At 33.2% G+C, this 71,844-nt stretch overlaps 7 protein-coding genes across 9 annotated transcripts; 4 read left to right on the forward strand and 3 right to left on the reverse strand.

The window, feature by feature from the left end:
- Positions 1 to 4,700: 4,700 nt before the first annotated feature.
- On the reverse strand, positions 4,701 to 9,321 carry LOC108323468 (uncharacterized). Its single transcript, XM_017555940.1, has 3 exons — positions 9,287 to 9,321; positions 6,082 to 6,453; positions 4,701 to 5,124 (listed from the first exon to the last, which is right to left on the reverse strand). The coding sequence occupies exons 1-3, from the start codon at positions 9,319 to 9,321 to the stop codon at positions 4,701 to 4,703; spliced, it is 831 nt and encodes a 276-aa protein (XP_017411429.1).
- On the forward strand, positions 9,044 to 14,956 carry LOC108323477 (zinc finger CCCH domain-containing protein 14). Its single transcript, XM_017555949.2, has 4 exons — positions 9,044 to 9,173; positions 9,264 to 9,392; positions 9,791 to 9,851; positions 14,040 to 14,956. Exons 2-4 carry the CDS (start codon positions 9,320 to 9,322, stop codon positions 14,788 to 14,790), a joined length of 885 nt encoding a protein of 294 aa, XP_017411438.1. The 5' UTR covers positions 9,044 to 9,173; positions 9,264 to 9,319; the 3' UTR covers positions 14,791 to 14,956.
- Positions 14,957 to 21,572: 6,616 nt separating this feature from the next.
- Positions 21,573 to 22,449, reverse strand: LOC108323471 (18 kDa seed maturation protein). Its single transcript, XM_017555943.2, has 2 exons — positions 22,172 to 22,449; positions 21,573 to 22,044 (listed from the first exon to the last, which is right to left on the reverse strand). The coding sequence occupies exons 1-2, from the start codon at positions 22,277 to 22,279 to the stop codon at positions 21,820 to 21,822; spliced, it is 333 nt and encodes a 110-aa protein (XP_017411432.1). The 5' UTR covers positions 22,280 to 22,449; the 3' UTR covers positions 21,573 to 21,819.
- Positions 22,450 to 27,202: 4,753 nt separating this feature from the next.
- LOC108323470 (18 kDa seed maturation protein) lies at positions 27,203 to 28,191 on the reverse strand. Its single transcript, XM_017555942.2, has 2 exons — positions 27,944 to 28,191; positions 27,203 to 27,819 (listed from the first exon to the last, which is right to left on the reverse strand). Exons 1-2 carry the CDS (start codon positions 28,049 to 28,051, stop codon positions 27,439 to 27,441), a joined length of 489 nt encoding a protein of 162 aa, XP_017411431.1. The 5' UTR covers positions 28,052 to 28,191; the 3' UTR covers positions 27,203 to 27,438.
- A 9,009-nt stretch (positions 28,192 to 37,200) lies between these two features.
- Positions 37,201 to 43,030, forward strand: LOC108323476 (omega-6 fatty acid desaturase, endoplasmic reticulum isozyme 2). Of its 2 annotated transcripts, none has more exons than XM_017555947.2 (2): positions 37,201 to 37,405; positions 41,627 to 43,030. In XM_017555947.2, exon 2 carries the CDS (start codon positions 41,638 to 41,640, stop codon positions 42,787 to 42,789), a length of 1,152 nt encoding a protein of 383 aa, XP_017411436.1. In that variant the 5' UTR covers positions 37,201 to 37,405; positions 41,627 to 41,637; the 3' UTR covers positions 42,790 to 43,030. The 2 variants fall into 2 exon arrangements, with proteins under 2 accessions (XP_017411436.1, XP_052728164.1); XM_052872204.1 differs by lacking the exon at positions 37,201 to 37,405 and adding an exon at positions 37,525 to 37,873.
- Positions 43,031 to 46,082: 3,052 nt separating this feature from the next.
- Positions 46,083 to 52,246, forward strand: LOC108323467 (DNA polymerase delta small subunit). The gene is made up of 15 exons (XM_017555938.2): positions 46,083 to 46,189; positions 46,271 to 46,400; positions 46,532 to 46,638; positions 47,320 to 47,443; positions 47,678 to 47,785; positions 48,327 to 48,442; positions 48,528 to 48,611; positions 49,357 to 49,425; positions 49,505 to 49,576; positions 49,660 to 49,751; positions 49,831 to 49,958; positions 50,159 to 50,260; positions 50,380 to 50,447; positions 51,440 to 51,512; positions 52,021 to 52,246. Exons 1-14 carry the CDS (start codon positions 46,151 to 46,153, stop codon positions 51,491 to 51,493), a joined length of 1,293 nt encoding a protein of 430 aa, XP_017411427.1. The 5' UTR covers positions 46,083 to 46,150; the 3' UTR covers positions 51,494 to 51,512; positions 52,021 to 52,246.
- Positions 52,247 to 53,040: 794 nt separating this feature from the next.
- LOC108323474 (uncharacterized) lies at positions 53,041 to 54,137 on the forward strand. 2 transcript variants are annotated; one of them, XM_052872205.1, is made up of 2 exons: positions 53,041 to 53,406; positions 53,866 to 54,137. In XM_052872205.1, the coding sequence occupies exons 1-2, from the start codon at positions 53,111 to 53,113 to the stop codon at positions 53,936 to 53,938; spliced, it is 369 nt and encodes a 122-aa protein (XP_052728165.1). In that variant the 5' UTR covers positions 53,041 to 53,110; the 3' UTR covers positions 53,939 to 54,137. The 2 variants fall into 2 exon arrangements, with proteins under 2 accessions (XP_052728165.1, XP_017411434.1); XM_017555945.2 differs by having other exon boundaries at positions 53,049 to 53,401.
- The last annotated feature ends 17,707 nt before the right edge of the window (positions 54,138 to 71,844 follow it).

Raw genomic sequence — 71,844 nt, forward strand, 5'->3', positions numbered from 1 at the left:
ATTTAATTAAAGGAAAACTCTTTTATGGATTATAATAAACATGGAAATATCACATTCTAAAGTTCGCATTCTCAAAATAAATTTTTAAACATTGAAATAAACACACTCAAGAAATAGTCATGAAATGACCAGATATAATTAACAATACCAAAGAAATATGAAAGTCCAAGTGCCGATCATACAATGATGCATCATTGGTTGACATGCATTTTCAAGATGTCTAGATGAGATGAGTTGCTTCTTACATCTCTATCTTCTTGCCTAAAAAGCAAATAAATGAGGTCAAATACATAATTACAGAGGAATCGTAGATAAAAGTTCTCTAAACCTAAGAAACCAGAAATTATCAATATCACCAAATTAATCACAAAGTTTAAAAGTGAAGGAAGTGAATTAATATCTAGATAAATTAGTTTTCATGTACTAGACACATAATATATTTTACTACCATAGTTTTCTTCTTGTTTGGAAGGGAGAGATCAGAGGTGATAAAGCCTTTCAGCTTTGATGATTGGAAACAGGTTTAATAGCCAATTTTGTCCCCAATTTCGTTGACAAATCTCAATTTAATCCCTCATTTTAAAAGTGTTTGAAATGGATCCTCATTTTTAAAGTTTTGAGTCAAATTAGTCCCTTCCGTTAAATATAACCAAACAGAGTTAATGGGGTGATGATGTGGCAGCTGTTAGTAGTTACGTGTTATATGTGAGTCCTGACGTGTTCCTTAATTACATAATTTTTGCTTGCCTTTGTGTGAATCTCGATTCAGAGAAGACAATCCTTCTCTCCCTCTTCCCCAAAACCCCAACTTTCCCTTCTTCTATAAGAAAAACTCTCTTCTCTAAATCCATCACCTTCCAGAGACTTCCATCATCATCACCGCTGCCGCCGCAGCCATCATCATCGACATCGTCATCCAATTCCCTTCAACCCATCGAAGACCTTCCTCCGAAGCTCCAAGAAATCGTCCACCTTTTCCAATCCGTCTGTGAACCCAAGGCCAAATACGAACAACTCCTCTTCTATGGCAAAAACCTCAAACCCCTTGAGCCCCACTTCAAAACCAACGCAACAAGGTCCAAGGTTGCGTCTCCCAGGTCTGGGTCTGAGCCTACCTCGACCCCAACCGCAATGTCATCTACAAAGCTGACTGCGACTCTGTCCTCACCAAAGGCCTCGCCGCGTTGCTCATTCAAGGCCTCTCGGGTCGACCCGTTAGTGAAATCATTCGGGTCACGCCAGATTTCGTCACGTTGTTGGGTTGCCGTAGAGCCTAACCCCCTCGAGGAACAATGGGTTTTTGAACATGCTTAAATTGATGCAGAAAAAGGCGCTTATGCTTACGTGGAAGCTGAAAGGGGTGGTGAGTTCACTGAATTGAAGTCACCCGAGTTGAATTCTGATAGCATTGTTGAAAATCCTTCAAAGGGTGGAGAAAGTTCTAAACTTGGTGAGGGTGATGTTGGTTTGGATTTTGTGTTGTCCTTGGCTGAATTGAGGCATTGGGGCGCTTCTGCGTCGCAGCTTGCGCGAGGTGGTGCTCCTGTGAAGATGCTTCACGGTGGCGTGGACTGTGGCTGAACCGGGAGAAGCGAATCGTTGGGGCGATCCCTAGGATTGTGGTGGGGGATTTGTTCCTTTTCATAATGGAGTTGTGTGTGCTTGGGTTGCACGGTCAGATGCAGGCTGGCATTGATTATCTTCCTGCAAGTATGAGCTCTAGTGGGGGTGAGGGTTATTCGTGGGATGAGGTATGAAGGGAGTGCTTCTGCTTCTGGTAAGGTGTACGTGTATGATGGGAGTGATTTTCCTTACACTCTACAGGGACATCTTGTGAAAGGGAAGCCTTTGATTTTTGAATGTGGCCCTTTTTGTTCTTGTCCTTCTCAGTGTCTTAATCGTGTTTAGCAGAAGGGACTGAAATATAGGTTGGAAGTGTTTAGGTCCCTGCAGACATCTTGGGGTGTTGTTAATAAAACCCTATATTTCCTCTAATTAACGAACACGTCAGTATATTTTGACACGTAATCAGCCAGATTATCACTCCATTAACTCCGTTTGGTTATATTTAACGGAAGGGACTAATTTGACTCTAAATTTTAAAAGTGAGGACTCATTTCAAACATTTTTATAAAGAGGGACTAAATTGAGATTTGTCAACGAAACTAGGGACAAAATTGGCTATTAAACCATTGGAAACACATCAAAGATTCAACAATATAATAGGCAAAAATAAACAAAGAAATCAACACAAGGATTTATAATGGTTCAACTCTTCAAGAGTCTAGATCGAGTCTTCTTTCAACAACCTTAGTTGAAAGGAAATCCACTCTAAATCAAGAGTCTAAATCCACTCTAAGGATGTCAAGATTTACAGAATACAAGATTCACGCACTCTAAATCTCAAATCACAACAAGAATAAACTCCTAAGGGTGAAACTACCCACACTCACTCTAGGAACCAAGAACATACTCCTAAGAGTGAGGCTATACACATTATTCTAGGAACCTTGCTTACACAACAAAGGTTATCGCAATTCACAAAGAATTACAGAAAAATAAAACTTGGTACACCCCTTGTGCAGATCTTACAAAGAATTCAGAATCTAGACACTTCATTGATCTTCCCTTTCACTCTTGAGAGCTTGATCCTTTAAATCTTCACAATTTATGTTGGCTCCTCTAAGAATGCCCTAAGAATTCTCACAAAGTTTTCTTGTTTCACAAACGATAGCTTTGAGAATGTTTTACGTACTTACAAAAGGAATTACACACACACACACACACACACACACACACATATATATATATATATATATATATATATATATATAGCAAAAAATGCAAAATTAATACATTTAATTGATTAGGTTAATTTCTTAATCGATTAAACCAAATTCTTTGTTTTATTCAATTAGGTTACTAATGTAATTGATTAAAATAGACAACACAACCCAGGTGTGCCTCTGACTCACTTTAATTGATTTTACATTAACTTAATCGATTAAGTTAGTAGCACTACACCAGATTTATGCAGTTTTACTATTATATTTAAGCAATAATCTATCTTACATGAATTTAATCCTAATATAACAATTTAATCACCTAAGAAAGAACATTTAACAAGTTCATCATAAAAAAACACTTGAGAGAGCTCCATGTTAAAGACAAAATCATCTATACAACCAAACGCTCTCATGTTTTAAAGTTTAATCAAATAACATTAAAACAGAATAATAATAAAAAAATAACTTAGGGTGAGAACATAAAACTTAAAGCCTAAACCCCAAACAAACACAACCTAAAACCAAAATTCCTAAACATAGAAAAACATAGGGAAACACTTAGGTCCAAGGAAATAGAAAAACATCTAAGTTAAAACACCCAGACGCATTGCTAAACGATGTTCTGCCTAAAGCGTTCAAGATATATTGAGATAAAAGCTTAATGCTTATAATACCTGGAATAGGTATTTAGCTTCTCTCGAAAACAAAATGGGTCGAGACAATGTCTCTAACAAAATGCTTTAAAAGACTCAATTATTAAAATATGTAAGGAAGCTTTACTAAGTCTAAAAAGAGACAAAAAGCTAAAGAAGTGTTTACTTTACTAAGTACCTCATCTTTTGATGAAGTGTATATCTATGCTTGATATCTTCAAAGAAAAGAACTTAATTGTGAAATGCTACCTAACGGTAAGCATTAAATGACATTAAATGCTCAACGTTCAAAAACAACAAAAGTAATAAGAAAATTCACATATGTTGCATGCACAATTTACTCTAACTTTGCAGATAAATTATTCTACACCATCCACAGTGCTACGGTTCAAATATCAAAATGTAGATGTTAAAACAAAATAAATATTCACGGAATGTTCCTTTCTTGAAGCAAAGTCTAAAAAGATCGTACAACTAGGAATGACAAAAAAATCTGCACTCGCGAATAAAATCTGGGATGGATAGTTGGTATTTGCAATGGATAGTTGGTATTCGCGGATATTTTCTACCTGCGGGTTGTAGGTAGCGAATATTTTAATACCTGCTTATAAACGAGTCAGGTGCGGGTATTATACTACCCGATCCGCAGATACTCGTTACCTGCAAATAATAAAAATAATAATTTAATTTATATTTTATTTAATTAAATTAAATTTAAATGAATTACTTTCTATTTTTTTAGATTAAATTTAATTAAAATTAAATTTTAGTTTATATTTTATTTCATTTATATTAAATTATATACATTTTTTTTGTAATTTTATTTAAATATTATTTTAAAAATGTATAAAATATATATTTTTTAATATTTTTCGGTATTCGTATGTATTTGCAAGTATATACGGTTATCCATGGATTTTAAGATATCTGTATATTTTTTTGAAGTAGATATTCGGGTTGGTAGCGGACGAGTTGTGGGTGGAGCTTTTATTTTTGGGTCGGATTATGGATAGACACTATCCATACCCGACCCAACCTGTTACCATCCATAGGTACAACATACTTCAAGCAAAGGACTGAAAATATGTTTGTTCTGATAAAGTTGACTTACAAAACGATTGTTGTAAAAAGAAGAAGGCTTAATAGGTTATTTTGTCCTCAAGTTAAGAGCTGAATTTCCGTTTAATACCCGGTTTTAAAAATGCTTCTATTTCATCCCAAAGTAGTATAAATTGTATCAATTAGGTCCCTTCCGTTAAATTCACATAAACGGAGTTAACTCCCGTTGACGAATCTGTACTTTTTCTTTTCTCCTCTTCATTTCCTGCCATGTTCCAACTTTTATCGATATTTTGATATTCTGATGGTGGTAGGACTTGCAAACGAAATAGAGCACTGTTTGGATCACAAGTTGGAACAGATACAACTGAGAGAACAACACCAGACACACTATCCCATAAAGTGTTCTGTCCACACACCCTAACCTCCACCCATGCACCATCGTTTTCTTGAACAAAAATTGTATCAACCCAAAGAAAACCAACAGCTTCAAGAATATGAGTACCGATAAACTCGTCTTCCCCCTTATCAACGCGTTGCTCTTCAACATGGCTCCAATCCCACACGAGTCTTCCAACACAGTAACAACACTCCAGTACATTGTAGGTTGAGGCCCCAACGCCGTTCTCGTCGTAGATGACAGTCATTGTTGCTTCTTCTTTACCACCTAAATTGTGGATTAGAAGATTACATGGTCCAAAACGTTAATGTAGAAGTGAATCCATGATCTGATAACAAATTTTACAGGCATGGAGAAATTGGAAGGAGGGGAGGGCATTAAATATTGTTGATCCATCACTCAACAACGATTCACGGAATGAAATGCTGAGATGCATCCATATTGGGTTACTCTGTGTTCAAGAAAATTTAGTTGACAGACCGACCATGGCTACCATTATCTTGATGCTTAATAGCCATTCTCTGAGTCTCCCTATTCCTACCGAACCTTCATTTTATATGAACAGTAGAACTAGAAGCTTTCCAGGGATGCAGTCATGGGAGTATAATTCAAGGGAAATGGGATCAAGTGAACCAATACTTAAATCAGCTCAAGAATAAGAAAATGAAGCTTCAATTACTGAGCTATACCCTCGCTAGATGTTCATCAAAAGGGATTCATTCATCATCTTTGTTTCTTTGCTTAAAACAAAACAAAATGTCTTGTAGTGTGCAGAACTGAGTTAAATACGTCTCACATCCTTTGCCAAAACTGAGATTGAAAATATCCAAAACTTTTTAACCGATTCCACATCACACCAACTAATCTCACAAATATCCAAAAATACCCTAGAATCTATGGTAGTTTGCTGTTAGAAAAAATATTCATGGCTAGGATATTTTTTTAATTAAAGAGAAGGAAAACAAGAAAGAAAATTAAGAAAAAAAAGATGAAAAATGAAGTTGTTTGAATTAAAATAAAATAAATATGAAGTAAAAATAAATAGATATTTCTAGTTGGTTTATTGAAACATGTGAAACAAATACTTTTTTGTTCTCTGTACTTTATGTTTTGTTATTCCTATGAATAATAAATCATGTGAAACAGATACTTTGTCTATTACATAAAACTAATAGTTTGGTACTTCTCAAGTTTGGGAACGACGGTCATAACCTTGGAGAAAGTGACCTCTCTTGTGATGTAGATTGAGGCGATGGTATATACCACTGCAGAGGTGGAGAGGAGGGAGAAAATGAGGAGGAAAGTGAAGTAGATGAGCTTGAAGAGCATGAAGGTGGTCCATTCTGAAGAGAGCATGTTGGAGAGGGTGTGGTATTGGGGTGTGCCTTGTGGGGTTTCCATCATTTGTTGTGTATTTTTTACGATCTTGCCGAAGAGGATGTTGGAGACTTCGATGTGGATGAGGAAGATGAAGGAGAGAGGGAGGATTAGAGTTAGGGTGATCTTGATGAAAGATCTTTCTCCATGCAAATATGAGAGGAGAGAGAAGAAAAGGCTGGAACATTGCAGGAAATACAGAAGAGAGAGAAGAAAAAGTACAGATTCGTCAGCTGTAGTTAACTCCGTTTATGTGAATTTAACGGAAGGGATCTAATTGATACAATTTATACTACTTTGGGATAAAATAGAAGAATTTTTAAAACCGGGTACTAAACGGAAATTCAGCTCTTAACTTGGGGACGAAGTAACCTATTAAGCCAAAGAAGAAAGAGAAAACATAAGTATCAAAGCTATAAACTATAAACTCAGTCTAACAGACAAATATTCGTGAAGCCTGTAAATAAAAGATCTCTCGAGAAGAAAATCAAGATCGATAAGTTAAGAGAAAATCTTAAGAAATAAGAGCTTACAACAATATATCCATCCTGAAGAGAAAAAGATAAAGAGCTCAAGGAAAAGAATTAATCTAGCTGAAGAGAAGAGAAGAGAAAAAGAGAAAAAGAGAAAGAGATACTCTCGAGCTTCATTGTCAAATTGCTTACTTCTGTAAGAGAGAAGAGAAAACATCTGTGAATGTTTAGACTATGTTGAATTACATTCAAATCCTCTCGTTGAGAGATATAGTATGAATTACTTGTAAGCAATCATTGATTGCAATTCTGAAGAGAAATAAAACACTCACAACTGAACTCTATTTGAGTTGAGGAATTTAGGCGTGGTAGTCTAGTACTATTGGTTCGAATACTCAAAGGAAATCTCGACAGGTTCTTGAGTACCATAAGTGGTACGAATACTAAAAGGAAATCTCAACAAGGTGTTGAGTATCAGGAGTGATGTTAATACTCAGAAGAAATCTCAACGAGGTAGTTGAGTACCAATAGTGGTGCTAATACTCATTTGTAATTGTGTGATGATTATAGTGGAACCCCCTGTAGAGGAGATTGAACATAACTCAGTTGGAGCGAACTAGTATAAAATCTCTTGTGTTATTTTCTCTTCTTTTAACTAAACAATCCTCTTGAAAAATCTACAATTGAGCTTTATATTTTAAATGCAAAAACTTCCAAGCTAAACGATTGTTCTCCTAAAGAAGTTCTTACAAAACACTGCAATAAATATATTCTGAATAACATAACAAACTTATCAACGTTTATACATAAATCTTAAGTCGAGCACCTAAGCTTTCAAAAAGAATATTTCAAGAGCTCAATAACGTGAAGGGTTGCGAAAACGTTTTTCATTAACATTATTCAACTTCCCTTCTAATGTTTTTCAGGTATTTTACTCCCTTTCAACATTATAAAATTATAAAATTGGAATTACAGAATTATAGAATTAAAAATTATAGAATTATAAACTTGTAGAATATAAAATTATAAAATTCTAATATTAGAAAATTATAAGATTATAAATTATAAATTTATAATATTATAAAATTATGAAATTATAAGATTATGAAATGATAAAATTGTAATATTATAATACTATAATATTATGAATTATAAAATTATAATATGATAAAATTTTAAGATTATAAAAAATAAAATTATAGGATTATAAGTATATAAGATTACATGATTATTTGATTCATTATATGATTTTAATACTATAGAATTATGAAATATAAAATCTTAAAATCATAAAATTATAAATTTATAAAATTGTAAATAATAAAATAATAAAATTATAAATTAAAAAATTTAAAAATTATAAAGCTATAAACCTAAAATTTTTGAAATAATAAAAAAATCAAAATGCATTAAATTATAAATTTTAAAATAATTTCGAACTATAAAATTAAAAAATTGTAAAATTGTAAAATTTTAAAATCATAAAATTTCTTATGACAAAAACTAAGGAGGTAACGAAACAAGAGAGCAGTCTTGTTAACCACTACTACTTAATAAAAAAAAAGGATTAAATATGTTTTTAGTCCCTAAATTATTGGTCGTTTCTGGTTTTAGTCCCTCTTTCAAAATAAGGTACAATTTGGTCCTCATTCTTTTCGAAACTTTGGTTTTAGTCCTCGAAAACTAACACCGTTAAAGATGTGTTGATGTGTCTAACGTCTCTGTCCACGTGTAATTGCTTTTTTGCTGACACGTGTAATTAGTGTCCACGTGTAATTGTTTTTTTGCTGACACGTGTAATCAGTTAGGCAGAGACGTTAGACACATCAGAACATTTTTAACGGCGTTAGTTTTCGAGGACTAAAACCAAAGTTTCGAAAAGAATGAGGACCAAATTGTACCTTATTTTGAAAGAGGGACTAAAACCAGAAACGGCCAATAGTTTAAGAACTAAAAACATATTTAACCCTAAAAAAAGTCTAAAATAAAAAACAAAAACTTGAATAGATAGTCAAATAAAACCTTTCAAATTTATCATAAATATCAAATTTAATTAAACCAAATTATAATATTACAAGATATATTTATAAATATCGTAAAATATTTTATAATATATTTAGTATATATATGTACATTAAGTATATATATAAATTTAAATAAAATTATATATAATTTACTGACAATATAAATGATCAAGAATGTCATGTGACGATGGAAGCAGCCAAAAATGTCATAACAAATCCAACGGGTATGTACACCTAATAGATAACATCATCAAATTAATATTAATACATTTACACATATCATGGAGATAAAATGAAAATTATATTTTCTCAATCTTTATCATCTTATTCATTTATAGTATCATCAAACTCTTTCCTTTCCTACTTTGCAAAACCCTTCTTTCAGGATCACAGCTCCTAGGGTTAGGGTTTTTCCTCATTCAGTTTCTATCAATTCTTCTTCGTCTTTTCATTTCCTCTCATTGCTTCTAAGCTTAAGTTTGTAATCTTAGGTTTTTCCTGGAATCTTATATACATAGAACTCGCCATTTCTCCCGGATCTAGTTCCATGGATACTCGAAAGAGGGGAAGGCTCGAATTTGGTTTCAACTCCAATGGTGGATTTAAGAAATCCAAACAAGGTTTGATTTTGAGCATTTTTGGTTTCTTTGATTTTGGTAATTTTCTTCGCTGTGTTTTATTGGGCTTCAAAAGTTGTTTGCCTTTGTTTTCTTCGTTTGTGTTTTGTGGGGTGCACTTTGAGGTGAGAAATTTCTCTCTCACTTATGAGCATAGCTTTTGCTGTGGTAGAATTGTTTCAGATTTGTCTGTTTTTCAGTAGTTTGGGCAGTGGAAAACTTAACCTCTGATTTCCCTGTCTAATGAACTCACAACTTAAGAAAAATTATAAAATGTTGTCACTCAATAGTAATTATACTATAATTTTGTTTGTTGGTATTAATACCTTTGGAATAAAATTTACTAGATTAATAAGCGAAGGGAATATTAACTGAGAATAAGTAATAATGTTTTGCAACAGAAATGGAGTCCTTATCAACTGGTGTAGGAAGCAAATCGAAGCCTTGTACCAAGTTTTTCAGGTTCTAATCTATTCCTATCTAATAAATATTTTTGAACTGCCAATCTGTTATTAATAGTGTTTTATTATAATTTATTTAATAATTAATTGTTTAGTTGCTTTAAAACTTAATCGTGCAATTTTGTGAATTAATTGAGCATTCAAAGCTTTTATACAGGTACATATTGTTCTTTGTCTAAACAAGTTGTAACAAAAATAACAAGGTAGAAAAAGATAACGATGTTGGTTCCAAGATCACTTTATTGGTGATAAATTGATCATTACAACATCACTTTATTGGTGATAAATTAATCATTTCTCACTTAATGTTTACCTTTCAGCTTAATTAGTACGTTTCCCTTGTAATTGTGTTTAACATCATTTTTTCATCCTTTAATGGGTTCTATTGCTTTTGAACCCACCTTTCAATTGGTAAGCTATTAACAAACTAATATGAATTGAACTTCAATTGGTTGGGTTAGGTATGTTGTCTAAACTACGTATAAAATTTTGGTGGTTTTGTACTTTATCAAATAAAGTCAACACAGCTCACCTAAAGAACACAAACATGCATTGCCTTGAGAGATCTTTAAGCACCCAAATTCTGATTTTCTGTTGTATTTTGCTTTTCTACTTTGCATAGCAGCACAATGGTATGATGTTAGCGAAGGTGTCTTTTGTCTGGTAGTGTTTGCAGTGTACACATTTATTTCCTCTATTGGTTTTCCTTCATTGCAATAAGAAAAATATAGCACTATGTGCATTTCACGAACACAATATCTATCCTTTTCTTTTCCTATTATGGTGATTCTTTGAAGGAAAATCTGATTCTTCTACAATAGTCACAAATCTTCGATAATAGTCATCTTTCCAACCAAGTGTTTGTAACTTCCATCCCCTCCGATTCAGTAAAACACTAGTAAAACCTTTCCCTCATTCACTACATGTATACTAGATACTGGAGCCATTGATAATATTTGTTTGTCTTTTCCATTTTGCATCATATCATCAAATTAAGCCCATACATGTCACCTTACCCAATGGAAATGTTGGAAGTTCCCCTTAGACTAGAGATAAGACTAGTTTAGAGCATATAAGTAGGTGTAAATCTCATCCTACAAGCTAATTTTGTGGGATTGATTAAGGCTTAAAGTCTACTTCTTAACTAGAAACAAAGTTGTTGCCAATTACTCAGGGAGTGTTTTTCTAACCTGAAATCATGTTTTGCATGATGTGTTTTACATTCCTTGTTTTAATTTTAACCTGTTTCTAAAGTGATTAGAAGTCTCTTATGTGTTCTCATATTTGATTCCATTCATTGTAAAATTCAGGACAAGAACTCCTTGAAGATGAGTGGTTCAATTGATATTCAGTTATCAAACCTTCTTACATGCTCGAACCTCCTACCAACCTATCATAGTCGTAAGTTTAGCCACTTTAAGTACTAACACCCTTTGGCATTTTTTTCTTGGTCACGTTTCCATCAAATGTCTTGATGGAGAGAAAAAATTTCCTTTTGTCAAAAGTAATGAATCCAACATTTGTGATGTTTTTCGTTTATCTAAAGAAAAGAGGCTCTCTTTTCCCATTAGCAGTTCAATCTCTATTAAATGTTTGATGTTATATACACTGATTTATGGGGACCTTATTCTATTCCATCTATTCATGGACATAAATATTTTCTCAGAATCATTGATGATCACTCACGTTATACTTGGATTTTTTCCTTGAAACAAAAGTTTGAATCTGTAAGAACATGACAAAATATTGTCACCTTTATACAAACTCAGTTTAACTCAATGATAAAGACCATAAGGAGTGACAATGGAACAAAGTTTTTTATAATTAATTTTTATGGTAATAAAGGGATAATGCACCAAACCTTGTCTTAACACATCTGAACAAAATGACATTGTTGAGAGAAAACATTGGCACCTTTTGAATGTAGCAAGAGCTTTGGTGACACAATCCAATTTACCAAAATTATACTGGTCTTTTCTGGGTCACATGCTGATTTTATCATCATGTTGCCTACACCTGTTCTTCCCCACATAAGGCTTTACATAAAGCAAAACTCGATTTTTCTCAACTAAAGGTTTTGGTATATCTTTGTTCTGTCAGTACCTCACCTGTTCATAAACCAAGTTTGATCCTAAGGCCTGTAAATGTGTTTTCTTAGGATATGAAACTTGCACAAAAGGGTGTTTCTAGAAATGTTGTTTTCTATGAAAGGGTGTTTCCATATTGCGAAATAGAGACCAAAGGTAGTGAGGTTGACCGATGTACTTTCCCTAATGGTGAAAATCATAGCAATCAATATCCAATCTCCCAAACCCATGATCCTCAAGTTCATATTCCTATTGATGTTAGTCAGCCTATTGAGCCTAAAATTGTTCCAAACACTCCTGTCCTCAAGCTCAACCTATCATTCATCCGATTCAGAAGAAACAAACTCCCGTCCTACAACTGAAACCAATGTTTCAATTGAAATGAACATTGCAAGTACACCTCCTCACCATAGCACTAGAGTAAGAAAGCCTTTAGGTTATTTGAAGGATTATTATTGTTATATCAACATGGTCTCCAATACCTCTTCCAAGGTTCTCTATCTACTTTCTCCCGTTTTATCATATACACACTTGTCTTCATGTTATAATTCCTATGTTATGTTTCAAAATCAAACGCAAGCAAATGGCACAATAGAGAGATAAAAAGCTTGCTTAGTAGCAAAAGGTTACACTCAAATTGAAGGCATTAATTATCTGGATATGTTTTCACCTGTGGCAAATATAACCACTGACAGGTTAATTCTATCTATTGCCTCCATGTTGAAATGGAAACTAAGGCAACTTGACATCAACAATGCCTTTTAACCTGGTGAGGTGAAAGAAGTTTACATGATTGCCCCTCTTGGATTGAATAAAGTCTTGTCGGTACAAGTGTGTAAACTACAGAAGGCATTATATGGTCTTGAATAAAGTTCGCTAAACTCTCCTCATTTCTTCTCTTTACTGGCTATGCATGATTATTCTTTATTTGTTAAGTTAATAACTCCTTCACAATATTTTTAGTATATGTGGATGATATGATTTTGGCAAGAAATACTGATCAAGAAATAGCACAAATTAGGCAAGCCCTTGATGATCCCTTCCCATCAAAGAGTCGGGAGAATTATGGTTTTTTCTTGGTTTTGAAGTGGCATGGACAAAGAAAGGTATCTTGATGTGCCCGGGATAATATATGGTGGAATTTCTAAGTGACCCATGTCTTTTGGGATGCTAAACATCTTCACCGATTGATAATACTTAGAAGATTTCAATTGACTCAGAAGAATTACTTATGATTTTCTTAGCTATAGACATCTCATAGGAAGACTCGTGTATCTCACAAGCACACAGCCATATATAACCTATGTTGTGCACTATCTTGTGCAATTTCTTTCTAAGCCGACAACCATCCATCGCAATTCTGCCCTAAGGATCCTTCGCTACATAAAAAAGAACACTAGGCCTAGAATTGTTTTTCCCATCTGATTGTGACCTTCAATTCAAAGCTTATAGTGACAAGGATTGGCCTCTTATGCTGATACAAGGAGATTCCTCTATATTCCAATATTTTCCGGTTCACAACGCTGTTTGGTTACCAGTTGCCAATCTAAAAAACATATTCATTTATTTGCTGTTGTATATTTATGTTTGAGTTCTTTGAATGCTTGTTCTTTGATTTTTTAAATTTTTATTGGTGTTTGTCTTTACTGTGATTATATTTCAGATTGAGTAGAGATGACATTAAGTATTTTGGATGGGTAAAACTAGAAGCTATACTCATTTATATTAAGTCTTTTAGGCTGTCTATATACTTGTTGCTGTGACTGGTTGATCCTAAGAAGTGGGCCTTGATTGGAGATCTGCCTGTATGACTTTGTCTTTCTTCTGTTTGGCTTAGTGATGTAGCTGTATTGTTTCCTTTACAATTTGGAGGAACCATTCTGAAACTTTGTGACCTTTAAGCATTACAGTGTGCATGGGTGATGTATCAATATATTACAATATAGTAGACGACTCTGATAGTCTAAGTTACTTGTTTGTCCTATTTTAAAACTCCTTGCTGTAGATTTTGCGAAATAAGCCGGTAGTTTCTTCATGTTACATTTTATACTTAAAGAAGTGGAAACGAGTGTGGTGTAACCTGCTTGTGAATTGTCTTGCAGCACTTCTGGTTGTCCGTTTGGTGAGAGCTGCCACTTCCTGCATTACGTTCCTGGTGGCTATAATGCTGTTGCCCATATAATGAATCTAACACCTGCAGCACCTCCAGCATCAAGAAATGTGGCAGCTCTGCCACCTGTACCAAATGGGTCTGCGCCACCTGCTGTAAAGACCCGCATATGCAACAAATTTAATACTGCTGAAGGTTGCAAATTTGGTGACAAATGCCACTTTGCCCATGGTGAATGGGAACTTGGGAAGCAAATTGCTCCATCATTTGATGACCATCGAGCGTTGGGGCCGACTGCAGCAGGTCGTTTTGGTGGTCGAATGGAGCCTTCTCCTGGTCCTGCTACAAGTTTTGGTTCCCATGCCACTGCCAAGATAAGCGTAGAAGCATCCCTGGCTGGTGCAATCATTGGGAAGGGTGGTGTGAACTCAAAACAGATATGCCGCCAAACTGGAGCCAAACTTTCGATCAGGGAGCATGAATCGGATCCTAATATTAGAAACATTGAACTAGAGGGAAATTTTGAGCAAATCAAGGAAGCTAGTAATATGGTGAAGGATTTGCTACTGACCCTGCAAATGTCTGCATCAAAAGCTAACCCAGGTGTTCCTGGTGCACCTATTCGAGAGCATGGAAGCAATTTTAAGACGAAGCTGTGCGAGAATTTTTCCAAAGGGTCTTGCACATTTGGAGAGAGATGCCACTTTGCTCATGGAGCTTCCGAATTGCGTAAATCAGTATGAAGTTTGTGTTTGTGAGGTACATTAGCCAGAGCTATTATTATTGTTGTGCATTGCCACTTTAGCAGTACTGAATGTTAGTTTTGTTGTTGAGTTGCGTTTTATTTATAGCTTGTTTTGTTTATCAATTGCAACTTCCGCTTATATCATCAAATTCCTGTTCTCTTTAGCTGACCCACTTATTTGGAAATCATGGTTCTTTTCTTGTCCTTATTATCTTGGGGTTGGAGAATAATTTTCTTTAGTATGGTAAAGTATATGTACTTGCCTTATGATTATTTAATTTATATACAATAATATTTTATTCTTCTAAATCTGTTTTTTTTTAAATGAATGTAAATGTAGTATCTCGATCTCTTTAAATTGTGAAAATTTGTTTTATTCTCTTTAAAAATTTAAAATTCATATTTGTAAAATTATGTTAAAATGAACTATTTATTGAGCATGAAAAAAAAATATTTTATATATTGAAAAACAATTATTGCAGAAAAGGTGTATTAAGTTATTAGGGTGACATCCCAATTAATAGAATTTTTAATTTTTAATAATTACAGCATCTCATAGTTAATATTAAAAAAAATTACATAGGAATCCTCTATGTATTACATTATTACTTAATATATACACAAGAAACATTTTTAAAAAATAATACTTGAAAAAAAAAACTTCATGTAATACAATAGAAACTAATATTAATTAGTTTTTATTATCTATACTTTTTCAAAACTATCTTACTCACTACTAAGTGTAACATACTCGTCATACAATATACACTACTTATGAAAAATATTAAGTAGAATATGAGGTTATGCACATTTTATTTACTGTATTTCAATTAATATAACAAGATAAATAATTTTTATATATTTATATGTAGATTTAATCTTTAATGTCAAATATACCAATAAAAATCTCTTTCAACTCTCATTCAACTTTCATCCTTATATAAATTTAATATTTAATTCAGTCAGAATAGTCTCATAAAATAAAGTTATAGATTAACTTTGTTTCACACATTAATATATAAAGTAATAGATTAACTTTCATCCAACATTAATATATTTCACACAACATCCAAATAATAAACATCAAATAAAGTTATAGATTAACTTTTCCTTTAAAAACAGGAAATCTTGGTTCATCAACTATACATAAATTGTTAAGAAATACCAGTTTTAAATATTTATTTTTTTCCTTCAAATAAAATAAAATCATTCTTTTCATATTTTAATTGTGAATAGAATACTACTTATAATTTTATTTTAAAAAGTTTATTAATTTTTTTTAACATATATTTTATATATATTGTTATGTTTTCTATAAATTTACGAATTTAATTTTGTTGTTTTTTATTTTTATAATTTATAATGTTATATTTGTTTATTTATTTAAATAACTTTGATTATTGAATTTTATATTATATTTGGTTTTTAATATATATTTATATACCCATGACAAATTTAAATTTTTTAATATTTCGTATATTTTAATAATATTCTATTTTTATTTACTAAGTTTATATTATATTTAGTTAAGACTTAATACCCTATTTTGTCCTCAGTTTCGTTCGAAAATGTCAAATTAGTCCATCTTTTAAAAAAATGCGTCAATTACGTCCGCACTTAATAAAATTTGCATCAATGAAATCTCATCCGTTAAATCCGTACAAATGGCGTTAATTAAAGAAAGAGAAAAATAATTAACGCCGTTTGTACGGATTTAACGGAAGGGATTTCATTGATGCAAATTTTATTAAGTGAGGACGTAATTGACGCATTTTTTAAAAGATGGACTAATTTGACATTTTCGAACGAAACTGGGGACAAAATAGGGTATTAAGCCTTTAGTTAATTATATATTGTTTGAAATATTAAAAAATTGAAATATTGTATTATTTGTTATTTTTTTATATAAGTATTATATATATATATATATATATATATATATATATATATATATATTAATATATTTGGTTGACAAATATGGCTAGAACTAGATGCGCATCTATTCACTGTGGTGAGAGTTCATCAGAGGGTGAAAAGAGAAGACCCATCAACTTGTAGAACATGCACAAAAGAAGCTAATGTTGATGTTGTTAAGAAATAGTTGATTACTAAAGAGCAGAAGGAGTATGTTGAGCAAGAGTACGTTAAGTAGGAGGATGTTGCTCAATTCGAGCTCATACTCTCTTAGCTTTCCAAACATCATAGCTATTGACATTGAAGACAGATTTGCGACTCAGAAATAGTCATCACCTTTGCATGACACATTATGTTCAAAAGCTTTAAAATTTTAACATTCAACTCATTAATATCAAATGTTTTACCTAAACCAGAAAGGTGGTTGACAACGTGAGTGAAACGCTTCTGCACATCAACGATGGTTTTCCTTTGTTGCATCTTGAACATATCATATTCATGTATCAGGGTATTCTTCCTAACATGCTTCACATCGCTGGTTCCTTCATGAGTTACTTGAAGAACTTTCCACATCTCATGAGTCGTCTTGCACATTGAAATCCTATAAAACTCATCTAAAACCAAAGCATAGGATATTATGTTATAAGCTCTTTTATCAAATTGAGCTATTCTGTTTTTTTCAACAATCCATTGCAAATATGATTTTTCTTCCTCTATACCAATCACATTGGTAATAGGAACTATAAGACTATTCACAACTGCTTCCTAGATACCCCTATCAATAGACCCCAAAAATATTTGCATTCTGACTTTCTAAAATGCATAATTATCACTTTAAACAAATTTTTGCTTTTAAAAATTTCTTTGATAAAACTGAAAACTTGCATTGTTTAAAAGAAAATAAGTAAAGTAGAGAAGGGAAGAGAAAAGATTACACGAGCAATTTTTATACTGGTTCGAATAAAAAGATTGTACATCTAGTTGTTAATCTCTCTAAAAGAGAGATTAACTTTTTCACTAAATGTAAAACCAGTTTGCAATAGAATAACAAGGATAAGATTAGAAAACACATCTCTTAACAGATAAGAGATGACCAACACCTTCTTTTGACCCACAAAAGAATGAACAACTTGATTCTGCTTGGTAGAAGAGCACCAAAAACTTAGACACACTAAGTAACAACATTTACTTCTTCAAGCACATAACCAACAAGCTTTCTTAAACACTTAGAGTTTTTCAAACTATTCTCTATGTTCTGCAATAGTTTAAGTAACCCCTAAAGAACTATGAAACACATTATTTATAACCCAAGGTTCGAGCTAGTTCAGAAGCTTAACAGATAACTCCAAACTGTTTGTGATAATCGATTATCTCAGGTTATTATAAAAAAACTTTCTCTATGATGATCGATTATCCCAAGTGATTATTAATTATCTGCAAACCTTAGTAATTCATGCTTTCAGAGATAATTGATTATCCCAAGTGATAATCGATTATTTACGAATCAAAGCATTTTCATATGTTTTCTATGATAATCAATTATTCAAAGTGATAATTGATTATAGTCGTGAACATTCTAAACTATAAAAAAATAGATGTAAGACTACTTTAAATTACATTCAAAAGTTTAAAGCTATTACAATTAAATTTACAATAAAAAACTTTAACATAATTCTTCCAAACATGTAAATTGTTCTTCAATTCTTTGAGTGTATCATCATCAAAATATTTCAAAGCTTCAATCCATTTTATTGGTAACAAATGTGTGTTTAGATAGTTTGGTTATGAGCAGATGATACCACAACCGCCAAAGAGTGTCCCACAAGCAGACGTTGTGACCATTGATGGGTGTTGGCTACGCTTTGTAGAGTATGCTATAACCCATGTCGTTGAAGTCGATTCTCCAACTACTTGTGTTGCAGGATACCTACTGTGGTTTAGGATACCTATGGTTTAGGAGTATCCTTACCTTATTCTTGTCTCCGATAATGATCGACTGAGTCTTGCCCTGCGACTACTTTAACAATTCCAAATAAGGTCTCGATCCCATTTTTTCATAGGTTGCCCCCTCTAATTCTTATTTGTTGGTATATAATCAAACTAATTGCTTTTGTCTTAAATGATACTTATGATAATTTATTGATCATACATGATCTTTTTAATCGATTAACTCGATGAACCAGCTCTAGTGCAATTGTTAAATTGAAAGACAATATTTCAACCCGAAAAGGGGTGAATTGATTTGAAAACACTTTTTAAAGTTTTAAAAAATTTTCAGGTGTATAGGCTGTTTTCAAAGAACCTTTACACTTCAAAGATTTAACATATAAAATGCAAGAATAAGAAAAAACACGAGACAAAATTTATACTGGTTCGACTCTTTAAGAGTCTACGTCCGGTCTTCTCCAAAAGGAATTCACTAACACCAAATGTCAAAAATTACATAATACAATATCCACTCAATAAACTCTCACTCTCTCAAACACATCAAAACACAAACTAGAAAAGGAGACTACACACCTTTAAGAGCTTTGCCTGGATAGCTAAGACTAAACTAATACAAAAAAATACACAAAAAAAATGCACCATAAGTGCAGGTGTTACAAAAAAGACAAATACAGATCCTTGCTTGATCTTTCACTTACTCTTTAAACCTTAGAACCCTTGAAATTTTTCAATAATTCTAAAAATGTTTCCAGACAACTTAATATTCTTGATTCACACTTTGATAACTTTCAAAATATTTTCGTGTCTATAAAAAAAAATAAAACATAAATGTATATATATAGCACAAAATTAATAATTTTAATCAATTATATTATTTACTTAAAGAACAAATTATCTGGTATATTTTAGACTATTTTAATTAATTAAATTAATTTCCTAATCAATTAAACTTTGTACACAGTTTTAATTAATTAAATATTTTACTTAATGAGAAAAACCCATATTTTTATAGTACTTGACACTTAGCTCAGTTTTAATCATTCCACAACAATGAACTTATTTTATAACAAGTCACATAGAGTATCTTAGTGTTACAATCTATTTGTCCAAGAAAGCAAGAAAGAGCATTCATTTTCATAATCAATAAAGAACATTTACCATCATCAAAAACATCATAAAAAACATAACATTTTGAGTTTACTTGTTTTTCAAATATATATATATATATATATATATATATATATATATATATATATATATATATATATATATATATATATATATAATGTTAAATTAGTTTAATTTATGAGTATATTCTATTCAATTTTTTATTTCTTTAGTTAAAGAGGATTTAAATACTTAAATTATTCTCTTATGTTTTCATTTCATTTTATATTTGATTACCTGTCATCTTATTTATCATTAGTGTCGTCTTTGTAGTGTATGTATAACAATTTTTGTTTTAAAAATATTTTTATTATGATTTTACGTTTTTGTTTACCTTTTTACGAAAAATTAGAAGATTCGAATCAAAAAGTTCAAATTAAAAAAATAAAACAAAGATTCTTGTTTAAGCGAGAGGCATATAATTTGCACGTTATCTTTTGCACTATGTTGTCGAGACCCTTTGAGAGCGAATTAAAAAAAAAATCAACTCAAATTATTATAAATATAGGATTAGACACACAAGCCTTGAAATCATCTTAACTAAACACACAAATTAGAATATGCTTACTAGTTCTTTATTTTGGTGTAAAATCATAAGTAACTAAATACACTGTTGATAAAGGTTGATGTACCCTATTCATATATTTATCTTTTCTTACCCAAAATTAGTTTTTTATTCGACTAATTGTTTTAACGTTTGTTCCTAATGCTTCTTTACCTAATCACGTTTTGACAATATTAATTGCAGTTAAAAGTTGTGGTACAATTTATAGTTGAAAACAAATATGAACTATTACGTTACTTGTAATAGTTGTAGCATTTTTCCTTAATGTTAATGAGCTAACTGTCAAGCAATCCATGAATCAAATTAAAATAAATTTAGCCGTACCGTTGAATTATTTGCATAATTAAATTTATGTACCTAAAGAATATATATAATTAAATTAAATGAAAAAAATAGTAAAATCAATCTTCATAACTTTTTTTATCATCTCATTCGACAATTGTTTTATTGTCTCATTCTCAAAATTTTGTTTTGTTATTCTTAAATTAAGTAAGTTTAGTAATATTTCCTCTCTTATTATTAAAACTAAAAAAATTCTTATTTAATTCTTTATTCTCTTAAATTCTCTATTCTGTAAATTGGATTATGCTTTTCTTATTTAAGTAATTATATAACAAATTTATGTGAATTTGATGCTACCTTTAGTTCGTTTAGTATAGTTTCAACAAATTAATACGTTCGACAGAGTCATTATAGAATCATTATAGATAAGAGTCATTATAGACGTAGAATGTATGAAGATAATATAGATATTAGGAAGTCTATTTGATTTAATTTGCAATAGTTTTATGCAAAATATAGTGTGGTCACAAATGGCGGTTTATTGTTAAAAATTATACGAAAGTTTGTAATTGAGTAGAAATGTACCACTGAAAGAACTAAACACTTCATAACTACACCATAAACAGAATCTATCCAAATATTTCCTGTAGTTGATTAATTCATGATTTGAGAATAAAAAAATAATAAAATAGAACTCATGGATTATTGTAATATTTACCTTTACAATCATAATATTTGATAAAAAAAATTAAAATATGGAAAAGGAATAGTTGATGACTTCATATCTTCATTCTGAAGAAACTTTGTATTTGTTTACTCGTTAGATAAACAACATTGGTAATTTATATATGCCTTTTATTTTCTTCATTATTTGATTTTTCATTTTCAAAATATAATAATCCTCATAACACAATACCATGATATTGTTTATTTATTGAAACGGAAATGATACATAACGATACAGTACAGTGAAAACACTTTTACAGTGGTATCCAGTAACAACATCCCATCCACTCTCCATAACAAAAATGGAGAGAAAAGGGACAAACAAGAAAAAACAAAGAAAAAAAAGCATGAACACAAAACAACAACACCGTTTTTATTAAACCATTGCTAATAACTTTTGATGATATATAGTATAATCATCATTATTTAACTGTAAGTACCTCCAGTCCCATGGTGGAATCCCTTGGGATGACCATGCACCCCGGTGGTGGAGTAGGTGGGCCCCTGTTTCACCGCCGAGTTATGCTCACTCGCCACAGCGTTATGTTCACGCGCCGCCTGCTTGTCCAGCTCAGCCTGGTCGACCTTAGCTTCCTTCTTCTCGGTTGCTAATTCCTTTTTCAACGGATCACGTGATGTCATTCTTTCTGCCTGGTTATAGCACAAGCACAACGATAATTAAGTAGGTGAGAAATGATGAATATTTTATGAAAAATATGATAGTAAGTATTTAACATAATGGTGCTATGCAATGATTGAAAAAAAATGGTTGATATACCTTCTCTTGGACAGTGGCCTTGGTCTTCTCCATGCCAGCTTTGGCAGAAGCACCAACGTTTGAAGCCTTTTCCTTCATGGATTCTCCTGTTGTCTTTCCTCCCTGCATTTTTAACTATTGCTTCTATTATTTTCTTTCTTTCTTTCTTTCTCAGATTAGGTTTTCTTCAGCTCACTGTATCAGACTCAAACATCCCACACCGAATAAATAGATTTAGGTGCTACCATATCTTTCCACACCAGCACATGCACTAGTACGCGTGGCAAGTTTCTCAGCCTAGTTTGGTTCTTCTTCTTACACGTAATTGCCGCGTGTTAATTACCTACGACCTTCAACACTGATGGGGATTCAAATAATGTTAAGGACGCGTGGCTCTATCTTTTTTATAATCTGTAACGAAATTTGATTTTATCTATAGATAATCTCAGTTTTATTTTTATATTTTCTGTCTTCAAATAATTTCGATTTCTCTTAATTTATTTTGAAAAATATCCATTATTTCTATTGTTTAATTTTTATTAAACTTATTATTATTATATTATTGTTTTGCAAAATAATATAATGTGTTTTCATTAAATATAAATATGAGTTAATTTATAAAGTTAATTAATAAGATGAAGGAACATTCACTTATATATAATAATTAATAATTTACAAACTTTTAATACACATCTCTCTGGTATCACATACGCATATCAAACTAGATAATAATAAGTAATTTGATATATAACAATTCAATAACTTCACCTAATATGTTATAGAAGAAGAGTACAAGAAGTAAGACAGGAAGGGAGGTTTCTAATCCTTTTGCTATTGTTTTGTTTATCATTTCGTTATGTTTAGTTTTTGTAGTTGGTTTGGTTGACTTGATTTAAGTTGATATGTTAACTTGTCTTCTAAGTCTTCTTCAATGACTTCAGGTTAGTTCGATAACTTGATAGGTCGACTTTATTTAATAGCCTTAAGTACACCCAATATTTTGACAACCTAGTTTCATAAAGTCTAATAGTTCGATTATAGAAATTCGACAACCTGACAACACCATATTCCATCATAAATAAACTTTTCTTAACGAATTATCGACAATCAATTAATCTGTCGATAATACCATTATTGGTAATCATACGAATGTTGACATTCGGTAATTAACGAAGGAAAAGTCGTCAGTATTATTAGAAAAGTAACCCCTATATCTCAAATCAAGAGGGGTGAATTGGATTTCAAAAGCTTTTTAAATTTTTAAAGAATATTTAATCTTGAATCAAAGTCAAAGATGTTTGAATAAATCAGGCAAAGAAATGTAAAAGAAAGATTAAAACACATAAATATTTATATTGGTTCAGTTCCTACAAAAGGCCTACATCCAGTTTTTTCTCAACAACTTTAGTGTGAAGGTAATTCACTAATCAAGGTTTGAATTCAAGAATACAATGATACACCCCATTGATATCCTCATCACACTCAAATCCAATACAAGAGAGGATTCCACTCACTCTTTAACCTGGCCTACCCACATAGGTATCAAATCAAACACAATGTATAAGAACCTGAAGTAATTACACTCAATAGTGTAGATAGATCATAACAAGTGAGCTCCTTTGAGTTTTGATAGATTTCTTGTTTTCTCATTCACCAATGTAGCTTGAAATCTTCTAGAATTCTTTTTGAATATGTCTATATCAAATTCAGAGAAACTTAGAGAAAATGTCAGTATATTGTCAATAAAAAAATGTAATGAGTCAAGTCTCTAATATGATTTAAATAGAAAATTATATTCTGTCACAGTTCGATTAGATTAATATTGTAATCGATTATGCTTTTTGTTTCTGTTTTAATCAATTACGTCACTTATATAATCGATTAAAATGACAATTATGTCTTATACTCCTTCTTTTAACTAACTTAACTGATTAGGTTGTTAGCATAATAAATTAGACCGTTATTTCTGTTTTTAATCAATTATATTACATTATTTTAATCAATTATATAACTAATGTAATTGATTAAAATGACATTATTTCTTGTTTCTCTTCTCTAACATAGACTACCTGCATAATATATTATATTTAACTTTTTGTTTTATGTAATGATCTTAACAGATAGTTTTGTCTTAATTTTTACTTTCTAATAGATTATATTACTTTCGATTAATAATATCATAACTATAAGAATTATTTAGGCTTATTTCAATGTTATTTAGGCTTATTTCAATTCATCTACTTATGATATACATTTAACAAACATGTTTAATGTTTTAAACATTTATTTAAAATTATGTTTAATGTTTTAAACATTATGTTTAATGTTTTAAACATTTATTTAAAATTATGTTTAATGTTTTAAACATTTATTTAAAATTATGTTGTTAGAACATTTTCTACTCATTATCAACCACTCATCCTTAAAAAAACCAAAATGTTTGGAATCTTTTCAACAATTCCTTTACTTTTTTTTTTTAACTATGACTAGGGCTGGGCATAATTAACTTAACTGCACTAAACTATAGATTATCTATACTATATTAAACTATAAAAACTAAACTATTTTTACTGATAACTAAATTATACCATGTTGTGGTTCAATTTTAAAAAACTGAACCTTTATAGTTACAGTGCAGTTAACTACATAAACTATCTCTTATGTTTATCTCTTTTAAACGGAATGAAAAATTGACATTCTCAGAGAGAATGTGAGCAAAAGAATAGTAAGGAGAGGAATGTGGTTTGGAAGTAGAAGTGCCGTGGGAATTGGCTTGTTTAACGGTTTATATACAAGTTAACAGTACTTGTTTATAGGTGGCACTGGAAAGTGAAGCTGAATCAGAGAATCAATGACGGAGAGATAGGTCACGGGTGCTTCTACTGACATGTAATGACAAAGCACGGTAGAAGTTAAATATAAAATTATTTTAATAAATTACATGTAAAAATTATATTCTGCATATAATAATATTTTATATGATCTGTATATATAATCTAAAAATAAATGTTCTTTTTCAAGTCTCTTAAAAAATTAACTATTATTATAATAATTATTAAAATAAAATGATATTATTAAATTTATACTAAAATAATTATCTATTTTAAAAAAAACTAAATTTTATTATATTGTAATTATATTTCAAAAACTGATAATTACTTTTATAACTTAATAAAATTAACTATAATTGTAAAAATAAAAAGATAAAAGTACTTATGTAAATAATTATAAAATATAATATTATATATATATGAGAATTCAGAAAAAGGTGAGAAGAGAAGAAAGATGAGAGTTTTTATATTAAACTAGATAATTGTCAAAATAAAAATATTTTGAATAACGCAAAACAGAGATAAACAGAAATATATTTTAGAGATTAAATTTTTAATCTATATAAAATAATATATAAACTAATTTATATTATTAAATTAAACTATATTTAATATGAGAATCAAATTTTAGATATTTTATATTTTTAAATTAATAATAAAAAGTAATGATAAATAATTATAGTTATTAATTTAATTTTAATAATATGATAAAATAGTACCAATAATATTTCATTAATTTTTTTAAATTTTTTATTATAATTATTTACTAATTCTAATTATATAGATTTATAATTTAATTTTTTTAAATGCTGTGATGTTATTGAATATTAATTTATTTGTTTGTAATTATTAAAAAAAATCAAATTGAACTAATTTTTTTAACTCTATCTATGATTAGCCATTGACAGTTGTACTAGTGCAAAACTACATTTATTTATTAGAAAAAGGTGCATTAACTATTGTTTTGTAGTTAATAGAAAAAGGTGCATTAACTATTGTTTTGTAGTTAACTGAACTAAAAAGTAGTTTAGTTCAGTTTTTTTAACTATTTTTTAGTGCAGTTTAGTTTTTTTAAACTATTTTATAATTAATTGTAATAAATTTATAGTGCTAGTGCAGTTTGCCCACCCTAACTATGACCAATAAACTTTCATCAATTATCCAAAAATAACAAAACAATTAAGTATGAGAAACTTTCATCAATTATCCTTTTTGAGCATTAGAAAAAATAACAAAACAATTAAGTATGACAAAGTCGATAAAATCCCAATCGTGGTTAGGGTAAGGTGTAGTGAACAACATAGGGAGATTAGGATGGAGAAATTCTGAATATTGAAGAAAAGTTTTTGCCAAACTGAAATTTAGAGAGAAAAAAATCCTAATTTCTAATTGGTCACAGTGTTTTGATAATTGAGAGAAAAAAAATCCTAATTTCTAATTTCTAATTTCATTCGATGGTCAGTTTTTTGATAATGACTAACCTTATCTTTACTGGTGAATATATCAATCAATAACTTATTTTGTGTCATTATTTGCGGTAAGTAACCGTTTACGATAATTATAATTGGAAAATAACTTTTCCCTATAATGAATGATCTCATTCTCAAGTCTCTCATCCATTTGTTGGATTATTCTTCTTATCATTTTATTATGTCCAGTTATTAACAATCTCATAATATCCTTGTGATAATTTTAATCAAATATAATATTCCTTGTGATAATTTTAATCAAATATAATATTCCTTGTGATAAATTTAATCAATATAATATTCCTTGTGATAATTTCTCCCTTTAACCGATATCAAAATGTTTAGAGAGAGTATGTGAAATCTGATTATATGAGATCAATATCAAATTGTTTTGAGTGTGAGATCAATATCAAATTGTTGAGTGTATGAGATCGACTTATATTTATAAGTGTTTTGTTTTTATTTATAAAGTTAGTCTATTTCTCTTAAACCCGGTTGTAATAAATGTATCAAAAACTCTCAATAACTTTATCTTCATGACTTTGTATTCGTAAGAAGTCTCAATAACTATATCTTATTATTGATTTTGTATTAGGAAAAACTCTCAATAACTTATCTTTAAGTTGGTTTCTTATTAAAGGTCATTTATATGGATCTGATCGATTTCATCCCAACTTAAAATGATGAGTTTAAGTACTGTACGATTTGATTTTTCATTTTCAAATAGATTTTTCAAAATATAATAATCGTCGTAATACACTACACGCATCTTGTTTATTTATTGAAACGGAAGTGATACATAAAGGGACAGTACAGTGAAAGAAAGCAGTTTTACAGTAGCTAGTAACAACACCCCATTCACTCTCCATGACAAAAATGGAGGGAAAAGGGGACAGAAAAAAAAGCAAAGCATGAACAGAAAACAACTACATCGTTTTTATTAAACCGTTGCCAATAACTTATTTGATTATAGTATAATCATCATTATTTAACTGTAAGTACCTCCAGTCCCATACCCATAATCATTCGGGTTTCCACCTGCACGGGTATTACGGGCCGTAGCTGTGCCTCCCAGGCCTCTATTGGTCCCAACGGGATGCGAGCCCACGACTCCTTCAGTCACGTGGCCCGTGGGCTGCCCAGTCCCGTGACCTGGCATCGCCGAGATCTGGTGGAATCCCGTGGGATGACCATGCTCCCCGGTGGTGGAGTAGGTGGCTCCCTGTTTCACCGCCGAGTTATGCTCACTCACCGCAGCGTTATGTTCACGGGCCGCCAGCTTGTCCAGCTCAGCCTGGTTGACCTTAGTTTCCTTCTTCTGGGTTGCTAATTCCTTTTGCAACGGATCACGTGCTGTCATTCTTTCTGCCTGGTTATAGCACAAGCACATTTATAATTAAGTAGGTGACAAAATGATGAATATTTTATGAAAAATATGATAGTAAGTATTAATATAATGGTGCTATGCAAACATAAAGGGTTGATATATATACCTTCTCTTGGAGAGTGGCCTTGGTCTTCTCCATGCCAGCTTTGGCAGAAGCACCAATGTTTGAAGCCTTTTCCTTCATGGATTCTCCTGTATTCTTTCCTCCCTGCATTTTTAACTATTGCTTCTATTATTTTCTTTCTTTCTTTCTTTCTTTCTCAGATTAGGTTTTCTTCAGCTCACTGTATCAGACTCAAACATCGCACACCGAATAAATAGATTTAGGTTCTACCATATCTTTCTCACACCAGCACATGCAGTAGTACGCGTGGCAAGTTTCTCGGCCTAGTTTGGTTCATCTTCTTACACGTAATTGCCGCGTGTCAGTTAGCTACGACCTTCAACACTGATGGGGTTTCCAATGTTAAGGACGCGTGGCTCTATCTTTTTTATAATTTGTAAGGAAATTCCATTTTATCTATAGATCATCTCAGTTTTATTTTTATATTTCCTGTCTTCAAATAATTTCGATTTTTCTTAATTTATTTTGAAAAATATTCATTATTTCTATTGTTTAATTTTCCTGAAACTTATTATAATTATATATATTATTATTTTTAAAAATAATATAATGTGTTTTCATTAAATATAAATATGAGTTAATTTATAAAATTATTTAATAAGATGAAGTGCCATTGACTTGTATATAATAATTAATAATTGATTTTATTTTTATTTATACAAGACTTTGTTGTATATTTTTAGCATCAAAGTTATGTATATCAAACTAGATAATAATGAGTAGTCTGAGTCTAAGTTAGGTCAAACCAAATTATTCCAAGCTCATCTTAAATAAAATTGAGTTAGACCCAACCTAGATTAAGTATTAATGAGTAATGAGCGTACCTTATGTAGAGTCGAGTCAGGCCTACCTTAGGCTAAGCTGAAGCAAGTTCACTTCTAACTAAGTTAGGCTAAGTCTATCCTGAATTGAATCGAGTCCACGTTGCCGATTCAAGTTAGGTCCAACTCTTTAAGTTGAGTCAAATCCACCTCTAATAAAGTAAAGTTATCTTCATGTTAACTGAGTAAAGTCAAATAAGATGAAATCAAGTTTAGTCATAACAATGTTGGGCCAATTCTAAAAGTGCTCACAGCATACCAATTTGATTTTAACTATTTTGTGTTGAATTGAGTTGAACCCAACCACTTTGTGTTGAATTGAGTTGAACCCATCTTTAATAGATTCAAATCCTTATTTAGTCTTTTACAATAAAACTCTCCATAGCTCAAAAGGAATCTCATGTACACATGTGGCCTTATATTTAACTCTAGATTATTTTTGAAACTAACTATTAGAATATTATAACTACATGTATATTCCAATTTAAATGATCCATAATTGCGTGCTTGGATTAAACGACCTTGGATAATCAATGTATTAACTTTAAAGTTAATGAGCTAAGCTCTAAGGTTATCTTTGTTGCCCTACATATATAACTTTATCCACCTGGAACCCACTTCTCTCGGGCAAGTATAATCTGGAAAAGATAAATTAACAAAAAATGGATACAAAGAAATCGAGAAGTACACATTCTCCAGCATCTACTAGCCATGGCAAATTTGGTCTAATTTTTTTACCAATCCAAGCCGATCACAAGTATACTATCATCAAAAGACAAACCAAATGATATGTGGAGAATAAGACTAGTTTATTATTCTCAATCATAATAAATACATTCTTATATCTTCTATTTGTAATAATCTAATTCTCTTAAAAAGGAAATAGGGAAACTAGGAAATCTAGAAAAATAAAATAAAAGATTATGTATCTATTTCCTCTAATTAGAGAGATTCTAAAGATATTATCTCAAATTACAACACTCCCCCTCAAGCTGGATCATACAAGATTATATGAACCAAGCTTGGAATAGACAAAAGCAAACTAGCACCATGAAACTTCAACTTGGACAGCAATGGACGAGAGAGATTTCCATCAAAAAATGGATGATGACTTGCAGTAGCAAACAACAACAAACTACAAGAACAGATGAAGGGCCTCTAGTGGCGAACAACAACAAATTGCAGGGATTGGATTGCCATCAATTGTGGCGAACAACAACAAAACTTCAAGAACATGATTTCCATGGGTAACATATGGGAGAACTTCAAAGGCTAATAGCCACAAACTTGTAGGGACTTAATTGCCCTAACACCAACGAACCTTTAGGGACTTAACTGCCCTAACAACAACGAACCTTCAAGGACTTAACTGTCCTAACCTTTAGAGACTTAACTGCCCTAACAACAACGAGCCTTCAAGGACTTTACTGTCCTGAACAGTAACAAACGGACTTAACTGCCTTGAACAGCAACAAACCTGCAGGAACTGAACTGCCCTGCAGCGGCTAACAACAACAAACCTGTAGGGACTTAACCACCCTACAACGGCTGCAACTTTTCTTCCCCTCACGACTGAACGACATATGCACGTCAATGACAGAACGTGAAGGTAGAAGAATTGGTGAGAACTGATCAGTACTTGGGGACAAATCTAAAACCCCTAACATCGAACGAGCCAAATCAGCGGGCGATCTCATAGAACAACTCTCAGTAAGCTGTTACAACAAGGCATTAGAACAACTCTCAGTGAGCTGTTACAACAAGGCATTGGAAGAAACCAAAAACACCAAAGATTGGGACTTATGATGGCATCAAAAGGCCAAAGACAAGTTGGAGGTCCAAAGTTCTCTATTGGACTACTCCTAAATGGTGATACTTAACACTGTATCACAAGAAGTATGGGCTAAACTCTAGCCCAAGAAGGAAGTTCTCTGAAGGGGCTGAAAAATATTTCCCCTCACGGCAAACAACCGGCAGCGACAAACTGTAGAGGTTACAACAACTAACTGTCGCGATGGCGACTGACTGGGTCAATCGACTGTGGTAGCAGCGGAACGAAGCACTGTTGCTCGAGAAACAGAAACGAATAGAGAGGTAGAGAACCCTTGGAAAGAACTGACGCGATGGCGTGGAAAGATGTCTCCTTGTCAAGAGAGCGGGTCATGAAGTATATCCAGCGATTCAGTACAGTGGCGAGATGATGTCATTAAAGTGACATATCAGAAGGAGCATATTACAGAGATGGAGGTCCGGCGACACACGCGGTGTGATTCCGACACCAGGAGGGTGGCGCGCAACGAACACGCACCTGAGACCAGATGAAGAAAGGTCATGCATGGGGAGGCTTCTAGGAGGTGGATTACCAGGGTTGAGTCGCGCTCCTTGAGGCGCACCCAACCCTTATCTTCGCCGGAGAAAATGACGACGACGACGGCGACTATCAGACTGATTTTTAACTCGTGGCGGCGCGTGAATGAGAAGTAGTCATCAGAACCGGCGTGGTTGGCCTTTGCTCGAAGAGACGATCCAGATCCACTGGTCATCGGTCGAAACTACGACGGTGGCCGGTGGCGGAGAGCGACGGTGCAAAGCGGAATACAGTGAACAAGGATTCTGATTGGAAGTCAATGAAGAGGCCAACTATAGGCATTACGTAAACTACAAGTGCAACTACTTGTCTAAAAGGGAATCTCATTCTGAGACAAATTCTAGAAGTATAGCTTATAGCTAGGTCAGATTCAACTCTCTGGAAGTATAGCTTATAGGTAGGTCAGATTGAACTCTGGACGTAAAGCTTATAGCTAGGTTAGATTCAACTCACTGGAAGTATAGTTTATAGCTAGGTCAGATTAAACTCTGGAAGTATAGCTTATAGCTAGGCCAGATTCTAGAAGCACAATTTTGTGTAGGTGTTATTAGAAGGACAAACATGTTGGTAATGTTGGAGAAAAAGCTAGAAATCTAAGGTAGAACTTGACTTGAGCAATTGGAGCCCATTAAAAACATATGTTAAATAAGAGAATTTTAGGGGGCCGTTGGCAGACAGCAAAGACAGCGGAAGCGGATCAGACAAGCTCTGATACCATATGAAAAATAAGACTGATTTATTATTCTCAATCATAATAAATACATTCTCATATCTTCTATTTGTAATAATCTAATTCTCCTAAAAAAGAAAATAAGGAAACTAGGAAATTTAAGAAAATAAAATAAAAGATTATGTATCTATTTCCTCTTATTAGAAAAATTATAAAGATGTTGTCTCAAATTCATTAAATACATTTTGATACTTTCGTATCCTGAATACTTTGAATTGGCAAAAGTCACTTTGGTGTTGAAATTTTAAGTAGAGAAGATAATATAAACTATCAGGATACTTGGCTACATAAGTGGAATTTCCAAGTAGAGCAAACATGAACATCAAAGGATCGAGACCCTATAAATAGTAAGAAGCAACTATAAAGTCCTGCTGACACTGCTTCATGTGACTAGAAACTAATTTGTTTTACCGCTCTCATAAAAGGGATTTGGTGAAGGGAGAAGAGTTATCTTCCATATTTCCTCCCAAAGTTTTCAGGTGCTAAATGATAAACAAGACCAAATGCATCAAGGACTACAGCTTTAACAGTTAGTGCCTAACCTCAGCATGACCCCTTCTGATGTGTAAAATCTAGAGAAATATTGTCATCCTTCCTTACTCATAAGCAACTAATATGCAGCACTCACCTAACATTGGCTAGCAATAACCAAAAAGTTTCAAATCACAAATAAAAAACATTATATTATAAGAATATGCACAAACTATATTAGAAAAAGTTAGTAGATATCAAAACAGCATGATTAATTTCTAATATGGTAATCAAAGTTGCCATTTGCATTACTTGAAAAAGCTTTCGCGCAAATTGTTGTCGTGGGTTTGAACCCATATATGGTTAATATTTTTACTCAATGGTTGAAACATATTGATAAAACCAAGAAAAATTAATGTTGAAACCTGAACAAAGACTAGAGGGATTTAGATTTCAATTATGGCACTAGTAGTAGAATTAGAATGTTTACCAAACAAAGAATACTCTTCATTGTGGAAAAACTTTGCTTATTCACTTCAAATTAACACAAAAAAAAAAACATGCATAGAGACCAAACCAAAGAGAAAGAAGAAAAATATGAATGAATCTTCAGCATTTTGTTCAGGAAATTCTTTAAAAGAAAAGATAATAAATCATTCCATCAAAAGAAATTTAGAGCTCATAGTGATTAACAACCTGTTGGAATCAGATATCTAAATTTCAAACTAAGAAATTTTAAATAAAATCTAGCATTGAAGTTGACAGCCCAAGATTAAGGGAATCCAATATGTTTCTTTAAGCTGAACCCATCAGGAGATTGAAGTTGACTACGAAAATAGAACATTGTGCATTTTTTATAGATTTTTTTGAGAAAGAGTAATTACTGGAGAGGTATGAGACACGTGTCAATTTTTATCTATCCATGTTCTTCTGACTCTTTAAAATAGAAAGAGTAGAAGACAAGTCCTTCAATTTTGTGTTATAAATAAATGTTACATGCTAGAAAACTGACTATTATATATATATATATATATATATATATATATATATATATATATATATATATATATATATATATATATATATATATATATATATATATATATATAAAAGTTATCTATAAAGAGTGTTTAGAGTTATTTTTGATTGCTTTTAATTAATATTAAGAGCATCCAAAATTAGGTATACTGATTAGTCATATATAATCACAAAAGTACAATAAAATTATAATATTTTTATTTGTATCAAATTTAAAATATATTAGAGTTTAATAAGTTAGTTTGTGTTTTAGATGTAATATATTAAACCAATATTTTAGTTAAAAAAGATTATTTGCAAGAAAAATAAATTTACTGGGTAATTTTATAAAAAAATTCAATTTCTGTAAAAGAATTTTTTTACAAGAAAACTCACATATATTTATTATGGAAAATAATTCACAAAAATGTGCATGTAGGTTAGAAAATATTTCACATAATAAACGTAAATATTTTCTTCTGGAAATTTCCACACAAAAAAAAACATGTAAGTAATAGATGTGTTTTATAGTAGTATACAACTTAAAAGAAAACTCTTACTTAAATTCGGATTTAGTTAGGTAATAACTATTAAGATAGTCTATTTTTTATTTATTTACACAATTAACATGCCCAATTTAGTATAATATATTAAATATTATAAAAAGTACCAATTGACCAAATTTTTACACATGCTATGTTTGTAAGTCATGAAGAGTATTTTGAATTTTTAACTATTACTGGCTGTTTCTGTTTAAGCTCTAACGATAAACACACTTTATTAACGTTATACGTTTTCTAAATAAAGATAATTAGTCTGAATAATTATTAAATACTGTAAAACAATATCCTTACACTATAAAACAATTTTTAATAATTACTTTTGTGTATGTTTATTAGTTTTTTTTTAAATTAAAATATATAATATTATATTGAATATAATATTAATAGAATTATTCAGCTATTTTCTCCTGCATAAGATATGAAAAAAATATTTATATTATAATTTAATATAAAAAGTAAATGTAATTTGATATTGACAATTTATATTTAAAATATTATTAATAAAATTATACTATTCTTTAAATAATGTTATTTTAAGAAATAAAAGTGAAATATATTTTTTAAAATTTAATATTAATAAATGATCAAATAATTAAAAATCATAAGATAGAATTAAAAATCCAAAAATATTATTGGAAAGATTAATATTTTGCTTTGTCTAAAAAAAAAGTTCTTTTGTTTTTTGTGTATCCTTAAACACATTTTGTAAATTTTTGGTGTAACAATTGCAAGAGCTGGGCTCCTAGGTTAGTATTTGGGTCCATCACTCAATGTCAGAACAAAAGTAAATCATAAAGATGTCTTCCTCAAAAATTTGGTTTTCGAAAGAAATTTGAAAATTTATTTTCTTTATTTATATTAACAACATTTTAATCTATTAAGTTTTTTTATCTGACTTACTTAATTATATTATATAAATATAGTTTCTTTGTCCTTTTTTCCTGTTTAAACTCTTAAATTTCCATTCTGTATTAGTTTTTTTTATAAAATAAATAACTAAATTATCAAGCTAAAAATTTCAACCAACAATCATATCTTTTTCTTTGTTAAGCTATTTATTTGCATGATCTTATATATTTTGATGGAAATTGTGAATTCAAAAGTTTAAAATAAAGAAGATTTCTTAGAACGAAACTTTGTTTTTTTTTTTCACTCTGATAGGACATTGATGTCTGTCCACAAGTTTATATTTGCGGTATTATTTTTTTTAATGCTCTTCATTTAAAAATTACACTTTTCAGTGTATTTCAAAAACATGTTATTCTGCAGATTTTTACTTTTCTGTGTGGTATTTTTTTTTAATTTGTCTCCAAAAAATCTTGATTAAAAATTGTCCACATATAACTTGTCTCAATTTAAGGCAAGCTGTATAGAAAAGTGGTTTAAGAGAAACACAGAGAATGTACCATAAGATTCTACATCATGTGGCTGATAATTATATATTCAGGTTCATTTATATATATATATATATATATATATATATATATATATATATATATATATATATATATATATATATATATATATATATATATATATATATATATATTCTGTGACAAAAGCTATTCAAAATCGGTTGGCCATTGTTGAATCAGCTGGTGACTCGTTGGGACGTCGATGACCATAAGATAAGGATAGTCACGTGAGAGTCCCAGATATTTTGGTAGGAAAAGGTCCAATAAGAGGCAGAGAGTGCAAGCTTGTGAATGAATAGATTGGTTAAAATAAATTAAGTTTGTGAATGAATGATTGGTTAAAAAAAATAAGTTTATTGAATGTAAGTATTTAATAATGAAGATATTTATTACATATGTTGAGAAGTCACTTGAATTACATTAAAGTTGGTAAAGTTATTTTATATGTTTTATTAAAACGGGTTTAATATTTTAATATTGTATTAACCATTTATTATAAGTGTCAACAAAGGAGGTCACCGTCCATTCATCAAACGACTTCATTAATGACAAAAGATACATGTTATCAACATATTCTTTTTGTACACAATTATTAAATGGATTAATTAATTAATTATTTATTATCTTATTTAAATAGAAAATTGAAAATCAAAATTTGTTTATATTTAAGTTCAATAAGAACGATTTTTTTTAATAATGAATTAAAAAAAAGGTAAGTATAGTATTAACATTCTTACCGTAAATACTATCTTCGTATATCAAATATATATATATATATATATATATATTTATTGACATTGAATATTCAAATACATGTAACCTATTTTTATATATAATGACATTATTTATAAAATATCTCTTATTTATTTGGGTTTTAATTTCAACTACTTTCCTTTTTTATATCAAATTATAATGAAGGGTAATTCAAAAATTGAAAGATATATTTAGTTATTTTCCTGTAGAAAATTATCAATTTTGTTTTTACAAATAAAAACTTATAAAATCAGTCTTTAACATATAAATGTTATTAATTTGGTGAACGTTATTTATTTATAACCTTTTTAATTTGATTATTATATATATAAAGTATAAATCAAATTAAAAATATATGTAAAAAGTAATGGTAAGAAAGACAGATGAAGACATTTTCTTATATATCTAAAAACTAATTTAATAAGGTTTTATTCTATGTGTAACACTTATCTTAATAATTTCTTATATATGTATAGGAGCCATATTTTAAATTTTAAAAAATAACTTTACATGAAATTGATAGATAATATCAATTAATTTTCTTAATTGCGTTTAATTTATAAAATGATGTTAATTTTCACATTATTAATTTCAAACCAACTTTAAAAAATAAAATAAAAATTTACACATTTCTATAACAGTTCTTGAAACCCCACATCTCACTGTTAGGATGATATCACAAAATATTCATATTTGTATTGGTGCCATACATTTTGTGAAACCTTATCCTCTCACTTTTAATTGCACGGCCATTAGCAGTTTAAAATCATGCACAGTTTAAAAACATTGGAAAATCCGACATTTCAATGCAAATTTTTAATTTTTTTAAAAATCACTAGAAAACATATTCACGTTTAAAATTTATATATATATATATATATATAACCATTTTTTTAATGCATTCAAACCAGTGGCAGGCATGCCATTAAAAGAAGAGGATGATATTTCCCGTCAGAAAATAGAGAGTATGGGAACGGTGTAAAAGTTTCACCCTAACCCATCTAAAACTGTACTATTTTTTTATAAGAATATTAAACATGGATGCAATAGAAAGTGGGCCTTTGAGATGAAGGAGGAAAGAGGTAAGGTGAGCCATAAGGAAGCATTGGCATTAGCAGAAAAACGTGTAAAATTATCCAGTGGGCCCTACCTTCATTGGACGGAGGCCTCACCTCCACTGTAACTCACTCCCAAACAAACCTTAAATACAGTCCTCCGCATTCTTCTAACCCTTGCCCCCTTTCTCACTCCCTCCTCTTCACACATTCTTCACCGCACCAACAAACTTTCTTCCTCATACTTTCAGGTAACTTTCTCTCTTTCTTCTCTTTCTTCTCGTATTTTCTCCCAATGCTATCTATCTATCTGTTTTATCTATCTATCTATGTATGTTTCTCTCTCCTATTCTTACCTTCCTTTCCCTAGTCTCGCTCGATCTAACTGTTTCCGCCCTCCGCGCTTCGATTCATTTTAAATTCCACGCTTATTTTATTTTACGTGATTTTCGTACAACGTGATTTGATTGTGGCCATTTCTTCCATGTCCTGCTTGATTTTCACACTCTAGTTTTCTCCTCCGCATATGCATATATAAAACCCGCTCTGTACTTCTATTTTATGACGCATCTTTATCGGATCTAAGGACGAAGCTTCGTTTACCTCCCGTCGCTTGTAGTATTTCTGGTTTGTATTAATACACCGGAAAACGGCAGCATTATGTTCTTCTCTTCTGTAATAAGCCTGGTTGTCGTGAATCTGAACAAATTTTGCTAGAGGTAACCTGCCACCTCTGTTCTCTTTCAGATCTCGTGTATTCGCTTGTGTTAATCTGTGTGTTTGCTGTCAAACTGATACACACCACTTATCCGGAATTAGGATTTCACTGATTGTTCCTTTTTTTCTTTGGTGATTGCGCCTTATTTACTGTTGTGTTTAATGAATAGTTTGGTTGACCAATTGGATGGTTGGTGAGTTAGAATATTCGGATTCGCTTGCCCAACTTGGGTTATAAAATCAACTTGGGTTATAAAATCTCTGCACGATAAATTTTGGTATTGTTTTGAGGAAGGAAAATTCTTCTTTCTGTTCTATTCTTAAATTGCACTTTTCTTTCCTTTTTAAAATATATATATACATACCATGCCTTTAAAAAGCTATACTTATTACTTTCAAATAATTAATAATTATGAATGTTTGAACAATGTGTATTTATTGGGATATGTTGCTATTTATTTAATTTAAAACATGTTATTGATGGTAGAGTTTACTATTTATATAATTTAATTGATATTTCATTATCTTGTTTTTGGTTTTAGTATTGTAAAAGAAAAGAATAAAATTTTAGTTATCATCAATTTTATAATTTGGTTTAACTTTTGTATTTAGTTTTGATGTTTTTTTCTATGTATTTCAAATCATTTTAATTTTCATAAATTATTGTTATTGTTATTATTAAAGTAATGTAAAGTTTATTAAATTTTATTTCACATATCTCTATGAGGATTCTATAGATATACATTAATTTTACAAAATAAACTTTATATATAAATAAATAATGTTATATAATGATTTTTTTTGTCTTAGCAATATTGAATTCTCACTTCGGATTTGTATTTCCTGTGAAAAATTCACAGCGTTTTTGTGTTTCGCTCTTATTAGGTCTATTTATTTATGTAGATCATTATTTAGTACTCTGTAATATAGGAATGACTTTTTCTGACATTATTTAATATTTTTTATCAAAATATGTAATTTTTCTCCATTCAAATTTGTTAACCATTTGTTCGGAGTAATATGTACTGTAATTTCTTTTCTAGTTTTTTTTTTGGATTTGACTGTCTATATGCTTGTTGTTTGAGTGTAATTGTTTATGCGATCTTAGAAAAGAGGAGAGAGTAAGAGAGGCAACTTTTTCTTAACTTAAATGGGAAAAGATATCTTTATAAAATGGGAATTCTCATTTCCATTGGTTATTCATAGTAATAGGAAATCCTGTTTTTATAAATATTATTTTTATGAAATTTAAAATGGACTACGTCTTAATTGGACTCATTCATTATGCCTCTTTCTTTCCTGTTTATTTGAACAAAAATAATAAAAGTATAGTTAAACAGGTCTTAATATTTTTTGTTGGCTGCTACTTGATGTTGGAAATCATATTGATTACTTAATTATATTTTACAGGTTCATTTCTTATCAATTTATGTTTATGTATATATGTATTTACTTTGATGTAGAAATAAAAAGTGTAAATTAAAAAGTCTTATAAGTATTTTAATAAAACTGAGATAATTTATTGTATACTTTGGTTTATAGAAAAATTCTTAAATCAAATCTCACAAAAAAAGACATGGGGGACAAATTATATTTTTATGTGATATCAGGTAACTGCATAGTTTCTCTTTCGCACAGTAAATTTAACGGCAATGAAGAGCGGTGTATCTATGTTTTTCAAGACTCTCGTTTATTCATATGTAATATATATAATTGTTTTTAATGTATTAGTATTAATTATGCATATTATTTTCTTTTTAATTGCTGTATTACTTACATATGCTTATAAAATAAATTATATTACAATAACTCGAGAAAGTGATTTTTTAAAATATTTTCCTCACTGTAGATTTTCTCGTTTTTATTTAAATTAAACTCCATTGTGAACAACAAAATGAAGAGTCAATTAGAATTTATTAGAGCTGAATGGAAGTTGGTACGATAAATGTTATAATGATTTTTTATTAAGTTCTAATTTTCGATATTTTGTAATTAATAAAAATATATATTAAAGAATTATGTACGTATTACTATATTATTTATTTATTTATTGTTTATTATGATTTTAATTAATTATAAATAATTGTAAACGTCAATTATTATATTTAGCTTAAATTGTTAGTTAATATATTATATAATATTTGCTTTTGTATTATGTTTTTAAACATTTTAATGAACAAGTTGTTATTATATTTAATTTAATGAGAACTTCGTAAAAATATTTTTTTTAAGATTTACAATAATTTTTGTTATGAAATTTTTAAACATGTCGTGTTAGTAATTTTTATTTCAAATTATTTTTGTTGCATTCAATTCAATGTTCATTAATGCCTATATGTGAAAGCGACTGAAAGAATAAAATCTGATTTGTCCAAGGTACTTAATTCACTAGATCGTTTATCATTATATATATTGCCATGTTTATGGTGGGTCCGCCTCTGAGTCATCGTTTGTTGTCGATAATACAAACAAAGTGTTTACATCAGTTAGATTGATTGACGAGTTTGCAAATTGTATTTGTTTTAGCTTTGAATAATTTTGTTTAAAGATGGGACATCTTGAAGCCGGTTGAGTTGTATTTATTTATGATAAATTCTTTTGGTGCAATGTACCCAACTTGTAATCAAAACTCCTACAGTAAAATGTCGTCATAAGTTTCTCTGGTTGAGATCTAAACACCTGTTTTGTTTAATGGTTGCAATTTGTCCTACCTAACTTTCGTCGAACTTCCCTGGAGGATGGCGGCTGCTCGCTTTTCTTAAGTGAATATGTTTAGAAAGTGATATATGGTGTTTTATATTTTTTAATTTATATTATTAGACTTAGTATTTTTTTTTTTTACATGAAGCTAAGGATTATGATTATAGAAAATACTGTATTTCGATTTCGATTGCAATATTTTCACTCTAAAACAAACAGTAAAGCATGACACACTCTACAAATCAAATTTAGTTTCTGTATCATTTGCTTAGTAGTTGACACAGTTCTACCTTTTGTCAAGACGATCGTCACTAGTGAGACATTGGGTGAAAGTATGGAAAGCTAATATAGTGTCATATCTAGCTATTTATGCTTATTGTTTCTCATTGGAAAAGTCTTCCCTCTTGTTTACAGATCTGAATAATGTTGCATGTTTATTTTTCTGAATTGTGAATGAATCATTTTTACGTTTATTTTTGCATGTGGGTTGCTTTTTTCTTTTAATTATAAAATCATAGCTTATACATCACCCTGTCCAAATCATTTTTGTTTTGTGACCATGGTGTACATCTATTACCTTGGTTTGGACAAAGAGAATGGTCCATGCTCAATTCCATTATAAGAAGAAAATAAAAATATAACAGGTGATTAGTGGTTTCAACATACTCTGTTAGCATGTTTTATCTAACACTTTCTGTTAGCAATCTCTATTCCTGTATAGGTAATTGCGTGTTTCTCTATTCGCGTTTAATCTGTGTATTATTATTATTACAAGTAGGATTATCTCCCCCCTTATCAAATGTGAGTATAGAGATGAAACGTAATGAACTAGAAAACGATACTGAGGAAATTGTTGCCTACTTTTGTTGAAATGTTCACTGTGCACTATTTTAATAATGCATGTTTTGCTCTGAAGATCACACATTGTATCCATTCTAATGCTGTGTGCTTTTAGAAGCTACTAGGTAGGTATTGTTGATAATTCTTGGCTTGAGAGTCTTGTTCATGGAAATGCAAAGTGTTGTAAGAATATGCCCTGATGATGTCTTTTGCAGGTTGTGTGAAGATGGGGGCTGGTGGCCGAACCTTTGTCCCTCCTTCCAACAGGAAATCAGAGGCCGATCCTCTGAAGCGGGTGCCATTTGAAAAACCTCCTTTTAGCCTCAGCCAGATCAAGAAAGCCATACCACCTCACTGTTTTCAGCGCTCTGTTCTCCGCTCATTCTCCTATGTCATTTATGATCTAACCATAGCCTTCTGCCTCTATTATGTTGCCACCCATTACTTTCACATCCTTCCCCAACCACTGTCTTTCCTTGCATGGCCAATCTACTGGGCTGTCCAAGGTTGTATCCTCACTGGCGTTTGGGTCATTGCTCATGAGTGTGGCCACCATGCTTTCAGTGACTACCAGTTGCTTGATGATATCGTTGGCCTTGTTCTCCATTCTGGTCTCCTAGTCCCATACTTTTCATGGAAATACAGCCATCGCCGTCATCACTCCAACACCGGTTCTCTCGAGCGGGATGAAGTATTTGTGCCAAAGCAGAAGTCCGGTATGCAGTGGTACTCTAAATACCTCAACAATCCACCAGGCAGAGTCCTCACACTAGTCGTCACCCTCACTCTTGGTTGGCCCATGTACCTGGCTTTTAACGTGTCAGGCAGGCCTTATCCAAGGTTTGCTTGCCACTATGATCCTTATGGTCCTATTTACTCTGATCGTGAACGACTTCAAATATATATATCAGATGTTGGAGTACTTGCAGTATGCTATGGCCTTTACCATCTTGTCATGGCAAAAGGGCTTGCCTGGGTGGTGTGTGTTTATGGAGTTCCGTTGCTAGTGGTCAATGGATTTCTGGTGTTGATTACATTCTTGCAGCATACTCACCCTGCATTACCGCACTACAATTCCTCTGAGTGGGACTGGTTGAGAGGAGCTTTGGCAACAGTTGACAGAGATTATGGAATTCTGAACAAGGTCTTCCATAATATTACAGACACTCATGTAGCACATCACTTGTTCTCCACAATGCCGCATTATCATGCAATGGAGGCTACAAAAGCAATAAGGCCCATTTTGGGAGAGTATTATCGGCTTGACGAGACTCCATTTGTGAAGGCAATGTGGAGAGAGGCAAGAGAGTGTGTTTACGTGGAGCCAGATCACGATACTGAGAACAAAGGTGTATTTTGGTACAACAACAAGTTGTGAGATTAGTGCTGCGGCGTTTCAAGTTTCCTTTGTGTCGGTTAAGTATGCAAACCTGCTTATTGGGAATAATTTTGTTAAACCCTAATGTTGTTGGTTGTAGTGTCTAAAAAGTAGTGTAGCGGTTTTTGTTTGCAGAATAAGATATGCCATCTCAGAACAGTTTAATTATTGCACTAAGACTTGAATCAGTGCATGTACACCATGTCTCTTACGCTGTTGAGGAAAGCTTATTCTTGTTCAAGTCTTTTATTGCAAGCAATTCGCATATTCTGTTCCCATTTAAAAGTTCTAAAATCATTATTCTCAAACGAGTCACATTAGTAATTATTACACTTGTTTTTCTAAAAATTGAGAAGCAGGCATAATGATTCGGTTTTTAATTCACTGAACTCGTCTTGCAATTGAAGTTATTTCTAGTATGAGATTCACTTTAAACTTATTTCTAATCGTTGGGCCTCTTGAATCTCTACTCTTCAAGTGATAGTATTAAAGAAGAGAGATCCCTGATATTATTAGAAGACACTTCGATTGTCACAATAAATAACAGGGATACTGACCTTGAGTTGAAGTTCTTGAAGAAGAGATTGCAACCACTCAATTTCAACATTAGTCTTAAGGTTGTGGTATTCGGCTTCATGATCGAGCAACCAAAGTTGTATTTTAGACCACTAGGACACCAAAGTAAAGCCAATGTATATACATGCACCTGAGGTTGAGCGTTTGTCATTAATGTCAGATGCCGAATCTGCATCACAATATACATGGATAGTGTATCTGTTGCGAACAATTGAAATAGGCTGAATGTGCAAACCATAAGAGGTAGATCTTTTAGATAGCATAGAATACCCTTGACTGTCTTCCAATGTTCAATGAGAGGTTGAACCATGAATTGACAAACTTTATGCATACTATATCTAATCTCTGACCCGATAATAATGATATAATGAAAGCACCAACTGTGGATCGATAAAGGGATGAATCATCCATATAATCAGAACCAGGTTTAGATAATTTGAGACCACCAGGAAAAGGAGGAGAAACTCCTTTGCCAACTCTGTTAAGGTCACAAATATATTTACTAAGTAAGAAGAAGAGAACCACTAGAAAGTTTGTTGATCTGAATTCCCAAAAAGTACTCAGGAATTCCAAGATGCTTAAGAGCATAACCAATGCATAATTTTGAGATAGCGGTCTGAAGTAAAGCTAAAGAAGATCCAGTGAAGATAATGTCATCCACATAAATGAAAACATAGAGACAGTCAATAGCAAAAGTGAATGTCAGAAGAGAAGGATCACACTTGCTTTGATGAAAACCAAAACCAGTAAGAGTAGTGGTGAGTTTCTCATGCCAGGCTAGGGTCCTGTTTTTATCCATAAATTGACTTGTAAAGCTTGCAAACAAGATTGGAATCAGAAGACAACCAGGTGGTTGAGTCATGGTTTGACAATACCAGACTTGGACCGAGTTTGCATTGCATGAGTGGAGGTAGACTAAGATGTAACAATAGGAAGAGAAGACTCAGCTACAAGAGGTAAATAAGGAGCAGAATTAGAAGTGGGTAAGGCAGTGGAGGAACTGCCTAGATCGTGTGTAGGGAGAGATGAAATAGGATTGAATGTTTTTATGTGTTTTCTTTTGCTTTGGTATTGAAATGTTTTAAATGTTGCCTTTCATTTTACTTAATGCTCGAGACAACTAATATTAAAACGGTTTATGCCTTTTATTTATTGAAATCTATAACATTAATAAAAGATATTAGGTTCCGTTATAATTAATTAGGTTTAGATGATTAGTATGCCATAGTAGATAATACTACCGGTATACACATGCTTTAAATTTAGCTTTTATTTGTATAAAATTAATTAGTTACATTTAAAAAATGGTTTAAATAATTGTTTGGTCTCTATTTTTTTGTCCATTTTATTTAAGGTGGAATTCAATTTTTTCCATGTTCAACATGGTTTGAGTAAATTATATTCAATTTAATCACTTTTCATGATAACGTCTAAATGGTTGACGCAATATAAATAAGTGTTACGTGTTAGTTTGTAAATTTTTTTAATTTAAAAAAAATGTTTATATGTCAAATCAACATTATATCATGTGTTAAATTGATATTAGTATCACGTGTCAAGCTAGTATTAGTATAATATGTTAGTTCGTGAGTTTATTAATTTTTTATTTTCTTTTTCTTAATTTAAAAAAGTTGTTCATGTGTTAAGTCAATATTGTATTACGTATTATATTCAATTTAGTCACAATTTTCATTAATTTTGTTTAATTTAATATATTTTTGATAATTTTGTTCAATTGAGTCTCAGTTAGGGTGACAAAATTACTGGGTATTTATGGATATCTAATATTTATTACTCACGGGTAACAAGTATTTTAATACTCGTTTATAAACAGATTGGGTAGGGATATCATTTTACACACATAAGTGAGTATTCATTATCCACAAAAGAAAAATATATTTTATTAATTTAAATTTAATTAAAATTTAAATTAATTTATAGTTTTTATTTTAATTTATATTTAATTTAATTGATATTACATTTTATATTCTTTTGTAACTTTATTTAGATTTTGTTTTAAAAATAATGAAAAAATTTCCTTCTAATTTTGTAAATAATGGAAAAAAAATTTAAAATAATGAAGAAGTTTCCTTCTAAATTTTAAATAATAAAGAATTTTTCACTAATTCTAAAAAAATAAAGATTTTTTCTTATAATTTAAAAATAATGAAAAGATTTTCTTATAAAATTTAAAATTGTACCTGAGTTTAACGAAATTTATAATTAAATTGAACCTAAAACAACGTGACATTGACATTTATACTGACATTATTACATAACACAAGTTGATTTAATATATACTACAACATTTTCTTAAAATAAAAAAATAAAATTAAAGTTTAAAATTTTTTAAAAAGTAAATAAAAAAATCGGAAACTGAAGTGTAACGTAACTTTGTTAACCATTTAGACAATGTAAAAAAAATAGATAATTTACAAAACAAAATTCATATTGAATATTAGAAAAAAATAATCTCACGTGAAACAAAATAATTAAAAATAGAGAAAAAAATATTTAAGCTCTAAAAATCCAAAGTAATGTTTTCTTTTACTAAAATTCTAAGTAACGTTGTTATTTGTGAATTTAAATAAATTAGTTATCATTTATCATATAGAAAATAGTAAATGGGTAAAGAATCAGAGATATCGCACATGGTACAAGGTAATAAAACCGTTTATCTACACTTTATTAAAGAAATTGAGTATTTATATGTTGTTCTCTGCAGGGTTGAAAGAAAGAAAGAAAGAAAGAAAGAAAGAACTGAAGCGAGGGAAGTGTTCCCGCCATGGGAATAGAGCGCGTGCAGTGTGACTATGTCTCTCTGGTCAATGCTGTTTCTCTCTGCTTCACTTGTGTTGTGATTTTTTATGATGAATGTGTTAATTTGATTTCTGTGTGGAAGCAGGACGAAACCTTCGAAATTGGAAAAGAGAAGTATCACGGTCAACAGTACTGCCATATTTACTTCGCACGCCTTCATTTGATGCGGACTCTCTTGTATTCACTCGTTCCTCACTGGAAACCTAATTTTCCCGGTAACCTACTCCTTCTTTTTCTACTATCACATCCACTTAGGGTTATATAATACTATCATATTCCTCTGTGTTGTGGTGTTTCTTTTCTTTTGAGGTTTCAATTAATTTTTTACGGTTTCTGTTTCGCACAGTGTGCACGGTGTTGGAATTGGAAGAGGGCAAGGAATGTGTCATTGTTGGAACCCTCTACAAACACATGAAGCTCAAACCTCGCGTACTTGATGAGTATTCTAAGCAGGTTCCTCTCTGTTTATACTTCATGGGTATTCCCATCAATATTGCACGTGTGCTTTTAAATTTTAATTAAATTGTAAAAGTATAATTAAGAAAATATTACAGAGAATATTAAGAATGAATAATGTGTGCACTGACAGTGTAAATGTTTTTTACACGTTCATTTAATCTCTCGGATTGACATGTATGATAATTTGTTGACCTTTTAAACTGCCGGTCTTAAAAGTCGTATCAATGTTGGTATCTGATTATTTCACAGCGTCAATATAGATATTAAGTCTGGAGATTAGTTTATGTGATGATGAAAACGTTGAAATGCTGGCATTTGAAACTCTGTTTTAGTTTACTTGTGTTGTCAATTATTTGAAAATATATCGTTTATGCGTAATGTAAACTGTACGATTCGGGTATTTTTTAAAGGAGATGCAGAGAAACCAAAGTGTCTTTTTGTTGAATTACTAATTATAGTGGAGAAAAAATGTTTGCTTGGTTAAATATGGAAGCTTTTGAGTTGTGTTGTGTTGTGTTATGGGACTATGGAGAGCATCTATGTCAGCCATCCTGCTATTGAGAGTAAGGACTTGAATTTGTTATATAAGGATGCATCTTGTGCTTTCTTTTGTGAAATTTGATAACAGTGTGCAGAGGTGCTATATTTCACTATTTTTCTGCTGATAATATGCAGAAATCAGTGGTTCCACTTGTCAAGCCACATAACTTCATGCACTCTGATGATTACCTAGTTTTGGAAGATGAAAGTGGGCGGGTTAAGCTCAGCGGAAATATCATTCCGCCTGAATATGTAACAGGTCTATATGATGAACAACTTATCTTTATTTAGTAAAATAGATTGTTATAAGAAGGCAATTAGAATCAGGTGTATGTTAATTCTAATTTCTTTCAGTTTGGATTGCTTTGTTTTCAGATTTGTTTAATATATCTGAGGTATCTAGAAATAACACATGTAGCTATGCAACATACCTGCCGTACAAATGGCTGTCATTTGGAACATGACAATTTTATACTTACATTGTCTGCAACAGGAATTGTGGTCGCTGTACTTGGAAAGGAAAGTGGGGCAGGTGACTTTTTGGTTCAGGATGTACTAGATGCTGGCTTACCCCCACAGATAGAATTCCCCCTTAAATCAGGTACCTCTTGTATATCCTTTGCATTTTATAACCCAATAAAGCACACCCATTACACATGTATGGGATTTTTTGCCCAGACCTTAGCTACCCATGATAGATTAGGATTTCCCATTTGAGGATGGAAGGATATTTGGTGAATTGGCATCCCACTTTCCTGCATTGATGTTTCTGTTATCTATTTAGTATTTGGCCAGAAGGATTTGTGCTGTTTGAAAGTTTTATTATTGATAGTCAGCGATCATAAATTGTCTTCTGTTTCTTTTCTTATCCTAGTCTCTTTCTATTTGATTGCAATTGTATTTGCTGGAGTTAAAAAAACTAGTTTCTTATCTTTTTATATGGTCAAACTTTGAAAAGTTATCCAATTTAAATATGCTGCTTGTTCTATGCTTCATTTCCTCCTGCTTGTATTATGCACAGATAATGAGCAGCGAACTTTTAACTTTACATCTTTGATCCTCCTCATTTCAATATTTGTTATTAAAATTTCTAATTTTAGTAAAAATATTATCTTGAATTTTCTTTTGTTTGGATTCTACAGGGGAAGACAAATACGTTGTTCTTGTGTCAGGTTTAAGTGTTGGTAGCAGCACCTCTAATCCTCTTCAGTTTCAGCTTCTCATTGATCATATTACGGGGCATTTAGGGGATGAGAAGGTTTGTCCTGTTTTTCTCCCAACTTATCAAGCTGATAATTATTCACCATTAAGTTTTCACTAATGAAAAGTGACAAATTACACAGGCACAACTTTTTGCATCAAAAATTGTTCAAGTTGTCTTTGCTGGGAATTTAGTTGAGATACCTCACAGAATTCTTAATGGACAGGTATTTATGTTTCTGTATATGGAGAGAAATAGGAAAATTAAAATTAGAGAGAAACCGTTAGTTTTGCATGTCATTTACTGGCTACGTTAGCTTCTTACTGTGTAAGGAGAGATCTGATTTATTACAGGGAAAGAATAGTATAAGTATGTGACGATGTGTGGTAGTACAAAAGTAATATAACAGCAATATCAAGCACTGATATCTTAACAATTTCAATGACAAGTTTCTTTAATGATATTGCATTTGTTTTCTACTACTGAGTTTCCTATACTAATATCTCTTTGCTAAACAAGTTTAAACAATGCACTCAATATAAGTCAATAGTTTTACTTTTTTTATTCTAATAAAGTAAACACCCTAACATATGATCACATACTCTTCTAATGTAATTTGTACTGTATCATCACCAATTAGTTTTCTCTGGTATCTGAATTCTTGGTTGCACTTGCTCTCTATTATTTGATTTAGTTGCCGTAGTAATTCACTATTTTTTAGGAATATTGCAGAGTCATCTGATTTGTGTTAATGGATAATTAGATGAGAAGAATTAAGTAATCCCGCTACTTGTTAACATCTTAGAATTGCATTTAAGATTTACACACTTGGTTTATTATATAAAGTCTTGATTGACATACAGTGCCCATTGCATGCGATTGCTGATTTCAGTAAATAATACAACCAATTTTATGGTATTTAATCTGTAATTCCTAATGTGATTTATTGGCCTTTTGATCAATATTTGAAGAATTTGGCTTCAGAAGATTTTGCAAGAATGTCTGAGCCAATAAGGGAGCTAGACATTCTGTTGAGTCAGGTTCGTTTCGTTGCAGTCATTCTTAAATTTTACTCCTTGTTTTTCTTAATAATATGCTTAAGTTTTACTTGCTTTTCAGATAGCTGCTGGTTTGCCTTTGGATATTATGCCAGGACCCAGTGACCCTGCGAATTTCTCATTGCCACAACAGGTTCTTATGTTTTTCTTTCAAGGTTTATGTATGTCATATTAACATGTGCTGTTTTTCTTTGTTACTAAAATTATCACTTTCAGTCATTGCATGAATGCCTTTTCCCTGGGTCATCATCGTATAATACTTTCAGATCCTGTACAAATCCTCATTGTTTTGAGCTTGATAATGTCAGGTAAATAGTCTATTCTCAATATTATTGTCTTTGTTGCTAAATGCATTATACGTTGAACATGATCCCACACTGCTTGCAGGTTTCTTGGGACATCCGGTCAAAATGTAGATGATCTTGACAAATATTCAGATGCAAAAGATAAACTTGAATTCATGGAAAGGACATTAAGATGGAGGCATTTAGCACCCACCGCACCTAATACTCTTGGTATGCTTATTATATATTCCTCAATGCTTTTACACTTCCTTTATCATCAATACTCCTTTTTTCTTCTGCTTAGCTCAGCCAATTTTTTCTGGAGGGTTGAACATTTGTTATATTACCTGCTATTTTTGAAGAAATATATTTCTCTTACAAAATATAAAAATTATTTATTCTCACTTCTGATACTAACTATTGTCTTCCAGGGTGCTTTCCTTTTACTGAGAGGGATCCTTTCTTCATTGAGAGTTGTCCTCACGTTTACTTTGTTGGAAATCAAGATAAATTTGAAACTCGTATCATAAAGGGTATTTTTATTCTAAAATCTATATTGTAGTGTCAGAAATAAAAGTTACTTTGTTTCTGTTTGCGTTTACTATAATATCGCTTCTCTAAAACTTCAATCAATTTTGCATATTGCTTGCAGGATCAGAAGGGCAGTTGGTGAGACTCATATGTGTTCCTAAATTCAGTGAAACTGGAGTTGCTGTTATGGTGAGCTCAAATCGTGCACACTTCATTTTAACTTAGATATGGCCTTTTTATACTTGTATAAATACATTATTCCATTAGCATATCAGTAACATGTCTCTGGTTTGTTGTTTAAGGCAATGGATTGTTGTCCCTCTGAACGTACTAACGAGACTCACTTTAGGCATTTCATTGCAGTCTATTTAATCTTTAGAATGGGTTTCTAAATGATTAAAAGCTAAAAATATGGTTCATAGCTAGAATTTCAATGTTATCTGAAAATTTAAAAGAAGTATCATCTGAAAATTATGTTGTTACTCTTTTGACAATTTTCTATACGTGAAAGATTCATGAAAGATTTTGGTGTTGGCCTGTGCCAGAGATAACTGGGTATTTCCAATTATTTTGGTTACGGATTAGTCACGTGAGACAAATAGGTTTTGGTATGTAGATTGTCTTTTTCTACCATTATGGACAACGGCAATATTTCCTCCAAGGTCCCTTAGCCCCAGCTGTACGATGGTTGATATGGTTTCCAGTTGGGTTGAAGACAATGCTTGTAAATCTGTTAATTTTGAAATTTAATATGCCAAGAACTTTTAATATGCCAAGAACTTTTATTATGCCAAGAACTTTTAATATGCCAAGAACTTTTAATATGCCAAGAACTTTTAATATGCCAAGAACTTCTAATGTAAAGCCCTTTGCAAAATTTTTAGCTGCTCGTGTTATTGACTGTTAATATGCCAAGAACTTTACCGACCTAGCTAGTAATCTCTTGTCTTCTCTGAAAAAGAAGTTTTAGTTCGATCCTACATGGCTGTCACTGATGCTATTCTGGAATGATTTATATTTGATGAAAATGTAGTTAAGAGCAATGTTCTGTAGGATTACTATTGCTGAAGGTTGTTTTCTTTGCTTAATGTCTGCTGTCTTATAAAGCTGATTTCATCTGATGTAATTCTTTCAAACTTGTAATTCCTCCAGACTTGTAATTCCTCTTTCCCTTTTTGCAGCTTAATCTAAGGGACATCGAATGTCATGCTCTCAGTTTTACCCTTGATCTATAAAATGGGTTAAGTCTATGAGGTATTTCCAACTGAAATCAACATCCTTTTTTTACTTGTTACATTTTCTCACTTTTAAAAGCCTAATTGGCATATTAGGCGTAACTAATTAAAAACTAATACGACAAAGTAATAATCTAAAATACAACAAAGCCATTACTGAAGTCATTTTGGTGTAATGGTTAGTTTTTTTATAGTGCCTGATAGCAACACGCTCATGTAAAAATTGCTTTTAAGTTGTATCCGTAGTTAGTGTGGCTTCTCCACTATAATAGTTGTTACAAATACAATTTGTTTAAATTTATCTGATATCTATGGCTGGTGTTATGAAGTTTGATCTTCAATGGTTTTGGCAGTTCACGTGAACAATGAACATGTGAAACTTTTATCTTTTTTAACAGGAGCTTTGAGAACTAATTTATCTGAATTAATTTTGATCCCTGAAGGCTGTCATTTTCCCCTTAAATGGGTTTGAAAGTGTCATCCATGTTTATCTGTAGACAGATGATTTTCATTTACATCTAATGCAGGTTATTCAAAATTTGTTTATTATGGGTGTATCCTTAGACGTAAAGCGAAGAACTGAAAATTGAAGCTTGAAGTTGACAGAGGCTACCTGTGTTTTTTAGTCTAATATTTATAGTATCTGATGTATTGACACCCATGACCATTTTTCTTTGTAGTTTTGAATGTAACATAGTATTTACACTTGTGTATTTGTTTGACAATGGATATATAAAATTTCAATTCAGAAAATGTTAAGTTTTCTTATTTATTTTTTCTTCAAGGTATCTTGTCGTGTAACTTAATAATTGGTGGCTATTGCTTCCTGTACGTTATCACTTTCGGAATTTATTTTCAGGAACACTATAAACAGCTCTGGAATTTATTTTTTCGGAAAGCAATCACCCCCCTCTTATTATGGAAACAATTTATGGGAAGTTTTTTGATGGGGTGTAATTTGGTGGGGTGTAAGAAGCAACAGCCATAATTCATTTGCTATAGCCCATTATTAATAACTAGGAACGCATTTAGTATTAACGATGAAAGAAAAAATTCAATATTAACTATGAAAGAAAAAATTCAATATTAACTATGAAAGAAAAAATTCAATATTAACTATGAAAGAAAAAATTCAACGGACTATTTATATAGAAACTAAAACTCTTATACTAATTTGAAATGTTAGTTTATTATATTATAGATAGCTAGGAGAGATAAAACAGTTTGTTTATTATATAGTAGGAGAAGGTAGGTAGTAGTATGTCAGAAAGTAGCACTGAAACTGAAGAAGGAGAGCGCAATTGTGGGTCCTTTCAACTTTAGTACTGTATTGTTCCCATCACAACATTCACATGCCATTCCCATCTAACATCACAGAAAAATCCAAAACAAGACAAAAATAAGAAAAATCTTAAGATAATTAAGCCAGTCAGAATTCATTATCCCAACCCAACGGCTATATTTTCTTCCCTCTCTCGTTCATTATTCAACCATTATCTCTTACCACTTTTGCATCTCGTAACGGTCCTCACCACAGAACATATATATAGTCTTGTTAATATTACCTCACATAACATAAATAGTGCATTTATAAGATACACCATATGCTATTCCATTATGTCAATTATTGTTTCACTTTCAATGGACACTGCTAAGGTTCAACATGTAACCAAAAAGTCTTCTGATGAGCTTCTGAAGAAGTTTGCAGAAGTGGGTTGTGACGAGGGTGGAAAAAGGAGAAGGAAGAAGAGGAAGGAACATGATTTATGTGACTTTGACAGCCCTTCAACAGGTGGCGCAGCTGTCGAAAGGAGGTCTCTTCTGCTGCCCAGGTTGACACGGAGGTCGGTGCTGCTCCGGCAGCTCAGGGTCAGAAACAAGTCATCACTCTTTGGAAACATTCATAAGGTGAGGTCAGTTAAAATAATTTTCTTCAGACAAAGCGTGTTTTTGGTCCATATGTGATAATTTTTGTTTTAATTCGTTTTCGTGAGTTGGAAATGTGTTTTTTCTTTTGTACACTAAGTACTATTTTTTTGTTCAGTTAATTATATAAATGCAACAAATTATGAAGCAATTATACAGACATCTATGTCAGCCAAAAAAGAACTAATTTGGTAGAAGAATTTTTTTTTTTTCACTTTTCTTGTGGCTAAAGTTCCTAGACACAGGAATAAATTAATAATGTAAGAAAAGGCTATAACATGCTTTAGAAGGGGGGAATATTTAAGCCTGATTATGGCTTAACTTGAAGCTTCAAACTTTATACCAAAAATATTAATGATTTACTTTAAGAGGTAATTTTATTAACTTTGATCACTAATCAATCTTATCTGAAAAATATAAATATTTTTTTTCATGACTTGTTGCAGACATGGCGTAGAACCATTGAAGGTGCATCCAGAGTTTTCTTGGAAGAGCATTATCATCGTCATAAGCGTTTGATCAATGACAGTGTTTAGACTCTGTTCAAAAATGTGCAACTTCTCTTTCTGCATGTGTGCAAACCTTTGTATATTTTCCCATTGTAATTTCTTCTCTCTGTTTTTCATTCTTTGATTTCTTGTAATAAAATTTATGTCCTCATTCTCCATTTTGTTATAATATCTCCTTTGAAATAGTAAAAAGAAATATAACTTATAAATCTATGTTTATGTCTATTCTAATATATATAGATTTTCTCTATTTGAGTTTCTCCAAAATACTTGAAATGATGTTGGTTAGACCTTTTACATTCTGTGATTGGTTGAAAGTATCGTTATCCTTAGTTATATAAAGGTTTTTTTAAAGTTAACTACTAGATCATTTGTGTTAGTAGGTAGGAATGACGTGACGTAATAAACATTTTTATTTTAAAAAAAAGGTATACATTGAATTTTCTTTTTGTAAAACAATACTTTAAGTAATAATATATATTATAATATTTTTATAAATATTATTTTATTACTAATGTATTTTGATAGTCTTTTATTTATTATCTTTTTATAAATTTATGATTTTTAAATGCATTAAGATTATGTAAGAAAATAAATAGCATGCACTTACTTTTAAAACAACAAAAAACGATTAATATCTTTTTTATTTTAAATAATTATTTAATTTTAAGAATGTTTATCTGGATTCATTAAGGTTAAATATCCTTAAAATTAAATATATTTTTTTAAAATTACGTAGAGTGTAGACTTTGTATGTAATTTTCCATTTTTAATAGTTAAATATTATTACATATATGATAATGGAACTATTATAAGAAAAAAAAATCTACAAAAGACAAGATCTACACTTATAGAATCATCTAACTTTCTAACTGTTTCACCTCACTTCTCGCTGGAGCAACGGTATACAATGTCTCTTTAAACTCACACCATTAATGTGATCATCGCAAAAAAAGAAAATATACATAAAGACAAACAACACAAAAGCAAGAGTAAAGTAAAATACAAAACAAGTCATATATCATTTATAACGTATCATCCTTAAATCAAATATGTAATATTCATCAATCCAAACATCTTAATGTGCAAAGACCTAAACCAACTGTTCGGACCTAGAATGAATGTTGAACTATGACGAGTTATGCATTTGTGGTGGCCACTACTGCTTTGTAAAGCTCTTGCCAATTGAGTTTCACTCTACCACACATCACAAGGTTAGTCCTCAAACGCTCTTTTGCCATATAGAGAAAGGTCCCTGAGGCTCAGACCTCTTAATACTCTCACCACATGTGTTAACCTCTCTATTTGAGAATGTATAACCATTAGAATGTCAGGATAACCTCCAATATTGAGTTCGCTGCATTCACACTAACACACTTGAAACTACCACTGAGAAGTTCCCCCTTGGAACTCTCTACCATACCTTTGAAACCATTGAGATCACTTCACATTCACATAGTATACCAATACATGAGACTACTGATCATACATTAAAGAAATAAAAACACACATACAATTCATCAAAAATCACACAATAACACAATTTTCTTCATAGCAACTTGGTACTCACACTTAGGCAAGAAAAACAACTTTGAAATTCTCACCAATAGCTTCGGAAGGGTCAAAAACCCCCCCAAAACAACCTAAAGAATGTTCAAAACTAATATCCAAAATCCTAAAAACCATCAAAAGCTGGTATAGTGGCACCTAGTAGCGCCCGAGATGATTTTTGAACGATAATAATCAATTATCATATATGATAATCGATTATTGCCAAGATATTTGAAAAAAATATGACTCTAACTAGAATAATCGATTATCAAGTGAGATGATCGATTATTCTTATTAGTTTTTTACAACAACCTAATTTTTTTTTCTGGTTTTGGTGCATTTTAGACATATCCAAATGATCAATTTATAATTTGTAACACCAATATTGATACGAAAACATGTTTATAAATAAAGCAGAATATTGCATTGCTCATTGATAACAGTTGAAAAACTGTTATTTTCATGCTTAAAATTTATACTAAAAGCAACCTTTAGACTCAGAAACTAGCTTGAAATCATGCCTTTTATCTATATTTTCAGAAATAAGAGAGCTGGACAGGTTTATGCTTGATTTCAGTGTTTTTGTGCAGGTTTTAAGGTGAATTTAGTGAAAGAAGTGAAGAATGAGAGAGAGGGAATCAGAAAAGGAATCAAAGAGTGAAAAAGGAGAAGCCGAAGTCACCGCTCAGCGGCATTTTACCGCTGAGCGGCACTTAAGAGGTTGCGGGAGGCCCGCTGAGGGGCAAAATGGCCGCTGAGGGGAGAAAACGAGACGCGCAATCACCGCTGAGCGGTATTTTACCGCTGAGCGGCACTTTAATGGGCTTGGGCTTGACTTTTTGTAATTTACGAATGATATATAAGCTTTAGGGGTTCCTAGGGTTAGGTATCTTTGGCAGAAACGAGGCAAACACTTTCTCTTCCACCCCTTTGAAGGAGGATCTTGGATGCTCAGGCTACCTCTTCACCTTTATTGGGTTTATTCTTTCATACTTTCATTGTAATTCATCTAGGTTCACCATGAATATGGTGAACTAAACTCTGTATGTTTGTTGGGGAATCAATATAATCTCTTGAAGCTCTCATATATGGAATTTATGCTTGCATCTTAATCTAAGACTTATGCTTTCTTTCATCATTAGTTAGGGTTTTTCCTCTTTGCTCAATGCTTGCATTGTTTAACTCATTCTATTGCATGATTATTGGTTTTATCGATACGGACACGTACGGGGAAGTCTAGATCCGGGGAATTTCTCCCAATGTTATATTGGTTGTCGTTAAGCTCCTGCACTTATGAACTAATCATTAGGAAGGCTAGGAATTGTATGAACTCGTGATTAGGGAGAAGCCATCTAGAATGGTACTTTAGAGAGTGGCATTAACAATGATGATTTGAATGTTGAATTCCTAAAATGTATGAGAGTGGATGAGATGAAATTGACCCCCAACAACATATTCATTCATATATTCCATTGAAAGTGTTTATCTTTTGTCTTTGCCATTGATCAAATTTCATGCATACATGTTTATTTTCGTCTTTTGCATAATATAATCCAAATATTTCGTTTGTAAGTATTAGTTAATCAAGAAACCACACAACTAAACTAGGCCGTGAGTCCTTTGGGAAGAACGATACTTGGTCTTACCAAGTTTATTACTTGAACGATTCGGTCATACTTGCCGATTGTGAAACAAGTTTGTGACATCATATTTTGGTGCTTACAAATTTGTCCATCAAGTTTTTGGCGCCGTTGCCGGGGACTCGTGGTTTAACTGGTTAATTTGTGTGATTATTGTTTTTTTTTGCAAATTACCAAACTCTTGTTTTTTTTCAAAAAAAATAAAAATAAAAAGAAATAGCAAATTTGAAAATCAAAAACAAGGTTACAGTGTCAGATTTTCCCCAATTTATTGCGAGGCATGTTTTCCATCTTTACATTTGTGTCAGCGTGTATTTCATCATGTTTTCCATCAAAGGCTTATCTTGAGCCCATTTCTTCGTAGATTCATGCAAATAATTTTGAGTTTTACTCCGGTTCTCATCTTTCGAAGTTAATTTTTCTTATCTTCCTTCATTGTAAATTTTTTTTTAGGTCCTCTTCTTCTTTGTTTTAAAGGTTTATTCGATTAGAATTTTTCTTTGGACCAAATAAAAAGAAAACATAAAAATCTAATTTTATTTCATCATTCGGGCAAGATTTACAGTAAGGTCGGATAGTTGATTTTGAACAAGGATATCATTTGAATACACTCATACGATCTTGGCATCATGATAAATAAAATAAAAATGCATAAAAATGAAAAAAAAGCAGATATAACAAAAAAAGGTGCAAGGTTACAATTTCAAATAAAGAGCAAAATAAAACGGAAGCAAAAGCAAATAAACGGTGTTCGTGGTTCGATCACGGGGGATCGTTAAGTTACAGACCAAAAAAAAAAAAAAAAAGCGAAAAAAATAAATGAAGGAAATTTAGCGAAAGTATTCCCGAGCTGGTTGCGGTGGTCTGAGGGAGAGCTCCGTCGAGGGAGCTCTGGTCCGGAATGTGAGAAGCATGGGTGGAGCGATTTGTCGTCCGTCCCTGTCGTCGTCAATGATGATCGGAACGGGGAACAAGTCCAGCAGCCTCGGCGCCCTCATGATCACCCAGTCGTATTCTTTCCAAAAAAAAAAAAAAAAAAACAAAATTTTGTCAATAATAAGATGAGGAGAAAATTTTCAAAAAAAAAAGATGGAGGTGATCAGGGTGCTTACCATACATGTATAGCGGCAGTTGTGAAAGCTGAGTGTCAGTAGGGTCTATCTCCGCTTGCCACCGCCTAACCCGATTGCCGTGGTTGTTAAACCAGCAGTGCACGTTGTATTCGCTGGCATCTGCGAAGGTCCTTAGTCGAGACGCGATCTCGACAACTTGCGCTCTGCTTGGGTGTGTGACCCCAAAGTTGTAGATTCTGGTCATCATTTTGACCTGATCGTCAGTAGGTCTCCACCGCTGACCGGTGTACCTCTCCATCTCCATCTCGCTCATCCTTCCTCTCTAAGTTTTCTGAAACAAAAAAATATAAAAATAAAAAGAACAAAAACATAACAAAAGCACAAAAAAAAAAAGTATTTTCAAGTGTTTTCTTTTCTCGTTTTTATTTCCTTTTAGTTTATTTTGTCCGGTCAGTCTTTGTTATTTCAGGTTCTAGTCTCGGATCTGTTTCACGGTCCTTGCAAGAGGGTCCTAAACGGATCTATGTCCTTTTGTCCTCGTCCTTTTGTCCTTGTCCATTTGGTCCATGTCCGGTTTATACAAACCATTTATCTTTTTAAATTTTCTGATTTTATGGGGTACGTGGCGTTGTTCTACCCGATTGTCTCTGTCATACCTTCAAACGAAGGGAGATGAACGTCTGGTTTCCAGCCTATATACCCCTTAAGTTTAAGACAGTTGTGTTTTTAAGTGTTTTAAGTTTTTAAATTAATTAAAAAAAAAGAGAAAAGAGAAAAGAGGACTCAGAAAGAAAGGCAGAGAAAGGCGAGACAGAAATGAAAGCAGACAAAGCGGAAAGCAGAAGAAAATAGAAGAGCTTGCAGGAAAGGAAAGCAGAAAAGAAAATCATAAAGGGGAGAGGGGAAGTAAAGCAAAGACAGAAAGCGAAAGCATAAAAGAAAAGCAGAAACAGAAAGCTAAAGAGTAAAGAGCAAGAGCAGAAAGCATAAAGGAGGGTGGAAGAAAACAACAGAGAAAATGTAAAGAAAAAAAGCAGGGAAAGGCGAGCAGGAAAGAAAGAAAAACGAAAAAGGAGAGAGAAGGAAAGATCGGAAGAGCAGAAAGCTTAAGAGAGGAAAAGCAGGAAAGGAAGATAGATTTAGAGTTCAGATGACTTACCTGGAAGGAGAAGGGCTTACAGAAGCTCGCCGGAAGACTCAGACGCTCTCGAGGGCACACACAGGCAGAACCTCGTCGCAGGAACCCGACGCTCTCGACAGACGCTCAAGGAAGAGAGAGAAGAGAGGAAGGGAGAAGGATAGAGAGAGAGCGAAATCAGAAAATGTCGCCCAACGCGGAGGAACTCTCGACTTATAGCTGAGCAAATCCACTGTAGCTACAGATCCGGTCACTACAACCGTCTGGTGTCGGTCCCGGTCTTTCTGAGTTCAAAAAAAAAAGCAAAAAAAAAAAAGTAAAAAATAAAATTTGAAAATCTGAAAACGGGTAGGGTTTTGTTGGGTCGATCCGGCCCAATTCAAGACTTCTTGGATGATCCGATTTCACCAAAAAAATAATAAAACAAAAAAATCAAAAATATGATAATTGGAAAATTTTCAAAAAAAAATAATAATGGGGGTGATGTAAGATTTGAAGTGTTCAAAATTGTTTTTCATTTGCATGATAAAGGACATTTTCAGGTTCATTGGGCCTCATTACCATGTTAGCCTTCTTTGAACCCAATTCTTTCTGAAATATAAATTTGAGTGAAGAATTATTTTGGCATGTTTGTAATTTCACATCACCATTTTGTTTGATTTTTATTCCTTTTTCTTCTACATTTTGAATAAATCAAAAATACTAAAAAAAACAGTGCTCGAGCCCATTAGGCCCAATGGCCTTCGTGGTTTTCTCTCGAGTATACTTCTTTTGAAAATATGTCAAAAATATTTTTGTTTTCACGTTTTTGCTGTTGAATGTTGTTTGTACTTTTGTTCAAATTGTCTTGTGTGATTTTCTTTGAATTTGTAACAAAAAGTCTCAGAATGAAAGATGAACAGTTTTTGAGCCCATTAAGCACTTTGTCATATGTGGTTTCTCCTGAACCAGTGCATCTGAATTTCTAAAAAAAATAAAAATCCTTGTTTGTGTAGATTTTGTGTTTTCAATGCATAATTTTCCTTTTCATTTGTGTGAACAAGTATTTCTGCAAAAACAAAAAAAATGTTTCCTTCGTCATCTTCTTGTGACAAGTTCACACGGCTCAGGTCATCTGATCCATTGGGTCAATGTGCCTGGTAAGTCCAACTTCCTTCTATGTTACTTCTCCTCAGGGCCGATCCGATCTGGATTTTCCCGTGTCAGAAAGTAAAAAAAAAAAACATTTTTCAAACATTTTTCTAAATCAAGTTTACTCATATCAATTTTTGCATTGCTCACCAAGCCTAGTTTCTGCACTGATTCCCAAGCCTTTGTTTCCATTTTGGCTCACAAAGCCCATTTCCCATACTGGCTTGCAAAGCTCAGTTTCCATACTGACCCGCAAGGTCCAGATTCCACATTGGCCAAAAAATCCCATTTCCCCAATGGCTCACAAAGCCTATTTTCCACATTGGTCCAAAAAGTTCATTTTTCATACTGGTCTGCAAAGCTCAGTTTCCATATTGACCCACAAGGCCTAGTTTCCATTGGCCAGGAAATCCCAATTTCCCCAATGGCTCACAAAGCCTATTTTCCACACCGGCCCGCAAGGTCTAGTTTCCAGGCTGGTCCGCAAAGCCCAATTTTCAAAAAAAATCTGTTTTTTTTCAACTAGCATCATCATTTTCATTTCATTTTACTTTTCTTCATGCATAAAACCAAAAAATACGCAAAAGTTGAGTCATTTGTTTTCAATGCAAATCATCCATTTTATGAGATTTCAAAAATGTAATGGATGTCATAATCTCCTATGGTCAAATGTTTGAGCCAAATATTCTTAAGAGATATTTGTGTGTGCATTGCTTGAAATCATCGTCCTTCAACCTTCATTATACCAAGAGATTGGCCCAATCATGTTCTTGAGCCCAAATAATAAACACCAAGTTTTACACTGGGGCAGATTTTCCATTACCTCCACTGGTTTTCATTTGGGAAACTCCTGAATTCGTTAGGACAAAAAAAAAGGGAAAAATGAAAAAGAATGAAAAATGACTCTTGTTGAGATCATTTAGTCTTGTCTCCTAATTAATCTTTTGAAAATGAAACCAACCAAAATTTGAAATGATGTGTGGCCATCTTTCTTCATCCAAAAAAAAAAAACAAACAAAAAAATTATATCCATTGATACCAAATTTGAGCCAATAAGAAATTTCTTTTCAAATTTTACCCAAACAAGGGTTACCATCACAGTAGAAGTCGACTCAAGTTGCAAGAAGAACACACTTAGTGATCAAATGAAGCGAACTCCTCAAAAGTGAAGCAAAAATACAAAGAATCACAAAGTGATGGCAAGCAAAGAATGAAATTTGAGAAAGGGCAAAGTAGTCAAAACAGATTTGACAAATAACTCATACAAGCGCAAATGGTAACCCTTGTTTTTTTCAAAAAAAATACCCACAAAAATTTATTTGGGCCTTTATATCCTTTCTTTCAATACCCCTTAGCCCAAGCCACATTACAAGCCCAATAAAAGTCCACACAGATTGAATACTGGTTGCTTAATTTTTCATAAAGCTTAATTTTGAGACAAGACAAAAAATGACCAACAATGCAGTCAAAAAAAAAAAAATGATGATGAAAAATAATTGTCCACGGATGAAGGGAACTCCCTTTTGATTAAGATTATACAAAGGAAAATCAAACCTTTTGGGGCAATCTTTTCAAGCCAATCCTTTTCATATCCATCACAAATTCCTGAACACATTCAAATCCCCTTCAAACTCTTCCTCCGGGTCCCTAACTTGGGGCAACTTTGTAAGCTCTTCGTAATTTTTCCGCCTATTCTTCAAAACCGGGGCAACTATGTGAGTTTCATATGTTTCGGCCCGGCCCATTCAGAATACTGGTCGACTTTGTCAATCTCACATTTGTTTCATCTGTATATTCAAAGTTCGTACCAAGACCGGGGCATCCCTTGTTGGGCCTCTCAGATTTGTCCGTACTGAAATTCATAAATACACCCTCAAAACAGGGGCAGACACTTTGGGGTTTTGTATGATCCTGAGTCCATCTTATCATTCGTAAACCCAAAATGGGGGGCAACCTTTTGTTGAACCTCGCTTAATTGACTCATACCCAAAACCAAGGCGTGACTTTCATATGCTTCAGCCCATTCAGAGTATTGAGCAATTTTGTTAAATCTCAAATTTTTTTTTCATCTGAATATTCAAAGCTCATACAAAGACTGGGCATCCCTTGTTGGGCCTTGCATGATCTTGGTTCGCCCTGAACTTCAGAAATCTAAAACCACCAAAATTGGGTTAATTTGCAAATCCCACATGATATTCTCACTCCCTGATTCATGACTTATTCCCTCTCAATTCATAGATACATTTGTCCATACCAATACTTTTACCATGTTCCAGAGCAGCTTCTGGGTATCTACTACCTCACATTGGCCTTTGTAGCCGTTTTAAGGAGTAAGAGGCCCAAGTAGCCATCCCGGTACTCTCCAAATCCTTCCAATCATCCTCCACATATTTTTCCAACCCCTGATATCAAGCATGTACACACTAGTATCTCGTCAAGAAATGTGTAGCACACAAGTTTCATTTTGCATAGCTGACTTTAGGATTGGTCATCCATTGCATAGTTTCATAATCTTCCAATACATCATGTACATATTTTCATCAACTTTGAATTCGCCTCCATGTATATTCATCAAATTTTTTTTTCTTCCTTCAAAAAGACAAAAAAAAAAAGTGCATCAAAGTTTTCCCCTCCATGTAAATTTCATCAAATTTTTTTCTTCTTCAAAAAGACAAAAAAATCAACATGTATCAAAGTTTTCTTCTCTAGATTTCAAAATTTTCATCAACCAAGTTTCTCTTGCATATCAAGATTCCATATACTTGTACAAAAATGCAACACCTTGTTTCTTAATTTCAAAATCAAAATCAAAAAAGGTTCTCAAAATTTCAACAAATTCAAAAATTTCAATTTTCAAAACAATCAAACATTTTTTACTTTCTGTCATTGGTATCTCGGCCCTCTGTAAGACAATGGTCGAGCCCAATTTTGCTTTTTGCCATTGGTATCTCGGCCCTCTGTAAGACAATGGTCGAGCCCAATTTTACTTTCTGCTATTGGTATCTCGGCCCTCTGTAAGACAATGGTCGAGCCCAATTTTGCTTTTTGCCATTGGTATCTCGGCCCTCTGTAAGACAATGGTCGAGCCCAATTTTGCTTTTTGCCATTGGTATCTCGGCCCTCTGTAAGACAATGGTCGAGCCCAATTTTGCTTTCTGCTATTGGTATCTCGGCCCTCTGTAAGACAATGGTCGAGCCCAATTTTGCTTTTTGCCATTGGTATCTCGGCCCTCTGTAAGACAATGGTCGAGCCCAATTTTGCTTTCTTGTCATTGGTATCTCGGCCCTCTGTGAGACAATGGTCGAACCCAATTTTGCTTTTTGCCATTGGTATCTCGGCCCTCTGTAAGACAATGGTCGAGCCCAATTTTACTTTCTGCTATTGGTATCTCGGCCCTCTGTAAGACAATGGTCGAGCCCAATTTTGCTTTTTGCCATTGGTATCTCGGCCCTCTGTAAGACAATGGTCGAGCCCAATTTTGCTTTCTATCTTTGGTATCTCGGCCCTCTGTAAGACAATGGTCGAGCCCAATTTTGCTTTTTGCCATTGGTATCTCGGCCCTCTGTAAGACAATGGTCGAGCCCAATTTTACTTTCTGCTATTGGTATCTCGGCCCTCTGTAAGACAATGGTCGAGCCCAAATTTTGCTTTTTGCCATTGGTATCTCGGCCCTCTGTAAGACAATGGTCGAGCCCAATTTTACTTTCTGTCATTGGTATCTCGGCCCTCTGTAAGACAATGGTCGAGCCCAATTTTGCTTTCTGTCATTGGTATCTCGGCCCTCTGTAAGACAATGGTCGAGCCCAATTTTACTTTCTGTCATTGGTATCTCGGCCCTCTGTAAGACAATGGTCGAGCCCATTTTTATCTTTTTCAAACGACCCTCTGCATGGCAATGGTCAAGTCCAGATTTTAATTTTTTCGAAACGACCCTCTGCATGGCAATGGTCAGTACATATTTTTAATTTTCTCAAATGACTCTCTGCATGGCAATGGTCAGTACATATTTTTAATTTTCTCAAATGACTCTCTGCATGGCAATGGTCGAACCAATCAAATTCCAATTTCCCTTTCATTTAATTTTGTTCATTTTATTCGTGCACTTAAAAAAAAAAAAAAAAAAAAAAAAAAGAAGAAAAAGGAAAAAATTTTAATTCAAAAAAAAAAAAAAATGAAAAAATTCCATGTTTGATCCTGGTTCCTTTTCATTGAAATCCGAACGAAATTAATATTTCTATCTTTACTTATCTTTTACTCTGATAATATGAAAACATTGTTTATCATATGATCTAGTAAAAGATAAGTAAAGAGGGGCATCACTCAATTTCGTCCGGATTAATTAATAAATTTCTTTCATAAAAAAAAACAAAAATAAAATAAAATAAAATTTCCTCGTTCACTGCATCTGTAGCATTGGTGGACCTTCCACGAGGTTGTCACACTTCATTTCTCTCAGCTTTGTTTGTTTGTTTTATTCTCTGTTTGTTTCTTGTTTATCTTGAAACCCAGACGAAATTCGTATTTCTATCTTTACTTATCTTTTACTTTGATAATATGAAAACTTTGTTTGTCATATAATCTAGTAAAATCTAAGTAAAGAGGGGCAGCTGTCAACACTCAATTTCGTCCGGGTTGATTAAATAAAATTCATTTTTTCAAAATATAAAAAAAAAAATAAATGAAAGTATATAATAACAAAAATTAAAAAAAATAATAATAAAAAAAAGAGGATGGATCGTTCGTCCTCCCTTTGAGGGCGTTCGGTTTTGGCCACTGTAGCTGTGACCATTCGTCCTCAACCCTGAGTCTTCAGCACGTTCGGCATTCCGCAGCCTTAAGCGTTCGGTCGTTGGTAGGCTTCCAACCGTTCGTCTTTCACTTTTCCCGTTCGTTTCCATCCAATGCATAAAACCGATCGTCCCCTACCTCGCATCTCAAGGACGTTCGCCCTTAACCGTTCGGTCAGATGTTCACTAGTCGACCGTTCAGCCACTCGGTCCTAGAAGACGTTCGTCCTCCATTGAACGTTCGTCCATTATCATTGACGTTCGACTCTTTCACTATTCGGCCGTTCGACCATGTGTTAATTTAGGACGTTCGTCCTCAGTTTCAAGCCGTTCGTCCTTCATTGCTTCAACCGTTCATCCTATACCGTTCGGCCTTTTGTTCATTTTGGACGTTCGTCGTTCGGTCTCTACTGTTTGAACGTTCGTTCTTAATGTGGTTTTGTTCTCAGTTTAGCGAGCGTCCCAGCCGAGCGTTCGGTCTGTTTGAGATATCGAGCGTTCGGGTAGTGATTATGAGCGTTCGGTTTTCTTTGGTCGACCTTGTGAACGTTCGTTCTTTGTTACTGTTTGCGTTCGGCCTGACCTCGTTACCATTTGGTTTGAGCGTTCGTTCATTTAATATGAACGGACGTTCGTTTTCTGTTTGACCGAGCGTCCAAATAGTGGCTGCGTTTTAATTTTGTCTGAGCTTTCCAGCCGCAGCTGTCTGCCATTAACGTCTGAAAAACCACTCAGAGTATGGGTCTTTGGAATTTAAAAAGAGGAGAATCAATCTGCTGAAGGCCATCTGAGTTGGTCTCCCACGAACTTCAATCTGGCATCTCTGTACAGATTCCAGATGGCATCTGTAAAGCCTGCAACGTCCAGCAGCTCTATCTTCATCCAGCAATCACCAAGAGGAAGAGAAAATATTACGGCCTTCACATGCAAAATGATGACCAGCGTTTCATCATGGCTGGGAGAAGCACACCGCAGCAGAGGCACTCACGCTGGAATGGTGCTGCACTGTATTGAATAGGCTGTCCCATGCACTCACTAAATCAAGCACATGGAAGAGACAATGGCCTGCACATCTTCACGGTATCAATCAGCAAGCAGCACATGATTTCTCTCTTTTAAAATTTAGTGCAATATGACATGGAGAGCATTACTGGAGTTGAAGAAGAAGAGGAGATTAGGTGAGCAGACACGACTGGAAGCATGGGGAGCAACACGCTGGCAGCGTCATGGGCAACTCCATATTCACGGCTTCGCTGGAAGGGAAGCACACCAGCACGGCAGAGCAATGATTGGAAGCACATGGTCATGCGGCCACTCTGAAAAATCACTTACAGTATGGGTCTCTGGAAATTAAAAAGAAGCAGAGAATATTCCTGGCTAACACTTCCACTTGTCTTCCACGTGCGCCCACATGGAACCTCTGCTGATTCCGTCTGCCATCTGAAACGCATGCAACACCTGGGGCTTCCACTTACCTTCAGAATGGTTACCTTATTCGAAAAAAAAGAGAAATCTCGAGGAGGTCACCTCGGCATATCCATCTTGAACACCCATACCTTAGACAGCCCACACTCTGGACCCCTCTGGAATAATCTTCAGGGACCTGGGGAAACTGCCTGGACCGGATCTTCATTTTTCAAGAACCCAGACTCCACTGACCCGGGGAGGATCATCATTCGCATACAGCCCAGATCATCACCACCCCTGCATATCCATCTCGAACAGCCACTGTCACAGCCACCCTAAAACACCTCATAACTACACCACCATCACCACCACGAGTCCCCACCGTATCCAACTCCACTATCTCCACTTCTCATCATCACTCACCTTTGTCTCCCACTCACCTTCAACTCCCATGGCCATCAACCTAAAAACTCCATTGCCTGCAACCATCATGCAGAGGCATTGACCACATTACTGAACACCATGGCCTTCACCTCACCACCGCAAGCCACCGTGAAGCTTCTATCACGCACCACCACGTTAAAACTCTGCATGCAGTAGTCTCCATCACAGCCTCATCCACCGCCACACAAACTCACCATTTCCTCCTCTTTATTTTTTTTATTATCACCAACACTCACCACCAGCCCACCATATTCATCCCTACCCTTCGGCCATCACTTTCATCTCCAACATTGTTCCACCACTGGACCTATAATTAACCCTTATACATTATCATCTCCATCCATATTCACCCATTGTCACAGCCAACCTCAAACGCCTCGTAACTACACGACCATTACTCACTACGCTGATCATCCTCACCAAACCAAACTCAACCTCCAGCATCATCATCTTCATCCATCAGATCCAACGCCCATAGCCAACCTCATCACCTTCATTTCCAATACCCCTCACGACCATCTTTCTTCATCCTTATACCATTTCATGGCAGCATCTTAATCTTCATCCATTTCCAATCACCAACACCCACAACCAGCCCTCCTTTTTCATCCTCATTTCCAGTAACTATTCTCACCCAGTCATCACTTTCACGGCCTGCGCCCATCACCATATCCAACATCTTAACCTCACAGCCAACGTCCACATCTTCATTCACCAGAGAGAGGAAACCACTAGAGAGGCTACGGGAAGGAGAATGCCATAGAAAGAGGAAGGAACCGAAGTGGAAAGGAGGGACCCGAAGCGAGTAACTCTGAGTGTTGCGAAGAAGCCGCAAACGGAGAGAAGGAAGAAAGGAAGATTACAGGGAGGGCAAAGAGAAAGCTACTGGAAAGAGCAAGGGCACTTGAAGGAGGCTACGGAGAGCGGAAGAAATTAAAGGAAGCTTCAAGAGGTGTGTGTTTAAATTGCGAATTGTATTCATTGTTGAAATGCATCTCTGAGGTACGTAAAACTATTTAGCTATGATATGGGACTGCACGTCAAAGATTATCTCGTATGTTGATTGTGAATTATAATGTTGCACTGAGTTCATATTATCTTTCCCATGCCCATTATTCAATCTGAATTTCGAAGATTCATGCATAATCCACTAATTCATGGTTTCATCTTTCTATCAATCAACCATATCCATACTCATGCATCCGGCAACCCTTAACACAAACCAAATCACCCAGCCACCTTACGCCATTATCACTGAGACCACTGGTTCATTACCGTTACCTCCCACCATACACCAACCGGGAAACCTGATACATCCGGCAATCCTTCAATCACCACCTCTGACCACCACCAGGAATCCATCTTTGAGTCACAGCCGCACTATCACCTTGCTTCACTACTCCCAGCTAAACTTCTCTTCCTCTCAAATCGCACCCCCATCTTCATCATATTCCCATCTAACCCAACACTACAGTGGCAGTCACTGTAAGCCACCATCGAAACTACTTTCGTCACTGTGACCTGCCGCAACAGCACCTCCACAACCAATGTAACGGTCACCATCCCAAGCTCTTCTCCATCTTCATTGCATCATCCTCAGCCGTTTTGGTTGCCGAGGACCTCTATTCTTCTCCCCATTTTCACTGGTCATCATCAACCTCCCAACACCTTCGCGAGCCACCCATCTCCTCCACCACCGAACACTCTCATGCTTCCTTAAGCACCAAAACTCGCAACCAAACCCATACCATCCGTGAAACTCCTTATCACCATCTTTCCTCCTAGCCAATATCATCATCTTCACCGTCACCTCTCACTAACAACACAACCTTATTTCCATCTTCAACCTCACTGCCATCATTTTTCAGCCGCCACTGTCATTCAAGTCACCGCCGCACTATCACCTTGCCTCACTACTCCCAGCCAATATACTCTCCAACCCCTCTGCTCCTCTCATCCGGAACCATTCCAACCATTTCTTTTTCACAACTCACTCACCGCTTCCATTACATCTTCCCATCACCATCCTTATTCTCTCGAAATATCATCATCTTCACATCATCTTCATCTTGCTGTTCATTCATCTGGAACATCTGGTGACCACGGATAGAGGAAGGCACTGGCTCTCCCGCGACGCCCTTCCAGCCACCTTTTCCTTCCACTACCACTTTTCACATGACCAGGGAACCAAGCTTTCAAGCCTCCCTTCATCTTCAACGTTCAAGGCTACTAGAAACACACATCATATCCAGCATCCATCTCTTCATCCCTACGACCACTGCTGCTAGTAACTGCCCATCCTCTATATTCACTCACTACCATAGCCATCTTGACACGGCCAAATACCCATCCTCCATATTCACACTCGCGGTCCATAAATAAACGCACGTTATTTGGCCTTTATCGAGCGTGCGTCACCATTTTCTCTCATCTTCACGAACGAACGCTCGTCCATAACGAGCGTTCGTCGTCAATTTCCCACATCTTCCCAACGAACGCTCACCCATAACGAGCGTTCGTCACCAATTTCCCTCATCTTCACAACGAACGCTCGCCCATAACGAGCGTTCGTCATCATTTTTCTCATCTTCCCAGCGAACGCTCGTCAAAACGAGCGTTCCTCATCAATTTGCCACATCTTCCCAACAACGCTCGTCCATAACGAGCGTTCGTCATACAGCCTCATGTTCTCAACGTTCGTTCGTCATCTTCAAAATGAACGCTCATCATTAAGCCTCCTTTCCCAGCGTCCGCCCGTTATCTCCACCAGCGAACGCTCATTATACAGACTCCCTTTCTCAACATACAACGTCAACCTTCCCCACGAGCGTTCGTCTTCTCAACAGACGCTCGTCCACAATGGATCTCCTACCTTCCCCACGAGCGTTCGTCTTCTCAATAGACGTTCGTCCCCATTGGAACGTCAGCCTTCCCCCACGAGCGCTCGTCTTCCCAATGGACGTTCGTCCTCAGCGGATCCTTTTTTATGAACGTTCGTCTTCCCTAACGAACGTTCGTCCCATGTACAATATCCGCTCCTTTGTTTTTTTTTATATATATTTGTTAAACTTGTTTTTGTTTTTACATAAAAATTACAAAAATCATAAAAATTGTAAATAATAAAAGATATATATAAAACGTTAAAAAAAAAAACATTTAATGTAATAAATCGGTATGAGTACTCGTGCGATCGTACGCATCAGCCTAGTACTCATTACGCAAAACAATAAAAAGAGAAAGCCGTGTGAGTGCTCGTGCGATCGTACGCATCAGCCTAGTACTCATTACGCAAAACAATAAAAAGAGAAAGCCGTGTGAGTGCTCGTGCGATCGTACGCATCAGCCTAATACTCATTACGCAAAACAATAAAAAGAGAAAGCCGTGTGAGTGCTCGTGCGATCGTACGCATCAGCCTAGTACTCATTACGCAAAACAATAAAAAGAGAAAGCCGTGTGAGTGCTCGTGCGATCGTACGCATCAGCCTAGTACTCATTACGCAAAAAAATATAAATATTACAGCAAAAATACCAAAAAAATATAAAAATCTTCAAAAACCAAAAACATCTACTTTTCAAAACACCCAACAATATCGCCTTGCCAGAACTACGTGATCCTTGATTCTCCATCAAAAGTGGAGATACGTAGGAGCAAGGCCAGTCCTTGTCAGGCTCACTTTCCCAAAAATCCAAATTTATCCATAACAAATTTTCCAAACAATTTTCAAGCAAATTTCCAAAGCAGTTTTAAAAGAACTACGTAACCCTGATTTCTCACATGAGAATACGTAGGAGCAAGGTCAATCCTTGTCGGGCCCAAAAAGCTAAAAAATATTGTTTGTTTCTTTCGAGTTTTATTTTAAGGGAAAGTTAAACACTTTGAAAACCACATCCACATTCGCACATTTAGTTAAAGGTACTGCCTTAGGGCAGGCGTTGTAGGGTGCTAATACCTTCCCTACACGTAACCGACTCCCGAACCAAGAATCTGGTTCAATTTGACCATGCCTTATCATTTTATGGTTTTTCCGTAGTTTTCCAGAATAAACTATGGTGGCGACTCCAAAATCTCTTTTCAAAAATATATTGTCTTTTTTTAAAGGATCGTCGTCCCGTCGCGATTCCGGTTGCGACAGTTATACATTGGCTTTTAGGTTCAAAATGTAGAAGAAGTGGAAGAATAAGATGGCCTTGATCATTTGTAACAAGCAAGCAAATAGTTCAAATAGAGAAACTTAGGCAAAATCAACTGTGATTCCAAAGTAATAACATTCATCAATAAACTCTGAGGCACAACATCTCACAGGTTTACTCAAGGTTCCAAAATTTGAAAAACATCATGCCAAGAATATTGATCACAATTAAAACCAAGCATCTATCTAAACAGATACAAGCAACCACAATCTCTGTTCAACAAGCTCAACCACATAATCTCAATCAGATTTTCAAAACAATTTTCATGGATAAAGAGCAAGCACAAGAGATTTGCATTCAATTCAAGCATAACAAATGATTCACTTAAATCACCAGACCAGTTGCACAAGAACTATCCACAAGGCAAGTCAAAAAGAAATCCAAATTCAAAAACTGAAAGCAAATAAGAACTGGAAATTAAAACTGAAAAACCGATTAAAATGGACTCTTTGCAGCTCCAGCAGTGTAGGAGACTAGCTTCACTTTCATCTGCAACATCTTCCTCCAACAGTAGCTTATACTCCGCAACTGCTCCACCTCCGTCCTCCAGCT

This window comes from Vigna angularis, chromosome 2 (assembly GCF_016808095.1).
Source record: "Vigna angularis cultivar LongXiaoDou No.4 chromosome 2, ASM1680809v1, whole genome shotgun sequence".
In the NCBI taxonomy this organism is placed as follows: domain Eukaryota; kingdom Viridiplantae; phylum Streptophyta; class Magnoliopsida; order Fabales; family Fabaceae; genus Vigna; species Vigna angularis.

Bases quoted from the DNA above. Each gene is read 5' to 3' on its own strand.
- LOC108323476 (XM_017555947.2), top strand. From the start codon at position 41,638: ATGGGGGCTGGTGGCCGAACCTTTGTCCCTCCTTCCAACAGGAAATCA.
- LOC108323470 (XM_017555942.2), bottom strand. From the start codon at position 28,051: ATGCAGGGAGGAAAGAATACAGGAGAATCCATGAAGGAAAAGGCTTCA. The intron at 27,820-27,943 runs GTATATATATCA...TGCTATAACCAG, and splicing joins AGGCCACTCTCCAAGAGAAG to GCAGAAAGAATGACAGCACG.
- LOC108323477 (XM_017555949.2), top strand. From the start codon at position 9,320: ATGGATACTCGAAAGAGGGGAAGGCTCGAATTTGGTTTCAACTCCAAT. The intron at 9,393-9,790 runs GTTTGATTTTGA...GTTTTGCAACAG, and splicing joins ATTTAAGAAATCCAAACAAG to AAATGGAGTCCTTATCAACT. The intron at 9,852-14,039 runs GTTCTAATCTAT...ATTGTCTTGCAG, and splicing joins CCTTGTACCAAGTTTTTCAG to CACTTCTGGTTGTCCGTTTG.
- LOC108323471 (XM_017555943.2), bottom strand. From the start codon at position 22,279: ATGCAGGGAGGAAAGACAACAGGAGAATCCATGAAGGAAAAGGCTTCA. The intron at 22,045-22,171 runs GTATATCAACCA...TGCTATAACCAG, and splicing joins AGGCCACTGTCCAAGAGAAG to GCAGAAAGAATGACATCACG.
- LOC108323468 (XM_017555940.1), bottom strand. From the start codon at position 9,321: ATGGAACTAGATCCGGGAGAAATGGCGAGTTCTAT. The intron at 6,454-9,286 runs GTATATAAGATT...GCAATGTTCCAG, and splicing joins GGAGAAATGGCGAGTTCTAT to CCTTTTCTTCTCTCTCCTCT. The intron at 5,125-6,081 runs GTACCAAACTAT...ATCTACGACGAG, and splicing joins GTCGTTCCCAAACTTGAGAA to AACGGCGTTGGGGCCTCAAC.
- LOC108323474 (XM_017555945.2), top strand. From the start codon at position 53,111: ATGTCAATTATTGTTTCACTTTCAATGGACACTGCTAAGGTTCAACAT. The intron at 53,402-53,865 runs GTGAGGTCAGTT...GACTTGTTGCAG, and splicing joins TCTTTGGAAACATTCATAAG to ACATGGCGTAGAACCATTGA.
- LOC108323467 (XM_017555938.2), top strand. From the start codon at position 46,151: ATGGGAATAGAGCGCGTGCAGTGTGACTATGTCTCTCTG. The intron at 48,443-48,527 runs GTTTGTCCTGTT...CAAATTACACAG, and splicing joins GGCATTTAGGGGATGAGAAG to GCACAACTTTTTGCATCAAA. The intron at 50,261-50,379 runs GTATTTTTATTC...TATTGCTTGCAG, and splicing joins TGAAACTCGTATCATAAAGG to GATCAGAAGGGCAGTTGGTG.